The sequence below is a fragment of the Lolium perenne genome, chromosome 2 (genome assembly GCF_019359855.2).
Source record: "Lolium perenne isolate Kyuss_39 chromosome 2, Kyuss_2.0, whole genome shotgun sequence".
NCBI classification, from domain to species: domain Eukaryota; kingdom Viridiplantae; phylum Streptophyta; class Magnoliopsida; order Poales; family Poaceae; genus Lolium; species Lolium perenne.
Window position 1 is genome coordinate 214301789 of NC_067245.2, and position 72089 is coordinate 214373877.

Consider the following 72089-nt stretch of genomic DNA (forward strand, 5'->3'; position numbering starts at 1 on the left):
CTTGGATGACCGACCAAATAGATCTCGCGAACTGGCACTGGAAGAAGAGGTGTTTAATAGATTCATCATGATGACAAAAAACACATCGCTTACTTCCTTGCCAATTCCGCTTAACAAGATTGTCTTTGGTGAGGATGACACCTCGACGAAGATACCATCCAAATATTTTTATTTTTAATGGTATCTTCATCTTCCAAATTTTCTTATTATTATCAACTGGTAAATCAGAATGAAGTATGGCATTGTATAAAGATTTGACCGAGAAAGAGCCATCTACATGTAGGTTCCACCGAAATTCATCTGGACCAGGTGATAGATTAATATCGCCCAGCCTTTGAATTAAGGTATTCCATGCCAATAGCCTCTGTCCTAGCAAAACTCGTCTGAACGTCACATTCGGTGGAGAGGTAGCCATTACTGTAGCAATGGTATCTCCTTTGCAATGAACGATGCTATACAACGCAGGATACTGTTCACTTAGAGGTGCATTGTCTAACCAAGCATCTTCCCAGAACCGTATCTGTGTTCCATTCTTAATTGAGAAAGTTCCATGACGAAAAAAGACATTTTTTGTCGCCATTAGACCAGCCCAAAAATGTGAATCCCCTGGTTTCCAAACCACTTGAGATAAAGTCTTGGAGCCGATATATTTTCTCCGAAGAATAGTTTGCCAAATCCCATCCTCGGTAAGGAGCTTAAAAAGCCATTTACCCAGCAGAGCTGAATTCTTGACCTCCAGGTCATGAACTCCAAGCCCACCTTGATCTTTGGGACTACAAACTATACTCCATTTAACCAGTCGATATTCAACCAGTCGATATTTCTTTTTCTCACTGTCCCCTTGCCAAAAGAATCTGGATCGATAATAATCGAGTTTATGCAGAATTCCTTTTGGCAATAGGAAGAATGATAACATATACAGTACCATATTTGTCAGTACCGAATTAATGAGTACCAATCTTCCTCCCAGGGACAGTAATTTACCTTTCCAATTACTAAGGCGCTTCTGTAATCTTTCTTCAACTATTTTCCATTCAGCTATCGTAAGTCTCCGATAATGAATCGGAATACCCAAATAGCGAATAGGAAATTGGCCTTGCCCACAACCAAACAACTCTGTGTAAAGAGCTGTATCATCTTGGGCATCACCGAAACAGAACAATTCACTTTTATGGAAATTGATTTTCAAACCCAACAACTGCTCAAAAGCCGCCAAAATTAATTTCAGGTTGTGAGCTTTTTCGAGATCATGATCCATAAACAGAATTGTATCGTCGGCATATTGAAGGATAGATAAACCACCATCAACCAGAAGTGGAATCACACCTTCAATCTGACCATCAGACTTGGCCCGCTCAATGAGTATAGCCAGCATATCCGCCACAATGTTGAATAACATTGGTGATAACGGATCCCCTTGGCGTAACCCTTTTCGTGTTTGGAAATAATGGCCGGTGTCATCATTAACCCGAATAGCCACACTACCTCCATACACAAAATCATTTATTAAAGCGCGCCATTCAGGAGAAAAACCTTTCATCCTGAGTGTACATGAAGAAAAGACCATTTGACCTTGTCATATGCCTTTTCAAAATCTAATTTTAAAATAACACCATTTAATTTCTTAGTATGCATCTCATGTACTGTCTCATGCAAAACCGCCACTCCATCAAGGATATTACTTCCTTGCATGAAAGCAGTTTGTGATGGCTGAACGACATGATCCGCAACCGTATTAAGTCTAATGGTGGCCACTTTCGTGAAAATCTTGAAACTTACGTTTAAGAGGCAAATAGGTCTATATTGTTGAATCCTTTCTGCCTCATTAACTTTCGGTAACAAGATTACTTCACCAAAATTTAGACGAAATAGTTCTAGTTGTCCAATATGCAGAGCACTGAACAAATCTAGAAGATCCGCTTTAATTGTATCCCAGAAAGTTTGATAAAACTCCGCTGGAAAACCATCGGGACCCGGTGCTTTGTTGCATTCCATTTGGAAAATAGCCTTCTGCACTTCTTCCTCGCAATAAGGTGCGGTTAGTAAGCCATTTTCTTCAACGAAACTTGGGGTATATCGGTCGTTAAGTCCTCATTTAGAGAAAATGAACTTTCATCTGGAGGACCAAACAAGCCTTTATAATAATTAGTAATGTAAGATTTGAGTTGCTCATGGCCTTCAATCAACCCTTCATCTTGAGTAAGAGAGTGAATACGTTTTTTTTTATGTCTCCCATTGGCTAAACCATGGAAATATCGCGTATTTGAGTCTCCTTCCAAAATGAATTGGGCTTTGGAACGTTGATACCATTTGAGCTCCTCTTCGCGAAGGAGACTCGCCATCTGCGCATTGGACTGATTTTTAAGTTCAATCTCATGCGGAGACAACGGTCTCACCTCAGCAGCCGCCTCTAGCTCATCAATCAAATTTGATAAGCGAGCCTTCTCTTTCTTAAGAATGCCAGTCATATGGGCAGCCCAACCAGAGAGATGTCTGCGCATTGCGCGCATCTTATTATTCCATCTCAAAATGGGAGTGCTACCGCCAACTGGCCTTTCCCACACCTTCTTAACCATCTCATGAAACCCATCTCTCTGTAGCCAGCCAAGTTCAAATTTGAAAGGCCGCTTACAAACAGGTCGGGGATTACCAGTGGTTAGTAGGATAGGAGCATGGTCAGACAAATTTTCAATACGTTCTAGTGCACGGACAGACACCATAAGGTATTTATCTTCCCATTCGGTATCCATCAACACGCGATCTAGCTTTTCGTATGTGGGTTCAGGCAAGTTGTTGGCCCAAGTAAACTGTCGACCGGACATAAACACCTCTCTTAAGTCAAGGCTATCAATGACAGCATTAAACAAGAAAGGTCAATGTCCATCAAAAAGACCTTTACTTTTTTCATGAGGAAATCTTAATAAATTAAAATCTCCACCGATCAAAATCGGATAGGGATTATCTTTAGTAAGATTTACCAACTCACGTAAAAAGTCAGCCTTAAAAGCGTCTTGGGCAGCACCATACACGGCAACCAGACTTCATATAAAACCGTCAGCCTTATTCTGAATGTCGAGTTTAATGTGATACTCACCTTCAGAATTAGCTATAACAGTCATTGTGTCTATGCGGACGCCAAGTAAAATACCACCAGACCTACCACGAGGCGGGCGAGAAAACCACTGAAAGTTAATCCCGTCTGATAAACGGTCGAGGAAACTCTGTGAGAAATTCCGCCTACCCGTCTCTGATATTGCAAGAAAATCTAAATCATAATCTCTACAACCGTCGGCAATGTGAGAATGCTTAGCCAAGTCACCAAGACCTCTGCTATTCCGAAACATGCCATTCATTGAGAAACAATTTTAGATTTAGAACTCTTGCAATATCTACGAGACTTCTTTCCAGGAGAAGACCGAGAACCTCGTGCTGAAGCTTTTAGATCATAGACTGAACTAAGCTCCGAGTGTTCTAAGTCAACTTCTGAGATATTACCAATGATAGTCGAGAGAAGCTGACCATCTAGGATGTCATCCTCTTCATCATCGTCTATCACGGAAGTTTCAAGCCCAGTGGAGACGTTCGGAACAACCGTTAAACGGTCAAGTTCCGTCTGTCTCAACACATTAGCCGAAACCGAGATCTCATCAGATGTATTACCCAATGAGACCCCGAGACTACTCAAATTAGAAGAAATACGTGAATCTGAAAAAGAAGTAAATGACTTGGAAGGTTGTTTCGTACCAGCCGTGTCGAGGTTTATCTCCGCCTTGCGTCGCATGGCTCGCTGCATGACGTCCTCGTCCGTCGCCCCCGACCCATCCTCCGCAAGCGCGTACCTCCCACTCCGCCTCACCGTCGGCTGAACGACAGGAGGAGGGACAGCGGGAGGAGGCTGCTGCAAGGTGGAGACCGGCCATAGCAATTCCAGTTGTTCATCATCATCGTCTTCGGCCTCCTATTTTCCCTGCACGCCAGTGTGTCGCGGGGCAACGGACACCATGTCAGCTGGGCAGGTACCTACTCTCCGGCAACGGCACCCTTGGCCATTTTGCGACCAGTGTGTCGCTGGTCTGTTTGGCTATATATCAAAATGATATTGTAAGTATTTGGTAAAATAAAAATGAGTGTCCATTTCTGTAGAGGTTATGTCTTGTGCGCTGATTGATATTTCAATCATGGTCTCTACGCTGCAAGCCTGCAATGACAAAGGAGAAGGAAGAAATGGCAATGCCGGGTGGGTCAACAGTTAGAGCTGATGGCCGAAGAAGTTAAGAAATTACGGCCCAGCGTAGATGTCAGTCACTTAATGGGTCAACAGTTAGTGTGCATTTCATGTTGTCCCTCCATCACAGACACCGCTTTCATGCAAGGAAGGAATATCCTAGATGGAGTTGCGGTTCTGCACAGTACATGAAATGCACACTAAAAAATTACATGGGGTTATTTTAAAATTAGATTTTGAAAAGACCTATGATAAGTTCAAGTGGTCTTTCCTTCAACATACGCTTAGGATGAAAGGTTTTTCTCCTGAGTGGAGAGCTCTTATCAACGATTTTGTGTATGGAGAAAGTGTGGCAATCCGGGTTAATGATGACATCGGACACTATTTCCAGACACGAAAAAGGTTACGTCAGGGGGATCCGTTGTCTCCAATGTTGTTTAACATTGTAGCGGATATGCTGGCGATCCTGATAGAGAGGGTCAAGTCTGAAGGCCATATTAAAGGGGTGATTTCACATCTGGTAGATGGTGGCTTATCTATCCTTCAATATGCCGATGATACAATTCTTTTTATGGATCATGATCTCGAAAAAGCTCGCAACCTAAAATTAATATTGGCGGTTTTTGAGCAATTATCGGGATTAAAAATCAATTTCCATAAAAGTGAATTGTTTTGCTTCGGTGATGCCCAAAACGATACGACTTTATACGCAGAGTTGTTTGGTTGTGGGCAAGGCCAGTTTCCTATTCGCTATTTGGGTATTCCGATTCATTATCGAAGACTCACAATTGCTGAATGGAAAATTGTGGAAGAAAGATTACAAAAGCGCCTTCGTAGTTGGAAAGGCAAATTATTGTTCCTGGGAGGAAGTTTGGTACTAATTAATTCAGTACTGACAAACATGGTAATGTATATGTTATCATTCTTCCTAGTACCAAAAGGAATAATGCATAAACTCGATTATTATCGATCAGATTCTTTTGGCAAGGGGACAGCGAGAAAAAGAAATATCGATTGATTAAATGGAGTATAGTTTATAGTCCCAAAGAGCAAGGATGGCTTGGAGTTCATGACCTGGAAGTTAAGAATTCAGCACTTCTAGGTAAATTGTTGTTTAAGCTTATTACCGAGGATGGGATATGGCAAACTATTCTTACGAGAAAGTATTTGGGTTCGAAGACATTATCCCAAGTGGTTTGGAAACCAGGGGATTCACACTTCTGGGCTGGTCTCATGGCGGCAAAGAATGTCTTCTTCCGCCATGGTACTTTCTCGATTAAGAATGGGGCACAGATACAATTCTGGGAGGGCACTTGGTTAGACAATGCACCCTTAAGTGAACAGTATCCTGCTTTGTATAACATTGTCCGTCGCAAAAGTGATACCATTGCTACGGTAATGGCTACCTCACCTCCGAATGTGACGTTCAGAAGAGTTTTACTTGGGCAAAAACGGTTAGCATGGAATACCCTGACCCACCGGCTGGAAGATATACACCTATCACCAGAACCGGATGAATTCAGGTGGAATCTTAATGCAAATGGCTCTTTCTCGGTAAAAACACTATACAATGCGATTCTTCATTCTGATATACCGGTTGATAATAATAAGAAAATTTGGAAGATGAAGATACCACTAAAAATTAAAATTTTCGGATGGTACCTTCGTCGAGGAGTATCCTCACCAAAGACAATCTTGTTAAGCGAAACTTGCATGGAAGTACACGGTGTGTTTTCTGTCAACACCTTTTCTTCAGGTGCCAATTTGCGAAATCTATATGGTCAGTCATCCAAGTAGCGTCTACCCTGTTTGCCCCGACTAGTGTGGCCAATGTCTTTGGCAATTGGCTACATGGTGTCGATACAAGGTTCAAGTTGCTTCTTAGGGTGGGGGCGCTGGCAGTCATCTGGGCGCTATGGCTAAGTAGAAATGACAAGATTTTTAATGACAAAAATTGTTTCCTATTGCAGGTTATATACAGATGCACGGCTATTCTCCGTTCGTGGTTACCTCTTCAGCGAGTGGAGAACCGAGACCTGTTTACGGAGGTCTGTACACGGTTGGAGGCTACAACGAGGGATACTTTTTCCCAACATGGGTGGCAGTATAGTCTACGGATTGCAGCTCCATCCACACCTTAGGTGTTTTATATTTTATCGTTCCGATATGTATTTTGCCTACTTTTTGTTTTATCAGATTGTTCTCTTGGACCTATAAACGGTTGTGTGCATCCTGATTATGCAGAGGCTGGATGTAATTGCTTATCAAAGTAATAAATCATTCTTTATCGAAAAAAACTTAATGGTCTACTACTTTGCCTGTCGTGGTCTAACATGCTCGCAGACAAACCTAGCTAAATTGCAGGCCTTAATCTGAAGTCGTCATCGGATAACCGAGAATCTTCTTACCTACAAGTTTCTAATAATGCAGGCGACTGCCATTAAGACTCACCACATAACAGGCGACTGAGCCGTTGCTGCAATGGACGTCACCTGTGCAAGACTAATTTAACCAGTAAGCGATCAAGGCTTTAGCCTAAAGATACTACATTTAGGTAGGTGTGATTAATAGAGTGATGGGTTCACAACAGGGTGAAAGCAATCGGCCGTTCAGCAGGTCCATTCCTGGCCCAAAGAACACGGCAGTACGATGTATATATCCTTTAAGAAGAACTATATTCCACAGTCACATAGACAATTGAGGTGTCGCCTGTACGCCTCAGTCTTATTCGGCATTCAACGGCAGCCAGTCACTGTGCCCCAACGGCTGCGTACGTATCACTCCACTGTCCTATGATGCAGCTGCAGCTGCAGCATTTTAATGCCAAACCTCAAACCCAGTAGCTGCCTTCCTCATGATGCTTCCTATTTCTCTGTCACATATAGTAGCTGTCCACTCCTCGTATCCTCACGCCCGAAGCAGCAATCCACCCTCTCCAAGTCCAAAGTTAAAGCAGCTGCAACTCCCCATCTCCAAAGCTGAAGCAAGCAGAAACTCCGGTAGTTCGCCATGTCGAACATGATGATCATCTTCTTCGGCCTCCTCTTTTCCCTGCATGTAGGCGCGGAGGCGAAAGACACCATCACAGCTGGGCTGGGACTATCCGGCAAGGACACCCTTATCTCCAGCAACGGCAAGTTCGCGCTTGGCTTCTTCCAACCGTTCAGTAAGTCCTCCTCACGCGATGCTTCCAGCTGGTACCTAGGCATATGGTTCAACACCGTCCCAAAGTTCACTCCAGCATGGGTTGCCAACGGAGATAAGCCTGTCGTCAGCCCCACCTCGCCGGAGCTCGCAACCTCCGACGATGGAAACCTAGTCATCATAGACCAAACCACCAAGTCCATCATCTGGTCCACCCGAGCTAACACCACAGCAAACAGCACCAGGGCCATGCTACTGAAAACCGGTAACCTTGTCCTGCAGAGCACCTCCAACTCTTCCCAGATCTTGTGGCAGAGCTTTGATTACCCAACCGATACCCATCTAGCCGGCGCAAAGCTTGGGCGGGACAAGGTCACCGGCCTGAACCGTCGTCTTGTTTCCAGGAAGAACTCGATGGACCCTGCTCCCGGCATGTACACTTACGAAATGCACGAGAAGAATGGCTCTGCCCGGTTCGGCCTTGCGGCGCACAACTCGTCCATACCATACTGGTCCAGCGGAGAATGGAACGGCCACTTCTTTGGTTCTATACCGGAGATGTCAGGTCGCCAGTTGATTGATTTTACCTTCATCAACAATGAAAAGGAGGTGTACTTCACTTATACCTTGCTAGATGAAGCGACGATTATGCGCTTTTCCCTGAATGTCTCCGGTCAAGTTAAGATACTGTTGTGGGTCGAGCGTGCACAGGAGTGGGTAACAGCCTTCAGCAACCCCGATGACCAATGTAATGTATATGGCGTTTGCGGACCTTTCACAACGTGTGGACAGAACAAGCTTCCTCACTGCAGTTGTATGGAGGGCTTCTCCATAAGATCGCCTGATGACTGGGAGCTAGAAGATCGGACAGGTGGCTGCATCAGGAATACTCCATTAGATTGCGGTATCAACAGCAACACCACAAGCATGCAAGACCAGTTCTTCCCTATGCCATGTGTCTCTTTGCCCAACAATGGCCACAAGATACAAGAAGCTACGAGTGCAGCTGGATGTGCAAAAGTTTGTCTGGGCAACTGCAATTGCACTGCATATTCCTATGGTAACAGAGGATGCTTTGTTTGGGATGGTAAATTAACTAATGTGAAACAACAACAATGTGGTAATGGCAATAATAACCAAGCTCCTCTTTATCTTCGCCTTGCTGACAAAGAGGTGCAAAGGCTGAAAAGCAACAGACGGCGAAGAATCATTGGGATTGTCATCGGTGCAAGTTTTGCTTTATTTGGCCTTTTGTCACTCCTTTTGCTACTGATGAGTAGGAGGTTGTGTTCTCACAGGATGAAAAATCTTCAAGGTGGTGGTGGCATTATCATGTTTAGGTACGCTGATTTGCAACGTGCGACAAATAACTTCTCTCAGAAGCTAGGGACAGGTGGTTTTGGTTCTGTATTCAAGGGGTTTCTGAATGAGTCTTCTGACATAGCAGTTAAAAGGCTTGATGGTGCTCGGCAAGGCGAGAAGCAATTCAGAGCTGAAGTGAGATCAATTGGAACCATTCAGCATATCAATTTAGTTAAACTAATTGGTTTCTGTACTGAGGGACAGGAGGTTGATCGTCTACGAATATATGCAGAATCGTTCTCTTGAAGCTCATTTATTTCAAAGCAACGCTACAGGCTTGAAATGGAGCATCAGGTATCAGATTGCTCTCGGGGTAGCTAGAGGACTGGTCTATTTGCATGACAATTGCCGGGATTGCATTATACATTGTGATATTAAGCCAGAGAACATACTCCTTGATGCATCATTCGTTCCAAAAATCGCAGATTTTGGACTGGCAAAGTTTCTTGGAAGGGATTTTAGTCAAGCTCTCACTACAATGAGAGGAACAATAGGATACCTTGCACCCGAATGGCTCAGTGGAACTGTTATTACAGCAAAAGTTGATGTCTACAGCTATGGCATGGTTCTGTTGGAGATTTTATCAGGAAAGAGGAACTCGGGTAGACAATGTACAACTGGTGATGATTACGACTATTTCCCTGTGAAAGTCGCAAATAAACTACTGGAGGGGGGTGTGGGGAGTTTAGTGGACGACAAACTACATGGTGATGTCAATTTGGAGCAGGTGGAAAGAGCTTTCAAGGTTGCATGTTGGTGTATTCAAGATGTTGAGTCTGATCGACCCACAATGGGTCAAGTTGTTCAATACCTTGAAGGTTTTGTTGAAGTCGACATACCCCCAATGCCAAGGCTACTTCAAGTTATTGCAGAGAATGCACTAGCAAAATGTAAGGAAGACTTTATTTACACAAACATATTAATTTGAGCACAACTTGCTGTACATCCTAGAAGATAAGCAGACATGATAAGCTTATCAGGTTTTTTCTCAAGTGCATTTTGTATAATACTGATAAAAGACTATGGCATGTAAGATATATTGGTAGCATGCCTAACTGTGTTTACTTTTATATGTGCATATAGCCGATTGGTACCTGGATCCAGTATCACAAGAGGCGGGGAAACTTGAAGATGTCGAAGGCAGCGCACAGCACCAGGTGGCTCAACCTTGACATGAAGACAGGTTGATGCAGTCATGGAGTAGAGTTTCCCTTCAGTGATTGTCTAAATCCTGGAATACAAGTGCCAACTTAGCATGTGTTTTGTTAAACCGCTCTGTATGAACTGATAAAAGGAGCTTGCTTCTTCCTAGTATTAATTATTTCTATTAGGTTCTGTGACTCAAGCTTACTGTTGCTGTTTGTAAGATAGAGAGGCAATTGTAAGATTTGATGTAACTTTCAATGCCACGCAATATGGCATACATGCAAAGTTTTAAAAAAATGCTAGTTCTTGTGCAGTTGCATCCAATGAGCTACCTAAGTTGTGCCCAATGCGGCAATGCCTAATAATAATGTAAAAAAAAAGTATGTGCTAATATTGCAAAGTCTTACGATGGCGGGGAAGTTTATGAATTAATTAGGTCAATCACATTACAGTGGATGGCAGGTAATTGTATATAACGCATTCCATCCTGTCAAGGGTTTTGCACAGCGACAAGATGGTTGCAGAATTTTATTTCCAGGGAGAGTTAACCACAATTCAAACCTATCCCAAAGGAAATCACAAATATCAAAAGTATTTTTTTTTCTCGAACACACACCTAAGCGAGTGTCTTTGTATATTAGAAGGAGCCGCAAAGAGGCGGAAAAAAGTACAAACTGTAGCAGCGCTACAAGAGAAAGGCAGAGAAACAAAAGAAAGGAACTAAAAGACAAGGACAAAAAGAAGAAAAGAAGAAGAAAACTATACATGGGTTAACATTTGTTAACCCAACGGCCAGGGACTCAGGGAGAGTCTGGAGGTCGAGCATGGAGAGGCCCCCAGTATATTAAAGGATTAAAGGATTAAATATAACATTTCAGATTGAGTGGAGGGCCCCAGTAGAACGCGCTGCCTCTCACACAAACATGTTGCATATGAAGGTTATCGAGAAGTTGCAGAGCAGCAAAGAGTCATTGTTCCAGACACCGCCGTTCCCACAATTGTAGTGAGTTAACATTATCCAATAAAATTATCCAAAAACTCTTGAGTTTAAGAATTTGCTTTTTTAGAGCAATGTACAGGAGCTAGAGTTTGTAATGAGACCTGTGTCCCACTGGTAGCTCTGTGTTACTTATGGAACAATGTGATAGCTACATCACCTTTTCACCACATCATACAACAGAACTGGACTGCAGGGTGAAGTAGTTATCAGTGGAAGGTCACACTGCATATCCTCTGACTGTCTAACAAGCCGTGTGGCAAGTAAAGTGGTACAGTAAGAGTCCACTCTTGCTCACTCGCCACTCGTGACTTCCATTGCCAGGGCTGTGCACAGGGCATGTCAGGACCGTACATGTAGACGAGATGGGCCTTGCCGCCTTGGGCCGTGCTGGGAGGCTAATGGATGCAACGGAGTATATAGAAGAGTGTTGCTGCATAGGGAGGGACATCGGAGAAGTCTGAAGAAAGGAACAGAACCAACTCTCCTCGCTTCCTCTCTCTGTTCCCGGAATTCAGGCGTCGACCATGCCTCATGTCGGCAATCATACCGGCAAGGGGGCGGGGTGTGACAATTTGGTATCAGAGCAAGATTCCTTCCACAAATTTTCCTCCCCAAAATCCCACCCAGAAAATTCCCCTTTTTTTTATTAGATTTGGTTTTCAGTGGAGGTTGTGGAGGCAATGGGTGAGGCGGAAGCAACGATGGAGGCGAGACTAGCGGCAATCACAGCAAGCCTCAATGAGTCGCGCAGGTTGCTTGCTTCTTCTGCTCAGCGATTGGGAGTCAAGAAGCAGGACATCACGTCTCTGTTTGCCACCACCAACACATCGTTGTCCGCGGCGGATCAAGTACCCAAGCAGCCAGGGATCAAGCATTCGCCTCCCTTGCTTATCTCCATGCATCAGGTCGTAGGTGCTGGTGTTCCACATGCGGGTGCCATCTTCGTTTCTGCCATGCCCACAAGATGTTTGACATCAAGCTTGGCCGTCAAAGACAGCAGCAACCATTCTGCAGTCGTGGTTCCATCCTTGGGTACCACAGAAGCAACGGCCCTCATACCAGCTGAGCTCTCGCTGGACAAGCAGCTGCAGTCAAGCATCGACCTCAAGTTCAACCCTGCGTTGGGTTCTCGCCAAACGATCGGTGGCTTCGACCATGCTGTCATGACCCTTACCACTGGGCTTATCTCTGCGGACGTCATTGATCCTTCGGAGACCTTACCTATTCGTCAACTGCAGCCGCTAGCTGTCCTTAATCCTGAGAAGCGAGCATTCACCATGTGCTCAACAAAATCAGATGGTGTTTCCACTGCTAATCATTGTTGGCCTCTTGGAAGCAGTAGCAATGAGAAAAATGACATGTCCTGGCATCAGCGATTACAAGAACCATGCAAGTGCAGGACTTTATGTTCATTCTTTTATGCATCAAGCAATGTTGAGTCGCAATGGGATCCTGGTATCCACCAAAAGGGGTTAGAATGCTTCTTGAAGCAAGATCAACAAATACACACTGGGCTAGCTTTGCTGGGAGGCTAATGGATGCATCGGAGTATATAGACGAGTGTTACTGCACAGGGAGGGACATCGGAGAAGTCTGAAGAAAGGAACAGAACCAACTCTCTCCCTCCCTCTCTCCCTCCCTCTCTCCCTCCCTCTCCCTCCCTCCCTCCCTCTCCCTCCCTCTCCCTCCCTCCCTCCCTCCCTCCCTCTCTCTCCCTCCCTCCCTCCCTCCCTCCCTCCCTCTCTCTCTCCCCCTCTCTCTCTCTCTCTCTCTCTCTCTCTCTCTCTCTCTGTTCCCGGAATTCAGGCGTCGATCGTGCCTCACGTCGGCAATCATACCGGAAAGGGGGTGGGGTGTGACAGGGCAACAGGGGAGAGACTATTTACTGGTTCCAGTTAGGCTTCCACAATTATACCGAGTTAATGATAGCAACAAAACAAATTGTATCCAAGTGGTAGGTTTGACACCATAACGGACATTAGGTTGCCAAAAACGCCCAAAACACGAAGCTGCTAGAAGTGGAGAATAACGTTTTTTTAGATCAAGTGGAGAAGAATGTTGCCCACAAGCTGAAAAAAGTCATATTATAAGTACTACCTCCGTTATATATGAAATGGAAGGGATTTGCAAGGTGATTGCAATGATACCATTTATACATTTTGAATCCATATAAGTTGGTAGATATTAGTGGTCAAAGTTGTGCATCAAAGACCGTGCAAAAAAAGGCGTGCCTTATATCTTGGGACAGAGGAAGTATTATTCATTATACACCGCTGTTGTTTCTGCAGCTGATTGAGTCTTCTAACATGCATGTGTTCCCACCCATCACAATTCTTTATTATATGTCCAACTTTCTGTTTGCACAGTTGCAAACATGAGACGTGATGAGGGTCAGTCTCCGATTCCCATATACCATATCCAGTCACCAATGCAAGAGCACGAGTGGATAAGAGCACGATCTTGGACGAGGTCAACGAAATGGAAAAAGTTACAGTGTTAGCCATCTTGTTACAAGCAGGCATTATTATTATTTTCATCTAGGGTGTAACATGTGCAGTCATAGAGAGGGCTACCAATCAGAATCATTGACAACACCTACTACCTTTCACACGTATATTTTCTTTTAAGTACTGGATTTTAGAAAACATATCAGACCACTTGATTAGTAAATTAGGATATCTATCATTGTCATAAGAGGAGTGCTTGACTGTGCTACGATGGGTTGGTGTTGCTTAGTGTTTTATGTACCCAGTTCTAACTAAACTTAGCATCCATCCCATACTTCTCGACTCTGCTAGCTCTACAAGCTGTTCAGCATGCACCTCTTCCTCACCCTTCTCGGATGTTTCTTGTTTCTACACTTACTTCAGTGTTGTGCTGCCATGGACACCATTACATCCAGGCAAGCACTTGTCGGCAACGACAGGATCATCTCCAACAACGGCAAGTTCGCTCTCGGCTTCTTCCAGACAGGCAGTAAGTCCTCCCGCAACACCCTGAACTCGTACCTAGGCATATGGTACAACAATGTCCCCAAGCTTACACCAGTATGGGTCGCAAATGGTCATAACCCAGTTGCAGACACCACCACATCAGAGCTGATAATATCCAGTGATGGCAATCTTGTCATCTTAAACCGAATCACAGCATCCATCATCTGGTCTACAAATACAAATACCACAAGCAACAATAACATTGCTACGCTATCGAACAGCGGAAACCTCATCCTAGAGAATTCCTCAAACTCATCAGATGTGTTATGGCAGAGCTTTGATTACCCCACAGATACCTTCCTCCCTGGAATAAAACTTGGTTGGAATAAGGTCACTGGTCTGAATCGCCGTCTGGTTTCTAGGAAGAATTCAATTGACCTAGCTCCTGGCAGATACAGTTCAGAATTAGACCCAAGTGGTGCCAATCAGTACATCTTGACACTGCTGAACTCTTCCATATCATATTATTCGAGCGGGCTATGGAACGGCCAATACTTTCTATCAATACCAGAGATGGCAGGCCCCTTTATTGTAAATTTTACATTCGTCAATAATGACCAAGAGAAGTACTTCATTTATAACTTACTAGACGAGAAAGTCATTTTCCGCTATCTGTTGGATGTCTCCGGCCGAACAAAAACGTTGATTTGGCTTGAAAGCTCACAAGACTGGGTGATGACCTTTGCCCAACCCAGAGTTCAATGTGATGTATTTAATGTTTGTGGACCATTCACAATTTGTAATGATAATAAGCTCCCATTCTGTAACTGTATGGAGGGATTCTCTGTAAGATCGTCTGATGACTGGGAGCTAGATGATCGAACAGGCGGCTGTGTGAGAAATACTCCATTAGATTGCAGTATCAATAAAAGCAGAAGTACGCAAGACAGGTTCTACCCTATGTCATGTGTTGTATTGCCCAATTACAGCCACATCATAGAAGATGCAACAAGTGCAGATAAATGTGCCCAAGTTTGTCTGGGAAACTGCACTTGCACTGCATATTCCTATGGTAACCATGGATGTTCTGTTTGGAATGGCGAAATAATAAATGCGAAACAGCAACAATGTGGTGATACTAGTAATACTAACAGAGCCACTCTTTACCTTCGCCTAGCCAACAATGAGGTGCAAAGGTTGGAAAGCAACAAAAGACGAATAACCATCGGCATCGCAATTGCTGCAAGTGTTGCTTTCTTTGGTTTATTATCACTCTTCTTGCTACTGGTGATTAAGAGGATCAAGAGATTGTCTGTTCATAGAATGGAAAACCTTCAAGTTGGTGAGGGCATCATTGCATTTAGATATACTAATTTGCAATGTGCAACAAAAAACTTCTCTGAGAAGCTAGGGGCAGGTGGTTTTGGTTCTGTATTCAAGGGGTTTCTAGATGACTCTACTGCCATAGCAGTTAAAAGGCTTGATGGTGTTTGTCAAGGAGAGAAGCAATTCAGAGCTGAAGTGAGATCGATTGGAATCATTCAGCATATCAATCTAGTTAAACTAATTGGCTTTTGTACTGAGGGTGATAGTAGGTTGCTTGTCTACGAACACATGCAGAACAGTTCTCTTGATGCTCATTTATTTAACAGTAATGCTACAGATTTGAAATGGAGCATTAGGTATCAAATAGCTCTTGGGGTTGCTAGAGGGCTGGTCTACTTGCACGATAGTTGCCGGGATTGTATCATACATTGTGACATTAAGCCACAGAACATCCTTCTTGATGCATCATTTGTTCCAAAAATTGCTGATTTTGGGATGGCAAAGTTTCTCGGAAGGGATTTTAGTCGAGTTCTCACTACAATGAGAGGAACAATCGGATATCTCGCACCTGAATGGATTAGCGGAACTGATATTACAGCAAAAGTTGATGTCTACAGCTATGGCATGGTTTTGTTAGAAATTGTATCAGGAAAGAAGAACTCAAGTAGAGAGTATACAGCTGGTGATGATTATGTTTATTACCCTGTCCAAGTAGTAAAAAAACTACTGGAGGGGGATGTGGTGAGTTTGGTGGACAACAATCTACATGGTAATGTCCATTTGGAGCAGGTGGAAAGAGCTTTGAAGGTTGCATGTTGGTGTATTCAAGATGATGAGTTTGACCGACCCACGATGAGTGAAGTTGTTCAATGCCTTGAAGGTCTTCTTGAGGTCAACATACCCACAATGCCAAGACTACTTCAAGCTATGGCAGGGAGTCCACACTCAACATGTAAGTACGGCTTTATCTATGGAAACATCTTAATCCGAGAAAAAAAATGTTGTAATCAAGAAGAGAAACAGAGATGTGCTAAGCACACCGGGTTTTGTCACGAATACTACATTTTTTACATTGCTGATGAAATCCTATAGAACATCAGCATTCCTTGCTATCAATTTCTAACTGTGTTTTCTTCTATCCATGCAAGTAGTTGATAGGAACTTGGAAGAAGCTTCACAAGAGGCAGGGACGCTGCAACATACCTGAGGCTGTGTGGAGCTTCATGAAGACAGGTTGCTGCAACGATGCAGCAGAGCTTCGCTGCAGTGATTGTCTAAACCCTGAAATACCAGTGGCAAGTTAGCATTTCTGAAACTATATGAACAGAGATAAGGCAAACTGTGTTCTTAAGCATATGTTGTTGTAGAAAACATAGCAATCATTTGGACTCTCGTGAAAAGTCAATGACACTCTTTAAGATGGAGGCGTGTAGAGAAACACATTGAATTTTTTAAACCCTTTTTTAAATAGGTTATTAGTTGTATACGTGCTCTTGCAAAAATGGATGCAGGCACTGATAGAGCAACGATTTGACTAGTGCCGGTTGCATGTTTTGTTTCCAAATCATTCGTCTTCTTCGGCTAGTGGCAAGAAATTTGCCGTTTCAATGAAGAGAGAAAATCGGCAGAGTGTGTACCAGGTGACGACTGCAGAAGGTTTGAAATGCTCATAAGAAAACCAACAGAAGACAGACAGGAATATGACAAAACAATAGCATCTAAATATGCTAGCACACAGCTTCTGGTAGCAGCATCTATCCTTATCTGCAATCTAGTGTCTGGGGCACATTTACCCTTGAGAAACAAGGGATGGAAAATGCCACAAACATACCAGAAAACTATTAATTCCATTTTCACAAACTAGGCACTTTGAACCAAAAAAAAATCTGTTCAGAAATACTTACCACTTCCCCAATCCACTTCAACTCGCGCACATTCAGCGAAAAGTCAGGCGGTGGGACACCGCAGCCGGCCGAGTCCGGCATTGGCGCCAGCGCCATCGGGCATTCGTTGCAGGGAGTGGCGCAGCGATGACTGATGGGTTAGGTTTCTGTGGATAGGGAGAGTCACACAGAGGTCTGACTGCTAGAGGCGGCGGATTGAGGACGAGGAAGAGGGTCAGCACTCACCGACTCAGGAACAGGAGCAGAGAGGTAGTCGGAGAGAGGAGGTTCCGCCGAGGAGCTCATCGCCGGCGTGGCGAGAGGAGGGGTGCGGTGGGAGTGGGACCTAGCTGCAATGCTAGCAAAAGCGGACCATCGGAGGAAATCGGTTAGAACGGTTGGAACGGCGAAGCATCGATACGATATGTTCTGGTGCCAGATCCAAGTTCAATCTACAGATCGAGTAAAATTATGCACGGATGATGATCCAACTTATTATTCACACTGAAAATCTACAGGAGAGTGGGTATTCCGCGGGAGACTTAAGTACTTTTCTCGATGTGTGGATAGTGTTCGGCTTTGAAACTGTACATCATGATAAGTCTGCATCTAAAGGTATAATAGATGCCCTCCCATGGGGAGCTCACAGCGATTTCAGCTTCTTAGCCACAGGATATTGTCAACTAGAGCATCTCATCCGTCCATTTCAGTTAAGATTTTTTCACAGCCCACTAGATCAAGACATGAAATGGTGAGGTTCTACCCACCTGTCACTGCACGCGGGCCCTTCTTCTAAATGGACCATCTTGTCAGTTGCCTGGGTGGATGCAGGACACATCCCTATGGGTGAAAATCCTAGCTGACCCTGATTGGGCAGCTCCACACCCAATCCCACGATCTCATCTCTTCCCCTCACTCTTTCCTCTCCCCAATCCTCTCCTCTCTCATCTCCTCCAATCCTCTCCTCTCTCTCCTCTCCCCAATCCCTACGCATCCTCCTCCAAATCCCATAGCGCCTCCAGCGGATCTTGCGCTCGGCCTCGCCGGCGAGTAGCCCATCGCGTCGCCAGCGGGTCTCCTCCACATGCCGGCCGCCTCGCTGGGCGAGCAGAAGAAGAACGCCATGGGGTGCGCGCTTGACGAGCGGGAGCTCCGTGGTGAGCAGCGGCCGCTGCATCTGGTCGGCGGCGCGGCTGCACCGGCGGGTGAAAACCCTAGCGCGCCGCCTCACAGTCCCGAACATCCATCCTCGTCACCTTTGTCCTCAGCTTCCAGTCTGCAAGTGGAAGATGAGGCGGAGACCAAGAAGTAGAACCCGACTGCAGGATAAAGAGGAGACAAAAAGTGAGAGCTCTCCAACATCTGTACTAGATAATTGATTTTTTGATATTTCAAAGCTAAATCAAATTATTGGTATACTTATACAGGTGACTTTGAAGCTAATCAATTTCAGCCAGAAGGAACTCAAAAATAGTGTTGGCAGGGGATATTACCATAATGCAAAAATATGCTGCAAGTCAATTCAGGTTTTCCAGGTCATTTATAATTTACAAACCACGTAAGAAATAGTGACTGTGTGTCCTTTAGTAGCATCGTATGATATCTTCAACATAGGAATTACTTGTAGATTCTCCCATATTCTATCAAAAGATGTATGGTTCCATTTTACTTATTAACTGTATTTCAGATTCCGGTAGTATTAAATATGGCAGAAGACATAGCATGAGAAGACCTTTATCTGAAGAAAAAGATGAAAACCGATGGGCATGGCCAACATTTTCCTACGAAGAAAACAAATAAGGTTGCGGTGCAAGGTGCAGAGGTCCCCTGCAGCGTGTGGAGGTGGTTGGCCTTGGCCAGGTCAAGTTGTCGATGCCGGTGACCTCTCTATATCCACTCCGTAGGTATATGAGATCCTTACCTTGCCTCTTCACCATCAGCTTTGAACTACATATCTTTTAAACTCCACATTTCTATCTTGATGTATGATTCTCTATGATTTTATTGTCAGAGTTGGTGTTCCTCATTCCCTTATCTGAAAATTCATTAGAATAAGGCCACTTGCGCATCCAGGTAAACCTCCTGGTTCACATTTTGTCTCTTTACACTTTCTTGACGCAGTTTACTGCTATTTCTATACCTATACGGAAAATTTGTTATAACTGATTTGTTTCAGTGGTTTGCTAAATAGCGTGACAAAACAGAGACATATGGACATTTTCCCATAATGTACTTGATATTTCAATCCACCTAGGACTACTGTATGTCATGAGCCTGTAAATATCCTCGCAAGGTCTACTTTGCTTATGGTGCTTATAAAATCTAAAAAGTAATATGTTAAATACCATAGGAAAACTGAAATTCCTCCTAGAGATAACATCATCCAACTATTTTATTTTAGCAATTGATACTGATTTTGAACTCTGAATTTGAAATCTACATGTTTACATGTATGCCCACATGGCCTTTTGTAGTCTGGCCTGTCTACTGGTTCACGTTGTCCTCAAAGAGGGTTTGCCTTCCAAGCCGACTTCAGTTGTGAGAAAATGGCAGCTTATCTGGAGTTAACAGGGTGACAGTTGTGTTTAATGTACATACCCTGTTTTTTTTTTCCTCGCTTCCATATGTCAACTAATAGTTTTCATACTTATGCGCTCATATTAAGTGGACCACTCTTTATGCTTTTAACATGATTGGTAGCTCTGGACACTGATGTGTACTGTTTACCACTGTTCTCCTTTTCTTTATAGTTTTATGAAGGATTGTCAAGCTAAAAATAAAGGATGGAGGCCATGGATATCTCTACTAAAAGTATTGCATGGCGCCATGACATCTTCCTCTTCTCGTATGGCGCCTGCAGATGGCGTAACCTTCAGGTGAGATCCTCCTCCACTTGAAGTGTTTGCTATTTTTTCATGAAAACATTCACATTTCGAGTAGTTTTTCATCCCTTTTATTATAAATCACGGAGATGGAGATACATATTAGGGAGTAAATTTGTTAATATACTTCTGAAGGTTGCAGCATGCACAAAAGAATTTGGTGGTAAGCTTCCATAGTTTTTTTTATAGAAGAACAATATTTAGTTATATCATCCTACTGGCATAATGATATGTTGTCTGTGTTGATGGAATTGACCATCAAGCTGGAGAGGCTCTTTAACCAGCAATACATATATCGCCTGACACCATGGGGTATGTCTATTTTTATTCCTGATTTATTTGTGGTTGCAGCAAGGCAGATTATGTCTTCCTGGTCTACCTATTAATCTTTGCCTACTACCACTGTTGTGGATTGGAAGTCCATTTTTCTTACACTGAAGCCTAATTGTGTGAGATTTAAGAGATTGATTAATGACATATGATGTGCACTTTTGTAGCTGTGAGGGAGGATTGAAGTGAAGTTACATCATTAAACTTGCAATGCTTCTAAATATCTGCGAATTATCACCCTTTATTGGTTGCTTTTCTTGATGAATAGCTTCAACGATGACAATTTGAGTTATAAATGACAAGTCAGTGCTTAATTTTGAAAACCGTAATTTCTTACTTACCTTCTTGATCATTACAGGGCACCTGCAAGCAAGCTCCACCAGAATCTCTGTTTCCATTACAGGTCGGTCACCTTCTCCAAAGTATTGAAATGTTATGGTGATGTGAGTGGCTCAACAGGCCATTGCGATGTTCTTGCATTGGTATATTATTCTATATACCTCTAGCAAATTAACTCAATTCGGTGTGCTCTGCAGTTGTAGGCGAAGTCTAAAATAGCTCCGAGGCATTCTGCTCTATTTGAGTATTGCAAAGCACTCCAAGAGGTCTTTGTTTTCTTTGCTGGAGTTATTCTTTGCTAAATTTAGCAAATATGTATCATTTAAAATAAATTTAGGATGATTGGAATGCAAAAGTGGTTCTTCTGGCTATAGTTCCTACTTGTGCTGGTATGGAGTTCAGTTCACCATTATTTTGTTCATTTGAATGACCACAGAGTGTACTATTTTACCATCTCTGATAAATCAAAATAGTCTCTATAATTCTCCTATATGTTTTTCCCATTTCGGCTGTCAGGTTGCAGGCTTGCAGCTTATTTTTTGTTACTTCGTCATCGTAATTGGAGAGGTTTCCTGTGTAGCTCATTGAGGGTTGGGACTGTATTTTTGCCTAAAACAAGATATCCCATGCCTTTTTTCATTAATGTTTCTATGGTTTGGGAAAGTTCAGTCTTTGGCTTTGGCTTTGGCTTTACCTTGCATGCCACATTGAATCTCTATTTTCTCTATATCTCATTATCGTCAATCGATTTCTTATCATTAATTTCTGATGTGTACAGTTGGTTTAATCTCGGTGATGAAAAATAAAAAAGAACTACCTTTTGCAATACATGCATGTTTGCTAGAAAGGGTACAAATCACTGCTTCGCTCTTGAGTCATTCGTTTCATTGTATACTCTGTTTCATGGCTGCTGCATATTTTTAATTGAAGCTTCCAATTATTTGACAGTAAAGTAATATTTAATCCAATTTCATAAATACTAGAAACATTGTTTCTAAGCGGCAAATTCTTAATTGATCTATTTTCATCGTTCATCACAATTATATCTTATATTCATACTGGGCATTTGGCACCCATGTCAGGGTCAAAGCTACATACAAGACTGTTTACCCCCGCGGGAGACCGAATATCTTAGAAACAACATCCTAAAAATTTGGCGCCCATGTTGTACCAACAACCGGTAGAAGCTTTCCCTGGCAGGGCATGTACGTAGCTGAGACCCTGTGTGCTTTACTCAGGTTACCCCAAGTTGTGAACCAAAGGAAGACGATATAGGGTTATTTCTTGGTCCTTTGTGGGCATGATTTAGTTTAGTTTTTGTGGTACATGCTTGGGACTTGGACAACAAATCTGGAGCTAATAGTTTACCCAAGCTACTTCATTAACGCCTTTTCTTTTGTTAGATTCAGATTTACTATATGATTTATGTAAGTGTGCTGTCATGTTGCAGGTTTGCAAAGAGGAATTTAGATGAGTATGTATTTCTTGGCAATCAGCTGCAGGTGTATATGCACCTTAGTTTGAGAGATTTTTGGATACCAAGAAGAAACTGAAGGTCGGGAGAAATGAAGTCCTCAACTAAATAAGATGTATGGTTTCACCATTTTCTAAAAAATATCTGCATCTTATAATTTAGTGTTGTGATGATAAGAATAAGAAGAATTTGCAGTTAGGGAAGGAGGTCCAGGTTCAAGGACAATAAAAAATGATGTAGTGTAGCATGTCTAATTTTTCAATTCGAAGCATTTAAATGTAGATTCATTTGTATTGTTTCCTTATCATTGTTTTAAAGAAATTCCAATGGTACTTGAGCACTCCTTGCATATTTTTTACCATACACCCTCATATGTCTATATCTTTTTTGTATCCTTCTGTGACATGGATGTTGATACAAAACATGGATAAATTGGTGGCAGCCATATATCGTACTGCACATGATTAGCTCCAAAGTTGAGTTACTCAACTATATTTACCTGTATGGAAAACAATATCGAGCAAAAAAAAATTAAAATAATTTTCATATGTTATGTTATTTGTCAACATAACCCCTGATATTGCGTCGTCGTCCTCACCGGAAGCAGCACCGCCTCCGCCCCGTGCGGCGTTGTCGTCCCCATCAAGCCGCACCAGAGGGAGATGCTTAGCTGTGGCCACACAAACGGATGGGGACGTCAAGCCAAGCTGGTGGCTGGCGGCCTACCATCGCGTCAACTTACACAGGATAGGAGAGCCCTCGAAAAAAAAAACACAGGATAGGAGCAGAGGAATCTTGAGCGCGGTGTCCAGACCTGGAGTGGAGGACATGGGTCGCCATGAAGGTTGCAGGCCACAATACTGATTGTTTATGCTTTTTTCCCCCACATCCTTCCTTGAACATCTCTTTCTGACTCCAACCTCGATCTGCAGCAATTGCCCCTTCGTTGTGAAGTTACAGGTGTGTATAGAAGCTTTTTGTGTAAATGCCTACGAGCAAAGACCGCTCCTGGAAGAATGCTCACAACTCAGCTTGAATTTGTAAGTTAATTGTCCTCTCAGATGCACCCCTCTTGATGCTTTATATGTTTCAACATGGATTCTTGGTTCCTATAAATTTACAGGTTATGATGTTGTGATGAACTTGCAGCAATGAAGTGATTTGGGTAACATCTTGCTTTTTAAAATGACTTTCATTTACTTCTGTGGCATTGAAGGAGCGACGCAATTCCTCCCAACTACAGAATTTGCAGCGGCTGAAGATGCTAGAAGTACAGGTTATATTGTCTTATGAATTGTCTAAGGAAGTCTTAAATTATTTATCTGTTGCTTGACCAATGGTTTGTCGAACTGAAACAGTATGGCCATGTGCCCATGTTATTTCTTTGTTTGCCAAAATAAATTTAACTTCCGATCACAAAATAAAAGAATGTCCACGGATATCTCTTCGCATTGGTTTAATTCTGTATCCTGAAATAACTACTGACAATGACTATTGATAAAGCTGTTATGAACACCCTCTTAGTTACAATCATATTTTGTGAAACTGCTTTTACACCAACTTACCTAGAACTGGTAATGAGTATATATTCTTAACGCTTAATGCAATGCAGATTTGTAGGGTATCAAAAAAGAAAGGTATTGTTAGTTGTATTCTGTTTGTAGTAATGTGGTAGTGCCCGGAATTAGATGTACCATATTCTCATTAGCTTTGCCCTAAATAAGAACTATTAGAAAGGTTTGGGTGTTACTTCAGTTACAATTTACACTGTCTTCCTTTATTAAATAGGTATCTTATGTCTTGCACTATTATTCCTTTCTTCAGAGATAAAATGCTTCATGTGATGAGTGGTGTAATTAAATTGAAGAGAAACATGAAGAAGTTTGATGGCACCCATTCTTAGGTTGAAAATTGAATGTCCGATCCATTATTTGCTCTTTTTTTTTGCTTTATCACTTTATTATGTAGTTCCTGATTTTGGAAGATGTATTATCTGGTCATCGCTTGCATTTGACTACATTTGTGCGATTTGTAATGTAATTCATCCAGTATACGGGTTATACATTTGGTAGCAAATTTGAATTTTCTCGGATATACATATATTTGATTTATTCATTTGGTTTAGAGTCCAATCTCTTGGCATGTGCTATATGGGATGTACTTAAACACCCTTTTAAGGGTCTTATGTTGGTGGGCTGGTGGCCGACAATCTGTTCTTGTACTTGTGAGTATTGTAGAGTGCTACAGGTGTGCCCTCAGATTAATAGTATACATTCAGTATATTTAGCTTTCTTTCAAATTGCGCAAATATTTAGCTTTCTTTCAAATTGCGCATTTGTTTCAGTGCTCAATAGGTACACCAATGTAACACGATAACTGAATATTGTACTAACGATGTGGCCTGCCTGCCTAACACCAACCAATAATGATACTAGAATCGTGTTGTAGTGTAGTAGGAGACATTTCGTACAAGTTTAACTAACCCAAGAGGGTATAAAAACAATAGCCAAAAGTTGAAAAGCTGGAAAATACATTGTGCATATTTAGAAATTCTTCTGGAATCTTTCTTTTTCTAGAAGTGCCTTCTGAAATGAACAGAAAATTTCAGGAATTCTTCAGAAAATACTTTTGCATGCCATGGTGAAGGGATCTTTTTACAGGCTCGTTTTACCAATTTCAGTATTCCGGTCAGCTTGAATTTCACTCCGATGAAGGAAGCAAGCTGGACCGCATCACTTCCGTGCACAGCGAACATAGCTAAGTGCGTGCGCACACTCACAGCAGCAGCATTAACTAATTAAGCTAAGGTAGGAATCAGTCACTGACCTGTGCATTCCTCTGGCGAGCTCGAGCAGCGCCCTGACCGCGGCCATCCGCGCGCCTCCTCCACCCTCCCCCGCGCGTTCACAAGCATGGACAGAGCGTCGGTACGACACCGATCTCCAGGAGCACCTGCTTCGGCCGCTCTTGGAGCACGCCAGCCTCCCGATCTCCGCCGCTGCCTCCTCCTTGTCGTCCCACGACCCCCCCCCCAAAGTTCAGCCGCCTCACCGCCCTCCTCCTCGTCGCCCCATCGCTTCCTGCCGCGGAAGCCATCACTAGCGTGCGTGATGAGATGTTGGCACCAATCGATCAAGGAGGTGAACGAGCTTGGGGGGCGAGGGTTCTGGTGTTGGGTAATGATTTCTTTGGCTTGAAGAACGATGTGTTGGGTTAGGTTCGTGTCATTTCCGTCGACGTGTAGACACCTAGGCTAGGCACGAGATTACCTGTACGCGGCCGTGTTTGTCGTTCTCGATAATGGACGAATCTGTTTGCGTCCGTGTGGTCCTAAAATGCTTCACGAATCAGGTCCAGTGATCCGACGCATAATGATCGGACCGTTCGCGAAGACGCAAACGCGATACATATTTGCGCCTCGGATATGTTGGTGGACGTTATGCGGACCTGCCATCGCCCACACCACCGACACCTCCGCTCCCACCCTACCGACACCTCCGCTCCCACCCTACCACCGCACACAGCCTCACCGCCATGGGGATGAAGAAGCACGACTCCGAGGCGTCCGACAGCGACACCAAAAAGGCCATCGCCGCCTCGTCGTCGAACACTGCAGCCGCCGCGCTGGCCTACCACAACGAGGAAGACAAGGACGAGTCAGATGACCTTTTCGCATGCATCTTCCACGAATGGCAGGCGGCCAAGGCGGAGGACCGCCAGTTCGACCTCCCGCCGGCGATAACCGACGAGGAGATCGAGAAGCTCGGTCTCCTCGTGTCGCAGGTGGACCAACCGGTGCAGCCACCGCTGCCCCGGTTCGCCACCGACATCATGTCGCCGGACCTCACGGAGGAAGAGGCCCTACAACGGGCGCTGCAGAACTCGGCCCCGCAACCGCCACCTCCACCTTCATGGTTCAGCCCGTGGGCTGCTCCACCTCCACCACCGGTGTTCAATCCATGGGCTGATCCACCTCCACATCCACAGCCGGTGGCACATGCGTTCAACCCGTGGGCTGCTCCACCCCCACCGCTGGCGGCACCGGCGTATGTTCCACCGGTAGCCAGATACCGGAGTTCATTGTGCTCGACGACGAGGAGGAGGAGTAGGCGCAGGCGTTACATGCGCCTTTTAGTTTATATTTTTTTATTTTCCTTTATTCACTATTTAAATTATGTTTTATGTTGAAAAAAGTCAAAATCAAAAAAATGTGTCGTGCCCTTGGCGGCAACCCGACGCAAACGGACGCGTGGTCGACTTCGACCATTTGGACTGATGCAAACGAACCGAAATACGTCGCCCCGTTGGAGAAGCCCTAAGTGCTTGTTGCGTGAACAAGATCACGAGTACAAGAAAAAGCTTGCTAGGGGATGGTTTTTGTTGTTGTGAGACATATGTTTTCATTCCATGGAAAAGTGTTCAATATCTGTATCGTAACTGTTCTGGTGAACGAAAACACGTCAACGCAATTTGAACAATCTTTTTTTTAAAGGGTGGGTCTAGAGGATCCCGGTGGCACAATCATTTATGAACACGGGGGTGGCGGTTAACTCTCAAAAGAGGTGGAGGAGCTCTCGAGAGGGAGAAAGGAAAAAAGCAGGCTTTTCCTACCAAGACTATTGGAACAATCTACTTTCTAACTTAGAAGATCTAGGAGTTAGGCTTAAACATGCATGTAAAAAACATTTGGAGAAGATGAGGAAGGATTACTTCTATTAAATGTAACACCAAGGTACATGAGTGCATCTTTATTGTATTGAACTTGAGTTAATCTTCAACTTTTTTTCGTTTCTTTTATTTTGTTAATTTATCTTTTTATTTGCGGTGGTGTTCACCCTAAGTGATGCAATCCCTAATTAGATTTACATTTTCTTTGTTCTATCATCATATTGACTATTGGTTAATTTATCTTTCCATTTTCAGTGGTGTTGATATAAGTCTAATTAGATTTACATTTCCTTTGTGTCGTCACTTTGAAATACCATGATGCGATAACGCACTGTTTATGTCGACGCTGATTTTGGCGTCACTTCCTTGCTTTATTTGCTCTTAGGCTCTCAGCAGGATCAATAACTATAAGTTGCTATACTATATTTTCCTGAGTTTATATAAATGTTTGTAATTTTACTATGATTTGCTAATTTTGTAAATTCTAAAAAGATTAGTATCATTTTCATATCTATACATGAGTCTCACGGGGTCGTGCGCCAAGGCGCACATCTAAATCTAGTACATTATAATATTGACAAGTCTGCATACATTATAATATTGACATTGTCAATACTTTTACAGAATTTAAGTGTTTCTTACTCGCTCTCTATTCTTAAATATAAGGCATATAAATTCAGTCAAAAACAAACAATTTTCTTCTAATTTTGAAGCTTTGAGAACAAAAAAAAATGAAAAGCTACAACAATATCAGTAGATCCGCCATATGCTTCCTCTCATAACCAAGTGTTGTGTTTTCCCTCACTTTTTTGCTGCAATAAATTTAGAGGGAGCACATTTGCAACAAAAAAGTAGTCTTCCTGCAAAAATATCATGTTGAAAAGAAAATGCGGCACAGTGAGTCTTGTAAGACAAACGACAGTTCAGATTAAGAACTTTCAAAGGTTAACTACACCTACATGTTCAACTGAGATAAGAAGCTAGATCTCAAAAAGTAACAGGCCAAAAGTTTGACAAGTAAAAAAAGCATCATAAAACGTTACAGCTCTGTTGGATTTAAAATGAACTAGTCACTCAGCCCTGTGTCGGATACAACATGAACTACAACAAAATCATCTGTGTACAAGAAAGAATGTACCTTAAGATTTAACAGCATATCCATAAATGGAGTATACATCTAGTGTCAATTGAAAGAAAAAAGAATAATCATGTCCCTGATAAAATCACGCGATAAAAAGGTTCATGTCCAAGGAGAAGAAAAACATATATTCATCAGACTAAACAATTACAACACCAGCAGCGCCTTCCAAAATTTTGCATGGCACAGTCAACACTCTGGGAGCTCGAGTAGTATGCTAAGCAGGGCCATCTTCAAGATCAGTCGAACAAGTGACATGGCTGGAACGAGTGGCAGAAGGCTCCAAGCATCAGACAATACTTGGCACATCTCCAACCCAGCTGCAAACTGCTCGTGGCCATCGAGTTCTTATGCAGTCTACTAATGGTGCATGCTGGCAAGTCTGAAATGGCGGAGCAAGAGAAAGAACACTATCATCCTTGCTACCGCTGGTCGAAGAGCTTACAACATCAGCTAGATACTCATCCTGAGTCCACCTAGGTGGGACGCTGACATTTAACTTGCATATCCTAGGTCTTTGTATTGGGGTCGAGCCTCCTATGTTTGCATTCCCATTCAGCACAGACTTGGCAATTCCATTGAAGTGGTAGATAGTGAATTGCTTCTTGCCCATCAGGCCAGTTGGATCCTTCATGCCTCCAGACCTTTTATCCAACTGTAGAAGTGCCTGCCAGAATTCACTCCATACTATAATGCCCGGATTACATAGATCCTCAAGCTTATCAGAAGGAAAATTTATGTCAGTGTCCCTGAGAACTTGTTGGAATCCCTCGACACTAATAAAGCCTCCACCTCCACTTTGATCTTGTGCATCAAATGCCCTCCTAATTTTGGATTCCCGCTCTTCCAGCTCATTCTCCTCTTGGACGTTGGGATTTAGGGCAAAAAGGACAGTGTAGTGACTTTCACTTCCAACCACCCATATAGGCCATTTCGGGCATTTTAGGTACTGACCAACCTTGCACAGATTTAGTGATTCCAGAAGGGTGAGGAAACCAACTTCAACATTATTCGGTATGCCTTTCAGGGACATGCCGCCGCCAAGGTCCATCTTGCCATCAAATACATTTGGGACAGCCTCTCCACAAAGCAATAAGTTCACAATTTCCTGCAGAAGACCACACCGGTTACATATGGCTTGACCTAATGTATAATATTAATTATTATATATTACTACTACTAACAATAATAAATGCCTTTTCAAAATTATAGTGTCCAAGTGAATTCAGCACTATACTGCAATAGTAAGCACAATGTGAACTGCTACGGAAAGGGTAACAACTCTGTAGTGTAGCCCAAAGAAGCTAACAGCCCAGTTCCAGCTCATGATGGAGCAGACACCCCACTCCCACTTTTGTCCTTACTTCATGTAAAAGGGTTAACCCGAAAGTGCTACAGATCGGCCCAAAACAGCGTTTATATGCAGGTGTAACTCCAGTTAAACTGGCAGTGTGGTACTAAAGAGCAGGGTGATACAGTAAGCCTGATGTGCTAAATACTGGACTATATGAAAATACTATGTACCTGAGAAGCGTGCCCAAATGGAGCTGTCACCAATGGTTGGCTTGGATCATCCCTGTCTGCTTGGATACATTCCTGAATTAAAAAATGAAGTTCAAGTACACCGATATGCTAGGTATTTAATCATGCGAAATAAAATTAGCATAATGCACAAAACGTACAGAACTTAATATGGACAAAGACATACCAATCCCCGCGAGAGTAGAGAAGAGATAAGAAATAGCATGGCTCCCAGTCGACTTTCAAACAGACGAATGTTTGCCAGAAGCAAGTGGAAAGCATCCTTCCTTGAGGTAAAAGTACTTATTCTAAGAACTTTTTGGATATCCATTGCTGATTCAACAGAAAGGCCTTCCAAAGCAGCATCGATTTCCTGCAGTAATTTCCGTAAGAGAATTATCGGCATTTATACATGGAAGTATAATCAATTTCGGAGCATCTCAAAGACTTGACTTATAAGCACCTTAGTGTTATCATGTCCACTTACCCCACGATTGACACCTCCAATCAATGCCACAGCAGCTTTTTTCCCAGCTCCACATAAAAATAGAATTTCCACCATAGCATGAACCAATGCTCTAACAAACAAATTAAAGAATTAACAGTCATTTGAATATTAAGAAAGTATAGGCCTGTATATTCTGCGTATTGTATATAATATCCAATATCTAGTCTAAACTGGTAATGATGGGTGATTAATAGATGTAGAAGCATTTAGATTCTCTAACTAATAAATGTCTAGATAACTGATGTTGTTTTAATAAACAAATGGCAAGAATTTCTAATAGTTCAATGAAACGCAATGTTTTGGTTGGTACATCAAGCAATCTGTCACAAACACATGAATAAAATACTAATTAAGAATGATCACAGGCTGAAATTCAGATTGTTTATCTCTCATGTAAGCTGCTATTTTCCTATTTTCACAATGATAAACAGTGATTTGGATGAATTATTGAACAGATAAATGGCCACAAGACAACACTAACGTCAGCATAGTTGTTAATGAACAAAAGAAACTACCTCGTCTTTCCATCCTCAGTTAGAGAAGAGAAATCATCCCTTGCAGCAAAAGAACTCTGATAAAAACGTCTTTGTCCCGAAGCATATGATGGATCACTGACCTCTGGGTTACCCAAATTATCAGAGAAAAACAAAAGATATTTAAGGACATATGCCTGCAAAACAGATCATAAAGAAACTTTTATCAGAAATGATGAGCTTGCTGAGAGCATAAACAACTGCACAGTAGCTACGAAAAGAAATAGTTAGACTTGTGACAGCAAAATTCTCCAACGGTACTACATATCTCTTGTGAAGATAAGTCTATCCAGGCTTGTGATCATCAAAGTTAGGGTTTGTTCATCAGGACAAATTAATGTAACAAAATAGGAAATAGGATTTAAAATCATATCAACGTGAGCTCACAGAGAAAGGTTGATTGGTAGAGCTATTCAGCTTTAAAAGCTTTTTGGTATAAAATTTAAAGTAACAGCAGAATGCACCAGCCTATCTCTTACTTAGATATGTCTGTTCCAACATTCATTTATCCAAGATATTGTGTTTTCATCATATTATCAGGATTGCTAGACAGTATGCCTGGGTTGTGTCAAGTTGTATGGTTCATACTGTTGAAAATGTTCACTCACTACAACTGAAATGACCCGGTTATTGTCGCTTCCAGTTGGCAAACTGGAAGTCCGCTTAGTTGCAGAAATGAAATTGTTTTCAGAATAGAGAATACATGTAGCAACTTATGGCAGCAGAAAAAATTAAAGACGCGAAGTAAAATCAGGCTGAAAAGTATTGAGCTGGGCTATAGGAAAGGAAATATGCAGAACTTCTACAGGCACTACTAACGAGGCCAAAAACAACATTCGACAGTCACATTTAGATAAAGCGAGGAAGATGTACCTGTACTGTAGCTAAGACACCACAGGGACCGCCTTCATGCTGTACCAGTCCCATAGTTGTTTCTGCATCAGAGCTAAACCTGAATCCATTTTGACAATAATTAAGACAGGGGAAATTATGTATTGCATTCATTTGAGTTACACAAGGTAATGATATGAATATATGAGATATGATATGATCAGAGACATGTTATTTCAGAAGTATATAGATTTAGTTTGATGGCACAAGCATGCAAATGCATGTTGATTGCCTCAAAGAACCTGGAAAGTTTCCTATTTCATAGCTAGAGCCTGCCAGCAACCAGAGTCATAATTCAAATTAATCCACACAATGTCTTTTGTTTCCTACGCAGGGTTTATGAAATGACTCTGCATCTCACTGGCACGCAGTTGTCACATTTTTAACTCCCAGGAAGCACCATTCTAACAAAGGCATACTTAATCTTATGTGCATGTCAGATGCAAAGAAACTTATCCAAACCAAAAGGTCCCCTTTAACAGTGGACAGTGAAGACTGAAGACATGGAAGCCAATATGGATTCAGAGGAACAAAAAAACGATCAAGCGATCAAGTCAATCCTAGGAATCTTAGACAGAAAAAAAATGCTCATTTCACATCTGGGGCTCCTGAAGGGATGTGTTTCACCCAAAATACTTGAGCCTCCATACACTTGCTTGGCTTCTTGAAAGAGTCCCTTTACTAAATGTTTTCCCCCTCTTATCTATTTGTGGTTTTCTTGTAGAGTCTTATCTTTCTACGCTTGTACTACTTCAATCTTGTTGATCCCTCCTTTTTTGTCTTACTTTGTTACCTACATTAAATCTTAAGAGTGAATCCTTATATGTCCACACAAACAGATTAAACCATTATAACCCCCCACTAGTAACCGCTCAAAATCAGTTTCCAGACCCCGGCAGAAGCAGGAAGGGTAAAAGAAAATGAACCACGGTATTATCGTTCTAACATCCAACTTCAATAGTTCAATATGCTTCCACCAGATCAATATAATCTGCTCTATGCGAAAATCTACTAGTAATGACAGCTCGTGTAATTAATTTTCATTACAGTAAGGGTTAGGGTTTGTATAGTTCACTACAGAACACGACCAAGGCAATCAATTTTCATTGCTGTAACTGGACCTGCAACAGTATATATATACGGATTCTCATAATTGTCCTAGATAACGGAGAGATGCTAACCTTGTTATGTCATTAATTCAGAAGAGAAAGAGCAATAAGTAAATGGCAAGGAATTGAAAACATCACTAGAAAAATGGTGTGCCTCATATTTTGCTATTCATGGCGTATTTATTAATCACCAACACAGTTCTGATTTCCATATTGTTATGGCGATTTTTCATTCATATCCCTCATATTTTGTTATTCATGGTGTATTTATTAATCACCAGCACAGTTCTGATTTCCATATTGTTATGGCGAATTTTCATTTATATCTGAGTAACCACGGGGCCTCGTTCTATTAGTCTCCTACCTTGATTTTATCCTCACAGCTAAACATACCCACGTAGGATCTCTTTGAATCATATGCCAGCAGAAACAATTACGCTATACAATTTATGTATGCATTCACAACAGCTCGTCTTCACGGAGCACTAAACCCTAGAGTGACACCCAAAATCCTTGAGTATTCAGGGACACAAAAACCGACAATCTCATAAAGATAATTTTCAACTTAGATGTCCATCATCATGCCTTTCTGAACTGTAAATAAGAGCGCTCATGTGACAGACCAACATCATCAGAATAGGAAGTTATTGATAGCCCAAATACAAGGAAAGCTACCAACTCACCGAAAGGCATCTTGTGCTAAACCATTTTTGTCCGAGTCGGAGTCGGACACGGACAGTGTAGGGTTTGGAATACGAATACATGTCGTATTGGTCACAGGGCTACTAATCGAACGAACAGTGAGTCACAACATAAACTATATATGTGGTAATATAAAGATCAATCAATCATAAGATTTTCAAATTGCAACTATATGGCAGTTGAACAAGGAAGTTTGACTCGAAAGTGTATCGCTTCCGCTTGTGGTTCAATCAGGTGATTGATGTAGAAGGCACTGGAGTACTACGTACGCAGAAGCTAGATTCAAAGACAATACAAAATTAACCTATCGAGCGCAACTTTCTTGGATACCCTAGGATCAAATTATCCATGCAGTTATAAAACCCCAGATAGCAGATATGTGTTGTTCATCCCATATCATATCCCAAACGCTACTAGCCGGGGTCGGAACCAAACATGGCATGGATAGTGCCAGATTTTCAATTCTCTAAACCATATCCGCTCCATGAGACATCAATCGACGGTCGGAAGTGAACATATATGAATGTAATTGTAACAGGAGCGCGCAAAAAGAGTCTCACCTGATACCCTGATTGGTCCACTGCGCCAGCACAGCCTTGGAAACCCCGATCCCGAAGACCATGACCCAGAGCTTCTCGGCCACGTCCGGGGGCAACTCCTCCCCTTCCGTCTCCACCTCCACCGCCATCCCCGCCTCCTTCACGTCCTCCATAGCCATAGGCACAGCGGCTAGTTCCGGCTCCACCTTGGCGGCCTCCGGGGCCACGGTCGGGGGCGACGGCGAGACGAGGGCGGCGGGCTGGGGCGAGGGGAGGGAGCGGAGGCGCTTCTCGGCGGCGGCGGCCATGAGGTCGCGCTGCTTGCGTCGCGCGGCGGCCTCCGGCGACTCCCCCCCGGCGGGCAAAGACGGCGGCTTGCTGCGCTTGGGGTCGGGCTGCGCGGGCGGCGAGCCGTGCAGGCTCATGCGCAGCGCCATCTGCAGCTCCTCCTCCTCGTCCCGATCCCCCATTGGGAGAACCGTGGGTGGCCGGATCGATCCGGCCCCGAACCCAAACCCTAGGGCGGGGTTTGGCTGCCCGCTGCCGGGGGTCAGAGGTCAGAGGCTTGGAGTACTAGGGAAGTGTTTGGGGATTCGGGGCTGGGGCATCGGGATCGGAGAAGTGGCGGCGGTGGTCGGTGTATTTGTAGGGCGGGGGCGCCGTCGCGGCGGCGGTGCGACGGGGAGGTGGGTGGGCGTGTCTGTGTCAGAAACGGAAGTACTCCTCTTCCAGGGGACTGCTCTGTGCCGCTCGGGTGGGAGCCGATGACGTGTGGGGACCGGAAAGAGCGTGGCCCACTTGTCATGGACTAGTACTCGGTTCGGGTAACTGGTTGTACGGCGTGGGGGTCTGGGTCCCTACTTTCGGGAGTGGACAGTGCGGCGCCAGATCCGCCTTCATTATTGGTCTACGCCAAGTTGAATGCGTTTTCAGGCCTTTTCAGAATGATGATTTTTTTCGTTTTTGTATAAATTCTCATGGAATTCGATGAAGTGTGTATAATTTTAGATTCAGATAACGAAAAATTTAACCAAGTATGTGGAAAAAGAGTATGAACTTCTAGATACATCATCATTTTTATTTTTTTTATGGCATACATTTGGTGTTGTAGATATACCCCCCTCCGTCTAAAAATAGGTGTCTCGCTTTTGCCTAAATACGGATGTATCTAGATGCATTTTAGCTAGAGATACATCCGTGTCTAGATAAACTTGAGACACCTATTTTTGGTGGAGGGAGTATATAATTTTCTAAATAAAACTTGGTCAAACTTCATATCGTTTGATAACTTTTTAAAAAAAACTTATATGCAACTACATTGTGTGAGGAGGGAGTATATCATAAGTTGGATCGAAATCTTTCATCGGCCCCTTTCATAAAATCAGGTCATTTGATTACCAATAAGCTAGGCTAGCTATATGGACTATATTTGGTCTTACGCATGAACCCCCGCTCTCTTTAGATTTTGTATCATGTTCATATCTAGCGTTCGGATAATTAAATTTACAAAAAGCAGTAGTTTTCATGCGGTATTGTCTTTTCGTTATTTTAATGCTACATTTTGTTTGTGACTTTAGAAACATGTGTAGTAAATGGACTTTGGGTGGTGTCGGATCGCAACATGATTTGTATGTATGATCAATGATTTTCCTTATGATTTGTGTGGACGATTAGTTGTACGTATCAACATTCTCAAACTTACTAGTTTTGCAACTCTACCTCCGAACATCGTTATTCTATGGCACTAGCTAGTGATAATGTTGTTCTCTACATGGACAACAAAATCCCACAATAAATGCTCAATTCCCTTCACGAAATTTACAAAATAAAATCATGTAGGATTCAAATTTGTTGTTCTGGTGGTATGCATGCTTCTCTGTCCTCTAGAATCATGTGTATTAAATGAACTTTCAGTGGTACCAAGACGCACCAACACGATTTTATGTATGATGATTTACATGGCAGTCATGTAACCGGTTAGTTGTATGTGTCAACATAAACTTACTATTGTTTTTGCAACTTTGCCTCTCAACATGGACATTGCTATTTTATGGAATTGGTGATAATTTCGTTCTTCTAAATGGACAAAGATCCATGAACAAATTCTTGATTTACTTCACGTGGGTCTGCTTAACTCCTTTTTGCTTGCCTTGTAAATTTATCCCTTCTTGTATGTGTGCTTTGGTTATTCAGCATAAACATATAATCGTGTGTTCATAGTTTGTGCATTAATTATCGCTCGCATGGTACACGAAGACATCGATCCCCTAAGCCTAAGTGGGTCACCTTTAGGGAAATTCAAATGCATTTTGTAGAGGTGTAAGTGCCAAGCATAGGCGCTCATGGTTGGCATGCATATATGCCATAAAAATCAGAGAGTAGGAGTTATATTGCACAATATCTTTTAAGGTTAGTAAACATCTTTGTGTGGTCCAACTATATTTTGGGTAATTTCGAGCGGCAATGGTGAGCTCATGGTGGAGGAGTCCGAAAGAAAGAAGAGTGAAACCTAATGTTAGTCCCACCTAGCATGAAGCATATGAGAGAGAGAGTCATGTAAGACATACATGGCATTTTTGCCCATCTTTGAATATGTCATTTTTACACTACTAAAAAATTTGTTGCACATGTGACGAACTTGCCCGGCGATAGTGGTTGATCGCAATACTTTTTCCCCTCATTTTGGAGGCCCTCTGCTGTCATGGATTTAAATAAAAGTGCATGGTGGATTGTTGGCTGGTGCGTACTTGATGTCGATTTTTCGATTTCGATTGTGAAGTATGAAATTATAAAGATGGTAACCTAGAGGGTGGGGTGAATAGGTTCTACAATTTTCTAAAATTATGTTGCAATCGTTAGCAAGAAATGTAAGTGCTCGTAATGCAAACTAGGTGAGGCAACCTAGATAATGATACAATGTACTTCAAACATGAAGGTTGTCAAAAAGGTGAATAACACAAGTAAAGTGATCGATTAAAAAAACGAAGCACATAGAGACGAAGATGTATTCATGTGTTCTCTTCCTTGGGAGGAAGGTACGTCACATTGGAGATGCGTGACATCCCACGAAGAACTTTCCGATGCCACGAAGGCTCACCTTCTTCTCTAGAGTCTATCTGACGAAGGAATAGATCACTCACTTGTGGTAGACTTTAAAGTAGTATCCAAACGATCACAAATTTCTTCTCGGAGCAAATCCTCAAAACCAGATGCTTCTGGGTGACCCTAGCCGCCTAGGGTTTCCCACAAACCCAGGAGCAACAAGCTTGCTCGATAAACTCAAGGGGGGATGATGTTTGTCTTGTTGGAATTATAGATCGGGGCCTTCTCTTGCTTTTCTACCTACGTGATTTGGATTTAGTAGGGTAGAATAGGAGATCCTCAAGAATTTACGTTTAGACAATGGAATAAGAGAGAGATAGAGCACAAGGATATGAAATGAATGGTTGAACTAACCTCCTCCAGGAGGAACAAAGCGGTATATATAGTCCAAGGAGAAACTAGCGGTTTGAACAAGCCCCTGTGCAGCATTCTGATGGTTAGTCGATGCACGCACCAGCCACCAGACAGACTGGTGATTAGACCGGCGACTCTGGCTCCCAAGCCGATTTGGCATGCAGCTAACTGGTCGCCCGCTGACTTTATATCGTTTAACTTTTGAAAACAAACTTATATGAAACTGCATTGTGTAAGGAGGAGGTATCATAAGTTGGATCACAAAAAATCTTTCGTAGGCTCATAAAATCAGGTCACATGATTACGAAGAAGTTAGACTATATGTACTATATTTGGTATTACATGAACCCCCGTTATCTAAAATTTGTATCATGCTCATATCTAGCGATCGAATAATGAAATTTACAAAAATCAATAGTTTTCATGTGGTATTGACTTTTTGATATTTTAATGCTACGTTTGTTTGTGTCTTTAGAAACATGTGAATAAAATGGAATGTGAGTGGTATCGGATCGCGATATGATTTGTATGTATGATCAATGATTTACTTAGGATTTGTTTAACTGGTTAGTTGTATGTATCAACATACTCACTGAACTTGTTAGTTTTGCAACTCGGCCTTGGAACATCTTTATTTTGTGGCATAACCTAGTGATAATGTTGTTCTCTACATGGACAACAATCCAAGAATAAATGCTTGATTCACTTCATGAAATAAAAAATAAATCATGAAATTGATAATGTCCATTTAACAAACCAATAGTAAGATTTGTTTGCTTGCCTTGTACCTTTGTCCCTTCGTGTATGTGTTTTTTTGGTTATTCAGCATAACACACAATCGTGTGCTCATAGTTTGCATATCAATCATGACTCGCATGGTACATCAAGACATCAATACCTTAAGCCTAAGTGTGGGGTCACGTTTATGCAACTTCAAATGCAATTGTACAGGTGTAATATCAAGCATTAGCGCTCATGACTGCCATCCATATGTGCCATAAAAAATCAGAGCGCGGGAGTTATAATTGCATAATGTTTCTTAAGGTTAGTAAACACCATGGTGTGGTTCAACTATATTTTGGGTGATTTCGAGTGGCAATGGTAATCTCATGGTGGAGGAGTCGGAAAGAAAGACCAGTGAAACCTAATGTTATTCCGACGTAACATGAAATAGAGAAGAGAGTCATGTAAGACATGCATGGCATTTTTTGCCTATGTTTGAATACTCCATTTTTACACTAGCGGAAAAGTTGTTACGGGTGACGAACTTGCCCGACGACGGTGGTAGATCTCAATTTTTCTCATTTTGGAGGCCCTCTACCATCACATATTTGGAAAAATGTGGTAGATTGTCGGGCGGTGTGTGCTTGATGTCGTTTTTTTGATTCTGTGTGTGTAGTCAACCCAAATCAGCACCCCATGAGTGTTCTGAAGCTTGTGGGCCAGTGATAGTTGACTTTTCACGGTAGCACCCTATGTTTAGACCTAGTTGACCTTGCTCGATGAAGCCGTTTAAGGATTTGGCTGATGGGTCCCCGATGCCAACCTCTCTTTACAAAAATGTTTCCTATCTTGATTATTTTTTACATGTGATTTATGGATACTTAAATTTTTTACTTTCGAACCCGAGTGTATAACTTTACTTTGTTAAAATCGATGGGAGATACAAGCTGGTCGGTCTCCGAGGTCAGCCTCTGTAGAAGAAATGTGTTTCATATTGATTTATCCCTTCCGTCAAACTTGACCTTGTTAAGTTTGATGGACCCATGCATGTAAAATGCATACATAGACTTTGTAGTTTATTGATGCATATTCCCATATATTATAAGTTTATATAATGTTATATCCATGTTTTATATTGGTTTGGGGGATTTACCGATGATCCTCTTTACTTGGTTATAACTCTTGCGGTGACCCAACATACCACTACATGATGTAGTACGCAAGTCGTTGACACAACAGTTTCGAAGTACCAATCCACAAATATTACATCCCTCGGAGTGATACAATAGAAACATAGTTGGTCCTTTATCCAAACACTTAAGATTACAAGCATATATGCACATCATAGTTGAGCTCCTCCTAGGTCTAGAGAGCATAACTCGGTGACTCTAGTTTGACTCTAACTAGCTTACGAACAAGCGGTAAAAGTAAACTAAGTGCCATGACTACTGGAGCAACTTTATACTATAGGGATCCAGAGGGACGCTTGAGCTACAAATCTGAGCCTTGGTAAGAATGATGGTGGAAATTTACAGCATGGACATTTAATGAAGCATTTTTAATAAAAATATATTCAGATAGTAAATAAAATAAAATGTTGAGGGGTTTATTTGTCTGTTTGTCTTGTTATCTAAGTATGGATAGCCCCTCCCAAAGGGACTCCTAGTACAAGGGGCAAGACGTACCTCAGTTGAAGCTCGTTTGGGACTGCGTGTCTACAATGACAAAACTTCCTAGTAGTGTTTCCCCTTCACCGGAGGCACCGGGGCAGCAGGATCTACCCTCTTCCGGAGTAGGAGAGGACTTTCGCCTCCGCCGCCGCCTCAATAAATCTCAGAAAAATGTGGCTTAGGTTTTTAGGCGAAACAGAGCTTCTGGTATAAAAGGGGGGCGAAATGATGCTCGAGGTGCGAACGACCTCAGGTGGCACGCCCTACACGTTCGGGCGCGCCACCTGGGTCCGTTTGACCCTCATGGCTCCCCTCGCGTCATTCTTTCGCCCACTGTCCTTCTCCGAGTAAAAACTAATCAGGTATTTTTCCCTCGATTTTTTACGATCTAGAAAGTTCTGAAACAAATAAAATACGAAAAATGAGGTTTTCTGCCACTACAACAAAATCAGCATATAGCCACAGTTTAAGAGAGACGGGTTAACAAAGGCGTGTTAACCCAATCCTACCAAATCCCCCACGTATCTCGTAAGGACGAGAACATGCCACGGCTTGATGCACGGTCTCTAGCTTTTGCATTTCAAAGACCTTACTTTTTTTAAGCTATGCGTTCCGCGAAACTGAATAGGAATTTAACCAAACTATAGATAGAAAAGATACGGGAAAAGCCCATCTCTAGCGAATTCCCATGGCGCGCGTCACAGTGGAGGAAAAAGGCGCGCCAAGGTAACTTTCGCACGATGGAAAGCTTTTTTTGAGTATGTTTGGTTCACGCCCCAGTGCGCCCTACCAATTTGCGGGCGTGCCAATTTATTGACGAACGAATCGCCCGCCCGCATATGGCCCATAATTTGGCTAAAAATATACTGTGCGCACCTTGCGAACTAGGGCTCGCCAACAAATTGGAGGCAAACCAAACAGCGGCTGTGGGTCACGGGCTTGCCAAATTTTTGGTCCGGCCAGCTTTGGCCAAGAACCAAACGCACCCTTTTAGCGCCTAATATTGGGGCAGTTATGATCTAAAAATCATTTATCTCAGAGTACCTCGAACATAGCTTTGTTTCAGAGCAAACTTCTTCCCTATTTTATCGCCACCGCCGCCCTCACGCCACCACCCGCCGCCACCCGGGTGGGCCTTCGCCGATCTGCAGCGGCACCACACCGTCGCAGGACCGGGACGATCCTACATCTAACAAGCTCCCGCAAGCGAACCCTCCCGTGCCTGCGCCGGAGCCACGACTTTGCGCCCGGCCGAAAGGAACCAATCTACTTCAACCTCTTCCGCAAATCATCCAACACGAACTGGGATCCTCCTGCATATCCTCCCTTGTAAGTTTGATCCCCATCGCTGCCCCCCTCTGATCCCACCATATCTTTGATTAATCGCTGCACCCCAATTGGCAACCTAGAGGAAACGCAAGGTAATGCTGGCACAGCTTGAAGACAACGTCCGTCGATTTATTGGTTTCAGATTTCTTCCTTCTCTGCATTCTAATTATATCTGCACTAGTATATTTGCTATTGCACACCAAGTGTTTGATACTTGTTCTCTTTGTATGGTTTAGAAATTATAAAGGGAGTTGTTTCAGATCGGAATAATCTTCATCAAGATCTCACCTTACCCTCTACTGCTTTTAAATGCTTTTATGTCACCTTTTATTTCCCAAAGTTTGGTACTTGTTCTTGTAGATGGTGTCCCTTGGTTTAGTCAAAGTTTTTTTTAGATCTGGTAGCAAGTGATTTTGAGAATGGACGTGCAATTTTAAATCTAGGTCCAAACACAATGCTTAATTACCTCAACTAATATTTTTGACCAGGTCCACGTGATAGATTTAAATGATATGAACCTTTCTTTGTCCTGTATAACAGTTAGCCATATTAAACGACAGAGTTTAGTTTGTGTATTATGTGTTCTCTACAATAGATTGGACCTATAACAGTGTAGCGCCTGGCCTGGCAGCACTGGCTAGCGTTTCAGGCATGTCTGGAATCCTTGTTAGCTTGTCTGTCAAACGGTACGTGCATCTATTGCAAGTGACTGTAAACCTCTTGCTGAGATTAATATATGAGGGGCTGTTGATCCATCAAAAAATAAAATCATAAACTATTTTGTTGTAGGAAGCCAGTTTTTCATAGAATAAGTACAAAAGAATGCTTCCTAGAGCAAACCTTTTTTTAATCCAAACAACACAACTCCCATCTTTTTGTACACAAACTAATTAATATTCCTATGTATATATGTAGACCCCAATGGACGCATTAAGAGACGACGTGGACCTACTAAACTGGCCCATCTTTCAAATCTTCCACAAGGGGTTAAAATTATTGTCAAACTTGACCGCTTCAATGCGCCTATCTCAAAATCTGCTGGACTTCTTGGGTCCTATTTAGGAACTTTAGTGAAGAAGCCACATCTAGCTCCTCTAAATGTTCTTAAGTGGAATGATGACATATTTAAAGATATATATCATGATAAATTGCTCGCTGCAGCAACGGTACAGTTCCCACACTTATGATGTTGCTACTAAATTTGGTTGCATTGATATTATTTTAACTCCATCAACTTTATGTTCTCTGTCACAGAGGAAATTTGCAACTGGCCCAAAATCAACGGATTGGCTTCTCAACCAGTTGGGTAACAAATGGAGGCAGTGCAAGGCAAAGCTAAAGAAAAAAACATTATAAGGCTGAGTTGCCTATGGAGCGTGTCATGGAAAATGCTCCTGAAACTGTTGAGGAAACTCAGTGGAATAATACACTTGTTTCATATTGGTACTCAGGTAATGTTATCTGGGTCATTTCAATAGTTAATTAGTAAATTTTCCACACATAGAGTGTCCTATTAACACATATTGTGATGAATGTCCAGGCAATCAGCAATAGGAATAAAGATAATTCAAAGAACATCAAGTATCCACACACACTAGGACGAAAAAGTTTTGCTAGGAAGTGGTAATTACTGATTTCATAATGTTTTTTCTTTTCTCTCCTTTCGTTGCATACTTTGAAAATTATATTGTTGCAGGAAGATGCTCTTGGAAGAGAGGTGGATTGATACGTCTCCAACGTATCGATAATTTCTTATGTTCCATGCTTGTTTTATGATGATACACACATGTTTTATACATACTTTATGTCATATTTATGCATTTTCCGGCACTAACCTATTAACGAGATGCCGAAGAGTCAGTTGCTGTTTTCTGCTGTTTTTGGTTTCAGAAATCCTAGTAAGGAAATATTCTCGGAATTGGACGAAATCAATGCCCAGGGGCCTATTTTTCCACGAAGCTTCCAGAAGTCCGAAAGGGAACCGAAGTGGGGCGACGAGGCGCCGCCACACTAGGGCGGCGCGGCCCAAGGGGGGGCCCGCGCGGCCCTAGCGTGTGGGCCCCTCGTCAGCCCTCCGACTCCGCCCTTCCGCCTACTTAAAGTCTTCGTCGCGAATACCCCAGTACCGAGAGACACGATACGAAAAACCTTCCAGAGACGCCGCCGCCGCCAATCCCATCTCGGGGGATTCAGGAGATCACCTCCGGCACCCTGCCGGAGAGGGGAATCATCTCCCGGAGGACTCTTCACCGCCATGGTCGCCTCCGGAGTGATGTGTGAGTAGTTCACCCCTGGACTATGGATCCATAGCAGTAGCTAGATGGTCGTCTTCTCCTAATTGTGCTATCATTGTTCGATCTTGTGAGCTGCTGATGACCCACAAGTATAGGGGGTGTATCGTAGTATTTTCGATAAGTAAGAATGTCGATCCCAACGAGGAGCAGAAGGTGTTGATAAGCAGTTTTGATGAAGGATTCACTGTAAATGCTCACAGACAAATATTCAGGGGGTTTTGATATAACAGATGAATAAAGTACGAGTAAGTAAAGTGCGAGAGTAACAATTGCAGCGAGTGGCCCAATCCTTTTTAGCACAAAGGACAAGCCGGTTTGTTTACTTATAATGACCAAACGTTCTTGAGGACACACGGGATTTTAGTCTAGTGCTTTCGCTACATACGGCTAAATAATCTTCATTGTTATGATAAGTGTTGTGTGGGTGAACCTATGCTAATGTACCGCCCTTCCTAGGACTAATACATACTTGTGATTATACCCCTTGCAAGCATCCGCAACTACAAGAAAGTAATTAAGAATAAATCTAACCACAGCCTTAAACTCTGAGATCCTGCTATCCCTCCTGCATCGATATACCAACGGGGGTTTAGGTTTCTGTCACTCTGGCAACCCCGCAATTGGCAAACGAGTACAAGATTCATTCCCCTAGGCCCATAAAGGTGAAGTGTCATGTAGTCGACGTTCACACGACACCACTAGAAGAATAACACCACAACTTAAATATCATACCATTGAATATTACTCAACCATAGTTCACTACTAACAGTTAGACTTCACCCATGTCCTCAAGAACTAAACGAACTACTCACGAGACATCATATGGAACATGATCAGAGGTGATATGATGATGAATAACAATCTGAACATAAACCTTGGTTCAATGGTTTCACTCAATAGCATCAACAACAAGTAGGAATCGATACCGGGAGAGTTTCCCCTATCAAACAATCAAGATCAAACCCAAATTGCTACGGCGGTGACGATGTCTAGCGGTGGAGACGGCGGTGATGATGGTGGAGATGATGATGATGGTGATGGAGATGATGTCCAGCTCGATGACGGTGACGATGGCGTCGATTTCCCCCTCCCGGAGGGAATTTCCCCGGCGGATCTCAGCCCGCCGGAGAGCTCTTTTCTCTCTGGTGTTCTCCGCCCCGTAGAGGCGGCTGTAACTCTTCGTGAGGTATCCTCTGTGGCTTAGGTCTTCGGGACGAAGGGTTTCGCGAAGAAAAGGAGGCGAAAGAGGCTGTGGGGCCCCCACACCACAAGGTGGCGCGGCCAGGCCATGGGCCGCGCCGGCGTTGTTATCACCAGAATTTGACCGAGTTAGAGGTGGGCCGCGATCAAGATGGGCTTGAAGAATATACATGGAAGGAATACATGAATCGGCCTTATATGCAAAGTTTGGGCTAGTTCGCCCGTGTATCTGTAATATAGTAGGATACGTGTCGGTTAGTTAGAGTTTGGCTCGTGCACGGTTGGGATTATTCCCACGTTAGAAAGTCTACGGACTATAAATATGTATCTAGGGTTTATGAAATAAACAACAATCATGTTCACCACAAACCAATCCAGGCGCATCGCCAACTCCCTTGTCTCGAGGGTTTCTTCCGGGTAAGCATCATGCTGCCTAGATCGCATCTTGCGATCTAGGCAGTACAAGTTTATTCGCTGTTCATGCGTTGCTCGTACTGAAGCCTTTTTGATGGCGAGCAACGTAGTTATCTTAGATGTGTTAGGGTTAGCATTGTTCATCGTATCATATGCTGTCGTCGTGCAACCCTGAGACATCTAGCCGCCCTTACACCTATCTTAGGTGTAGGGGCGGCACCCCGCTTGATCATTATTTAGTAGATCTGATCCGTTATGGTTGCTCCTTGTTCTTCAAGGATTAGTTTAATATCTGCATAGTTAGGCCTTACAAACAGATTGAAGGATCCAGTGGCGCGTAGGGTGTAGTTTGCTAGCCCTAGACAGGATGTTCCGGGGATCAACCTCGTGTTGGTTTTTAGGCCTTGTCTAGGGACGGCTTACGATCACCGTGCGTGGCCGTCAGGCTCAATCACGAGTAGGATGTTCCGATTATGTGGTGAAAACCCTAAATCGTAGTAGATCGTTTTAGCTTTATTTTGATCAAGCAGGACCACCATATATTCGTACACCTCGTGCGAATCATGGGTGGATCGGCTCTTTGAGCCGATTCATAGGACAACCTGAGAGCCGATCGAGGCTCGTATTTAATGTTTACGTGTATGCCATGCAGGAAACTAAGCGAGGCACATCCATCACCTTCCTGACCAGGTATAGGTCAGGTGGCACGCCCTTGCACCAGCATCGGACGTGCGTGCCGAGTCTTTGCGGGCCGTCGCTCGGAGGGACCAGGGCCAGCCGCAGTCCTGGGAGCCTCCCGGCTCTACTGTGTTGCCCGTCGCTGCTCGCCGGTGGGTTTCTGACCGCAACACATTCTGGCACGCCCGGGGGGACCGTCTTCGACATCAACCGCATCGCCATCTACATCTGAGATGGCGGACGGCACCCCAGTCACATACGAGGATCTGACCGAGGAGCTCAAGAAGAAGTATGACGAGGTCAAAGCGATCCTCGAAGCCGACCTCATCGGCTCTTTTCACAGAACCCGCTCAGACGGCATCAGGTGGAAAGGGTTCTCACCTGAAGGCGCGCTCGATGGGGTGGACCTGTCCGCCCCGTCAGAAGAACGCACCAGGTCCCTGCGTCAGGAGGTTAACTTCATGGTAGCTCATTCGCTACACCGCCATTCTGAGAGCCTGGTGAACACTTTGGAGCGTGTCGCTCTTCGGGTGATCCAGAAATCATGAGGCATCAGTACTCTCCGTCAGGACCAGCTCTCGGGACTTACCAAGGAGAGATGCCACTCCAGTCCCGTCCACCGCTGCCATTCGCGTTGGCAGCACCAGAAGTGCCGAGTTCACCGGCATACGTCGTCTACAAGATCGGTGGTGACCCTAGTGACTACCAGTTCTTGCATGAGGCGCCGAAGGAGATCCCTCACGGATACACGTGCACATACGTGCCAGGCAACGATATCGGGCACTCACAAACCAGATCGCAACGGGGACCTGCGGAACAACAGAGGAACTTCGGGAACAGATCTTGAGAAGCGACGTGGCTAGCTAAGTATGCCACTCCGACAAACCTCCGGAGCTCAGCTCCTGCCGGTTGGCTCGAGAGGCTGGAAAAGCAAGCATGGCTGGCTAAGTATGCCACTCGGCGAATCTTCGAGTTCGACTCTGCGGCCCGGCCGCGGATCAGATCAGTACCATCCTGAGAGACCAGTTCGGCATGGTGCCGAAAAGGAGGACGATCGGCTATTCCAAGCCGTACCCCAACGAGTACGAGTTGATCCCGCTACCACCCAAATATTGGCTCCCTGATTTCTCCAAGTTTAATGGATCAGATGGTTCCAGCTCCATCGAGCATGTGAGCCGATATTTGGCACAGCTGGGCACGATCTCGGCGACGAGATGAGCTGCGTGTGAGGTTCTTCGCACAGTCCCTCACAGGATCGGCTTTCGGGTGGTACACATCGCTGCCACCAGACTCAATCCGGACGTGGAAGCAGTTGGAAGAGCAGTTCCACATGCAGTATCACTCAGAGGCTTCCAAGGCCGGCATTGCCGATCTAGCGCAAGTACGTCAGAAGCGTGGAGAAACTGTGGCAGAATACGTCCAGCGCTTCAGAACTGTTAGGAACCGATGTTATTCGGCTCGTGTGACTGAAAAAGAAGCAGTCGAGTTGGCAGTGGTGGGCCTTGCATCACCAATAAAGGATATGGCCTCCCAAGCAGACTACCCTTCACTGGCGCACATGGTTCAGAAACTGTCGTTATATGAACAGCGCCACCCAAACTTGTACCAGGACAAATTCAAGCGTGCGGTAGTCCTGGTTGAGGCGGATGAAGACGAAGGCTCTGCGGGAGATCAAGAGGTAGCAGTGGCTGAATGGACTCGGGGGGCAACCCCCGTGTCCTGCAAATGGGTTAAGCCACCAGGTCCGCCCAGAGGGTTTGATTTTGACGTAACTAAAACTGAGAACACATGTATTCATACGAACCAGCGGAGCGTGTCTCTCTCCCACACAAGCATTTATTCAACAAAAACAAAAACAAGAAACATACTGACGCTCCAAGAAAAGCACATAAGATGTGACCGAATAAAAATATAGTTTCAAGAGAAGGAACCTGATAATTTGTCGATGAAGAAGGGGATGCCTTGGGCATCCCCAAGCTTAGACGCTTGAGTCTTATTGATATATGCAGGGGTGAACCACCGGGGCATCCCCAAGATTAGACTTTTCACTCTTCTTGATCGTAGTATATCATCCTCCTCTCTTGACCCTTGAAAACTTCCTTCACACCAAACTTCTCATAAACTTCATTAGAGGGGTTAGTACATAATCAAAAACTCACATGTTCAGAGGTGACACAATCATTCTTAACACTTCTGGACATTGCTCAAAGCTACTGGAAGGTAATGGAACAAAGAAATCCACCCAACACAGCGAAAGAAGCAATGCGAAATAAAAGGCAGAATCTGTCAAAATAGAATAGTCCGTAAAGACGAATTTTTAATAAATACTTCCGTTGCTCAGATCAGAAAACTCAAAACTAATGAAAGTTGCGTACATATCTGGGGAACACGCACGTAAATTGGCATATTTTTCTGATTTTTCTACAGAGAAAACAGCCCAGATTCGTGACAGATAGAAATCTGTTTCTGCGCAGAAATCCAAATCTAGTATCAACCTTCGATTAGAGGCTTCACTTGGCACAACAAAACACAAAACTAAGATAAGGAGAGGTTGCTACAGTAGTAAACAACTTCCAAGACACAAATATAAAACAAAGTACTGTAGCAAAATAACACATGGGTTATCTCCCAAGAAGTTCTTTCTTTATAGCCATTAAGATGGGCTCGTGTTTTGATGATGCACTCGCAAGAAATAGTATTTGAAGCAAAAGAGAGCTTCAAGAGGCAAATTCAAAACACATTTAAGCCTAACATGCTTCCTATGAAGAGGAATCTTGTACACAAATGAATTCATGAAGAACAAAGTGACAAGCATAAGAGGATAAAACACAAGTAACTTCAAGATTCTCAACATAGAGAGGGGAAACTTAATATTATTAAGATGCATATAACCATATTTCCCTCTCTCATAATAACTTTCAGTAGCATCATTGATGAAATCCACAATATACCCATCACTTAAAACATTCTTATCATGATCATATGCATAGAAGTATCATTAATTTTGGCATAAGGAGAGTTCTTCTCACTAATAGTAACTGGAGCAAGATTATTATCAAGAATTTGAACATGGTAAACAAGTTGCATATTAAGGGAATTGTTTTTGGTAATCCAATCATGACTATGACAAGTTTCATAAGGATAGTTATAGCCTATATCATAGCATTCTTTATAATAATCATCAAAGGTCGGAGGCACAGTGTCATCATAAGAAATAGAATAGTTATCTTTCACAGTTGGTTTATCTGTGTCCATACCATCATTGTTATTAGAAGAAGATGTATCAAACACATAATGATCAGTAGCAAAAGGATTTTCAAACACCTCTTCCCCAAGCTTAGAGCTTTCTATATCATTATGGGAGGAAGCATGGATAGCACTGACACTATGGCAATTATTATCATCATTTTCAGAATTAGTTTCCCAGAGATTTGCAATATCAAAAGTAGTGTGCTCATTCAAATCATGATCGCTAATGTATGTAAAGGGCATAGGAAGATCATCATATTCAGATTCATTGTCACAATAATCATTAGGAGCAACATACTTACGGTTACTTAGCGTTATCTCATTCACGCGGGGATACGCCGTTACCTCTTTCTTTTTATTCTCCTTCTTCTTCTTCTTCTTCTTCTTCTTCTTCTTCTTCTTCTTCGTTCCCTTCTTCTTCTTCTTCTCTTCCTTCTCCTCGTTCCCTTCTTTAGGAGGAAGAGGCTTGAAGGGTAGCTTGTCCGCATAACCTGATTTACTTTCAGAAACAATAGAAGAAACTTGGGAGGATCCCTCCTTTTCATTAATTAGTTGAAAACACACAGCGGTCCTATCATGTTTTGGCAAGATGTCATCTTCTAAAATATTTTGTATGTAAGTATTTGTATGGCTATTATCAATGCAATAAGAAAAACACCCATGCAGGACATCATCAATATCAAGATCACTCATATGTAACAAAGAGATTTTTCTCGACAGTTCTTCACACCCCAAAAATAAAGTAAGTTCATCATGCTGATTAGGAGTAATTTCACCATCACAATACAAATTTGCAGCACTCATTGGGTTCAAATTATCATTGGAGGAGCATTGAAAATTAAAATGACCCACTTCATGGCAAACTTCACAAATAAAAGGATAGAGGGCACAAACTTTTTTACCAAGATCATCTAGAGTCCTAGCCCACTTTCTAGTTTTTTCATTAATATGATGGATACAATATTCATCTTTGATTTGATTAATTCCACAAGGTCTATGCATTCCACAAAAATTAACATGCTTATAGGAAATAGCACTCTTAGGAGTTTGAGCATGCTTATTGCAATAATTAACAACAATTTCATTCTTCATGCAAGCCTCTTTAAATGGTTCATGATACTTATCAAAATTCTTTTTAGGCAATTCAAAATGAGAAGCAAAGGCTTTATAAAGATTTACAGCAACTTGAGAGTCAAGACCATAAGTAGCACTCATATTTCGAAATTTATCGGTATCCATAAAAGCTTCAATGCATTCATAATCATAATTTATACCTGACTCTTTACCTTCATTGTTCTCCCATCCTTCAGCGTTCTCCTTAATCCGATCAAGAAGATCCCACCTAGCTTCAACCTCCTTGCTTGTGAAAGATCCCTCCGAACACGCGTCCAGATAGTCCTTGTGTTGTCCTGAAAGCCTCGCATAAAAATTGTTAACAATAACATTACGGGGGAGCTCATGAATGGGACATTTGAGCATTAGTGACTTCAGTCTCCCCCACGCTTGAGAAATACTCTCTCCATCACAAGGATAAAAGTTATAAATATAATTCCTATCAATATGCACTTCATGAGGAGGATAAAATTTAGAATAAAAGAGAGATGCAATTTCCTCCCAACCAAGAAAATGTCTATTCTCCAACAATTTATACCAATGCGCCGCTTTACCAGACAGCGAAACAGAGAATAGCTTCTTCCTCACTTCATCCATAGATAAACCTGCACACTTGAATAACCCGCATAATTCGTGCAAAAACAGTAAATGATCTCTAGGATGCACAGTTCCATCCCCTTTATAGTGGTTGTCCATAACACGTTCAATAATTTTCATAGGTATTTTATATGGAATACTTTCAGCAGGTGGATTTAAAATATCAGAAGCATCATTAGAGTTATCGCATATGGGAGATAAAGCATTATCAGAGCAAAATATTTCTTCCAAAGCTGAGGAGCAAAAAAGATTATTTTTATATAAACTAGCTTCCCCAAGCTTAGACTTTTCCATAGTATTAGCAGTAATTGCATTCATACTAATAACATCGCTACTAGCATGCAAATAAGGTTCCATAGGTTTTTTAATTTTCGCATCAAACAATTCTAAATCAGGAAAAAGATTAAAAAGCTCACCAATTTTTTTGTTGTTTTCCATTATGCCTAACTAGTGTAAACAAGAAACAAAAAGATGCAATTGCAGAATCTAAAGGAAATAGCTTCGAGTACTTACAACGGCGAAAAATAGCTTGGTAGCCGAGATCCGGAGTGTGAGTACCTTTTACCTTTCCTCCCCGGCAACGGCGCCAGAAAATAGCTTGATGTCTACTTCCCCCTCCTTTTCCTGTAGACAGTGTTGGGCCTCCAAGAGCAGAGGTTTGTAGAACAGCAGCAAGTTTTCCCTTAAGTGGATCACCCAAGGTTTATCGAACTCAGGGAGGAAGAGGTCAAAGATATCCCTCTCATGCAACCCTGCAACCACAAAGCAAGAAGTCTCTTGTGTCCCCAACACACCTAATAGGTGCACTAGTTCGGCGAAGAGATAGTGAAATACAGGTGGTATGAATATATACGAGCAGTAGCAACGGTGCCAGAAAATAGCTTGCTGGCGTGTAGTTGATGGTGGTAGTATTGCGACGATGTAACGCAGTAAAACAGTAAACAAGCAGCGATAGCAGTATTTAGGAACAAGGCCTAGGGATTACACTTTCACTAGTGGACACTCTCAACATTGATCACATAACAGAATAGATAAATGCATACTCTACACTCTTGTTGGATGATGAACACATTGCGTAGGATTACACGAACCCTCAATGCCGGAGTTAACAAGCTCCACAATTCAATGTTCATATTTAAGTAACCTTAGAGTGTAAGATAGATCAATTCGACTAAACCAAGTACTAACATAGCATGCACACTGTCACCTTCATGCATATGTAGGAGGAATAGATCACATCAATACTATCATAGCAATAGTTAACTTCGCAATCTACAAAAGATCATGATCATAGCATAAACCAAGTACTAACACGGATGCACACACTGTCACCATTACACCGTGCAGGAGGAATAAAACTACTTTAATAACATTGCTAGAGTAGCACATAGATAAATAGTGATACAAAACTCATATGAATCTCAATCATGTAAAGCAGCTCATGAGATTATTGTATTGAGGTACATGGGAGAGAGATGAACCACGTAGCTACAGCGGAGCCCTCAGCCTCGGGGGTGGATTACTCCCTCCTCATCATGGAGGCAGCGATGGCGGTGAAGATGGCGGTGGAGACGGCGGTGGAGATGGCTCAGGGGCAATTCCCCGTCCCGGCGGGTGCCGAAACAGAGTTCTGTCCCCGAATTGGAGTTTCGCGATGGCGGCGGCGCCCCGGAGTCTTTCTCGGAGTTTCGTCAATTGGTACTGCGTTTTTAGGTCGAAAGGGATTTTATAGGCGAAGAGGCGGCGCGGGGGCACACAGGGCGCCACACCCTAGGCCGGCGCGGCCGAGTGCGGCCCGCGCCGCCATGTGGTGTGGTGGCCCCCTGGCCCCTCTCCGACTCTTCTTCGGTGTTCTGGAGCCTTCCGGGAAAAATAGGAGGTTTGGCGTTGATTTCGTCCAATTCCGAGAATATTGCCCGAACAGCCTTTCTGGAACCAAAAACAGCAGAAAACAGGAACTGGCACTGTGGCATCTCGTTAATAGGTTAGTTCCGGAAAATGCATGAAATCATCATAAAGTGCAAGCAAAACATGTAAGTATTGTCATAAAACAAGCATGGAACGACAGAAATTATGGATATGTCGGGGACGTATCAGCATCCCCAAGCTTAGTTCTGCTCGTCCCGAGCAGGTAAAACGATAACAAAGATAATTTCTGGAGTGACATGCCATCATAACCTTGATCATACTATTTGTAAAGCATATGTAGTGAATGCAGCGATCAAAACAATGTATATGACATGAGTAAACAAGTGAATCATATAGCAAAGACTTTTCATGAATAGTACTTTCAAGACAAGCATCAATAAGTCTTGCATAAGAGTTACTCATAAAGCAATAATTCATAGTAAAGCATTGAAGCAACACAATGAAAGATTAAGTTTCAGCGGTTGCTTTCAACTTGTAACAAGTATATCTCATGGATAGTAGTCAACATAAAGTAATATAACAAATGCAATATGCAAGTATGTAGGAATCAATGCACAGTTCACACAAGTGTTTGCTTCTTGAGGTGGAGAGAAATAGGTGAACTGACTCAACATTGAAAGTAAAAGAATGGTCCTCCATAGAGGAAAAGCATCGATTGCTATATTTGTGCTAGAGCTTTGATTTTGAAAACATGAAACAATTTTGTCAACGGTAGTAATAAAGCATATGTATCATGTAAATTATATCTTACAAGTTGCAAGCCTCATGCATAGTATACTAATAGTGCCCGCACCTTGTCCTAATTAGCTTGGACTACCGGATCATCGCAATGCACATGTTTTAACCAAGTGTCACAAAGGGGTACCTCTATGCCGCCTGTACAAAGGTCTAAGGAGAAAGCTCGCATTGGATTTCTCGCTATTGATTATTCTCAACTTAGACATCCATACCGGGACAACATAGACAACAGATAATGGACTCCTCTTTTATGCATAAGCATGTATCAACAATTAATAATTTTCTCATATGAGATTGAGGATATTTGTCCAAAACTGAAACTTCCACCATGGATCATGGCTTTAGTTAGCGGCCCAATGTTCTTCTCTAACAATATGCATGCTTAACCATAAGGTGGTAGATCTCTCTTACTTCAGACAAGACGAACATGCATAGCAACTCACATGAAATTCAACAAAGAGTAGTTGATGGCGTCCCCAGTAAACATGGTTATCGCACAACAAGCAACTTAATAAGAGATAAAGTGCATAATTACATATTCAATACCACAATAGTTTTTAAGCTATTTGTCCCATGAGCAATATATTGCAAAGGTGAATGATGGAATTTTAAAGGTAGCACTCAAGCAATTTACTTTGGAATGGCGGAAAATACCATGTAGTAGGTAGGTATGGTGGACACAAATGGCATAGTGGTTGGCTCAAGTATTTTGGATGCATGAGAAGTATTCCCTCTCGATACAAGGTTTAGGCTAGCAAGGCTTATTTGAAACAAACACAAGGATGAACCGGTGCAGCAAAACTCACATAAAAGACATATTGTAAACATTATAAGACTCTACACCGTCTTCCTTGTTGTTCAAACTCAATACTAGAAATTATCTAGACCTTAGAGAAACCAAATATGCAAACCAAATTTTAGCATGCTCTATGTATTTCTTCATTAATGGGTGCAAAGCATATGATGCAAGAGCTTAAACAAGAGCACAACAATTGCCAAGTATCAAGTTATTCAAGACATTATACCAATTACTACATGTAGCATTTTCCGTTTCCAACCATATAACAATTAACGAAGCAGTTTCAACCTTCGCCATGAAAATTAAAAGCTAAGAACACATGTGTTCATACGAACCAGCGGAGCGTGTCTCTCTCCCACACAAGCATTTATTCAACAAAAACAAAAACAAGAAACATACTGACGCTCCAAGAAAAGCACATAAGATGTGACCGAATAAAAATATAGTTTCAAGAGAAGGAACCTGATAATTTGTCGATGAAGAAGGGGATGCCTTGGGCATCCCCAAGCTTAGACGCTTGAGTCTTATTGATATATGCAGGGGTGAACCACCGGGGCATCCCCAAGCTTAGACTTTTCACTCTTCTTGATCGTAGTATATCATCCTCCTCTCTTGACCCTTGAAAACTTCCTTCACACCAAACTTCTCATAAACTTCATTAGAGGGGTTAGTACATAATCAAAAACTCACATGTTCAGAGGTGACACAATCATTCTTAACACTTCTGGACATTGCTCAAAGCTACTGGAAGATAATGGAACAAAGAAATCCACCCAACACAGCGAAAGAAGCAATGCGAAATAAAAGGCAGAATCTGTCAAAATAGAACAGTCCGTAAAGACGAATTTTTAATAAATACTTCCGTTGCTCAGATAAGAAAACTCAAAACTAATGAAAGTTGCGTACATATCTGGGGAACACGCACGTAAATTGGCATATTTTTCTGATTTTTCTACAGAGAAAACAGCCCAGATTCGTGACAGATAGAAATCTGTTTCTGTGCAGAAATCCAAATCTAGTATCAACCTTCGATTAGAGGCTTCACTTGGCACAACAAAACACAAAACTAAGATAAGAAGAGGTTGCTACAGTAGTAAACAACTTCCAAGACACAAATATAAAACAAAGTACTGTAGCAAAATAACACATGGGTTATCTCCCAAGAAGTTCTTTCTTTATAGCCATTAAGATGGGCTCAGCAGTTTTGATGATGCACTCGCAAGAAATAGTATTTGAAGCAAAAGAGAGCTTCAAGAGGCAAATTCAAAACACATTTAAGCCTAACATGCTTCCTATGAAGAGGAATCTTGTACACAAATGAATTCATGAAGAACAAAGTGACAAGCATAAGAGGATAAAACACGAGTAACTTCAAGATTCTCAACATAGAGAGGGGAAACTTAATATTATTAAGATGCATATAACCATATTTCCCTCTCTCATAATAACTTTCAGTAGCATCATTGATGAAATCCACAATATACCCATCACTTAAAACATTCTTATCATGATCATATGCATAGAAGTATCATTAATTTTGGCATAAGGAGAGTTCTTCTCACTAATAGTAACTGGAGCAAGATTATTATCAAGAATTTGAACATGGTAAACAAGTTGCATATTAAGGGAATTGTTTTTGGTAATCCAATCATGACTATGACAAGTTTCATAAGGATAGTTATAGCCTATATCATAGCATTCTTTATAATAATCATCAAAGGTCGGAGGCACAGTGTCATCATAAGAAATAGAATAGTTATCTTTCACAGTTGGTTTATCTGTGTCCATACCATCATTGTTATTAGAAGAAGATATATCAAACACATAATGATCAGTAGCAAAAGGATTTTCAAACACCTCTTCCCCAAGCTTAGAGCTTTCTATATCATTATGGGAGGAAGCATGGATAGCACTGACACTATGGCAATTATTATCATCATTTTCAGAATTAGTTTCCCAGAGATTTGCAATATCAAAAGTAGTGTGCTCATTCAAATCATGATCGCTAATGTATGTAAAGGGCATAGGAAGATCATCATATTCAGATTCATTGTCACAATAATCATTAGGAGCAACATACTTACGGTTACTTAGCGTTATCTCATTCACGCGGGGATACGCCGTTACCTCTTTCTTTTTATTCTCCTTCTTCTTCTTCTTATTCTTCTTCTTCTTCTTCGTTCCCTTCTTCTTCTTCTTCTCTTCCTTCTCCTCGTTCCCTTCTTTAGGAGGAAGAGGCTTGAAGGGTAGCTTGTCCGCATAACCTGATTTACTTTCAGAAACAATAGAAGAAACTTGGGAGGATCCCTCCTTTTCATTAATTAGTTGAAAACACACAGCGGTCCTATCATGTTTTGGCAAGATGTCATCTTCTAAAATATTTTGTATGTAAGTATTTGTATGGCTATTATCAATGCAATAAGAAAAACACCCATGCAGGACATCATCAATATCAAGATCACTCATATGTAACAAAGAGATTTTTCTCGACAGTTCTTCACACCCCAAAAATAAAGTAAGTTCATCATGCTGATTAGGAGTAATTTCACCATCACAATACAAATTTGCAGCACTCATTGGGTTCAAATTATCATTGGAGGAGCATTGAAAATTAAAATGACCCACTTCATGGCAAACTTCACAAATAAAAGGATAGAGGGCACAAACTTTTTTACCAAGATCATCTAGAGTCCTAGCCCACTTTCTAGTTTTTTCATTAATATGATGGATACAATATTCATCTTTGATTTGATTAATTCCACAAGGTCTATGCATTCCACAAAAATTAACATGCTTATAGGAAATAGCACTCTTAGGAGTTTGAGCATGCTTATTGCAATAATTAACAACAATTTCATTCTTCATGCAAGCCTCTTTAAATGGTTCATGATACTTATCAAAATTCTTTTTAGGCAATTCAAAATGAGAAGCAAAGGCTTTATAAAGATTTACAGCAACTTGAGAGTCAAGACCATAAGTAGCACTCATATTTCGAAATTTATCGGTATCCATAAAAGCTTCAATGCATTCATAATCATAATTTATACCTGACTCTTTACCTTCATTGTTCTCCCATCCTTCAGCGTTCTCCTTAATCCGATCAAGAAGATCCCACCTAGCTTCAACCTCCTTGCTTGTGAAAGATCCCTCCGAACACGCGTCCAGATAGTCCTTGTGTTGTCCTGAAAGCCTCGCATAAAAATTGTTAACAATAACATTACGGGAGCTCATGAATGGGACATTTGAGCATTAGTGACTTCGATCTCCCCACGCTTGAGAAATACTCTCTCCATCACGAGGATAAAAGTTATAAATATAATTCCTATCAATATGCACTTCATGAGGAGGATAAAATTTAGAATAAAAGAGAGATGCAATTTCCTCCCAACCAAGAAAATGTCTATTCTCCAACAATTTATACCAATGCGCCGCTTTACCAGACAGCGAAACAGAGAATAGCTTCTTCCTCACTTCATCCATAGAGATAGCTGCACACTTGAATAACCCGCATAATTCGTGCAAAAACTGTAAATGATCTCTAGGATGCACAGTTCCATCCCCTTTATAGTGGTTGTCCATAACACGTTCAATAATTTTCATAGGTATTTTATACGGAATACTTTCAGCAGGTGGATTTAAAATATCAGAAGCATCATTAGAGTTATCGCATATGGGAGATAAAGCATTATCAGAGCAAAATATTTCTTCCAAAGCTGAGGAGCAAAAAAGATTATTTTTATATAAACTAGCTTCCCCAAGCTTAGACTTTTCCATAGTATTAGCAGTAATTGCATCCATACTAATAACATCGCTACTAGCATGCAAATAAGGTTCCATAGGTTTTTTAATTTTCGCATCAAACAATTCTAAATCAGGAAAAAGATTAAAAAGCTCACCAATTTTTTTGTTGTTTTCCATTATGCCTAACTAGTGTAAACAAGAAACAAAAAGATGCAATTGCAGAATCTAAAGGAAATAGCTTCGAGTACTTACAACGGCGGAAAATAGCTTGGTAGCCGAGATCCGGAGTGTGAGTACTGATGTCTACGCCCCCCTCCTTTCCTGTAGACAGTGTTGGGCCTCCAAGAGCAGAGGTTTGTAGAACAGCAGCAAGTTTTCCCTTAAGTGGATCACCCAAGGTTTATCGAACTCAGGGAGGAAGAGGTCAAAGATATCCCTCTCATGCAACCCTGCAACCACAAAGCAAGAAGTCTCTTGTGTCCCCAACACACCTAATAGGTGCACTAGTTCGGCGAAGAGATAGTGAAATACAGGTGGTATGAATATATATGAGCAGTAGTAACGGTGCCAGAAAATAGCTTGCTGGCGTGTAGTTGATGGTGGTAGTATTGCAGCAGTAGTAACACAGTGAAACAGTAAACAAGAAGTAGTAACGCAGCAGTAGTAAACAAGTAGCGATAGCAGTATTTAGGAACAAGGCCTAGGGATTACACTTTCACTAGTGGACACTCTCAACATTGATCACATAACAGAATAGATAAATGCATACTCTACACTTTTGTTGGATGATGAACGCATTGCGTAGGATTACACGAACCCTCAATGCCAGAGTTAACAAGCTCCACAATTTGTTCATATTTAAGTAACCTTATAGTGTAAGATAGATCAACAGACTAAACCAAGTACTAACATAGCATGCACACTGTCACCTTCATGCATATGTAGGAGGAATAGATCACATCAATATTATCATAGCAATAGTTAACTTCGCAATCTACAAGAGATCATGATCATAGCATAAACCAAGTACTAACACGGTGCACACACTGTCACCTTTACACACGTGTAGGAGGAATAGAACTACTTTAATAACTTTGCTAGAGTAGCACATAGATAAATTGTGATACAAACTCATATGAATCTCAATCATGTAAAGCAGCTCATGAGATTATTGTATTGAGGTACATGGGAGAGAGATGAACCACATAGCTACAGCGAAGCCCTCAGCCTCAGGGGTGGATTACTCCCTCCTCATCATGGAGGCAGCGATGGCGGTGAAGATGGCGGTGAAGACGGCGGTGGAGATGGCTCCGGGGGCAATTCCCCGTCCGACAGGGTGCCGGAACAGAGAGTTCTGTCCCCCGAATTGGAGTTTCGCGACGGTGGCGGTGCCTCTGGAGTCTTTCTGGAGTTTCGTCAAGCGGTGTCGAAGTTTTAGGTCACGACGGCTTAAATAGGCGAAGAGTCGGAGTCGGAGGGGCCACGGGCTGCCCAAACCATAGGGGGGCGCGCCCCCCCCTGGCCGCGCCGGGGTGTGGTTTGGTGGCCCTGTCCCCCTTCTCTGGCGGTTCTCGTGTGTTCTGGATGCTTCCGGTGAAAATAGGAACTTGGGCGTTGATTTCGTCCGATTCCGAGAATATTTCGTTACTAGGATTTCTGAAACCAAAAACAGCAGTGACGAGAACTGGCACTTCGGCATCTTGTTAATAGGTTAGTTCCAGAAAATGCACGAATATGACATAAAGTGTGCATAAAACATGTAGATAACATCAATAATGTGGCATGGAACATAAGAAATTATCGATACGTCGGAGACGTATCTGTAGGATAACGTTGCATAGAAAACAAAAATTTTCCTACGGCGAACACGCAATCCAAGCCAAGATGCAATCTAGAAGACGGTAGCAACGAGGGGGTATCGAGTCTCACCCTTGAAGAGATTCCAAAGCCTACAAGATGAGGCTCTTGTTGCTGCGGTAGACGATCACTTGCCGCTTGCAAAAGCGCGTAGAAGATCTTGATCACGATCGGTTCCGGCGCCACGAACGGGCAGCACCTCCGTACTCGGTCACACGTTCGGTTGTTGATGAAGACGACGTCCACCTCCCCGTTCCAGCGGGCAGCGGAAGTAGTAGCTCCTCTTGAATCCGACAGCACGACGGCGTGGTGTCGGTGGCGGTGTAGAAGTCCGGCGGAGCTTCGCTAAGCTATGCGGGCAATATGGAGGAGAGGAGCTTGGCTAGGGTTTGGGAGGGGTGGCCGGCCACTCTATGGGGGGCGGCCAGCTTGTGGTCTTGGGGGTGGCCGGCCCCCTCCCTTGGCCCCTCATTATATAGGTGGATCCCAAGTGTTGGTGTCCAAGTCTTCGAATAAGACCCGAAACCAAAACCTTCCATAGGAGGGGGAAACCTAGCCCAACTAGGACTCCCACCCAAAGGTGGGATTCCCACCTCCCATGTGGGGGGTGGCCGGCCCCCCTATGGTGGAGTCCACTTGGGACTCCACCCCATCTAGGGCTGGCCGGCCATGGAGGTGGAGTCCCTTGTGGACTCCACCTTCCTTGGTGGTTTCTTCCGGACTTTTCTAGAACCTTCTAGAACCTTCCATAGAACCTTCCGCGACATTTTAATTCACATAAAATGACATCCTATATATGAATCTTATTCTCCTGACCATTCCGGAACTCCTCGTGATGTCCGGGATCTCATCCGGGACTCCGAACAAATATTCGAACTCCATTCCATAATTCAAGTGCTACCATTTCAACATCCAACTTTAAGTGTGTCACCCTACGGTTCGAGAACTATGCGGACATGGTTGAGTACTCACTCCGACCAATAACCAATAGCGGGATCTGGAGATCCATAATGGCTCCCACATATTCAACGATGACTTTAGTGATCGAATGAACCATTCACATACATTACCAATTCCCTTTGTCTCGCGATATTTTACTTGTCCGAGGTTTGATCTTCAGTATCACTCTATACCTTGTTCAACCTCGTCTCGACAAGTACTCTTTACTAAATGCCGTGGTATGTGGTCTCTTATGAACTCATTCATATGCTTGCAAGACATTAGACGACATTCCACCGAGAGGGCCCAGTATATCTATCCGTCATCGGGATGGACAAATCCCTTTGTTGATCCATATGCCTCAACTCATACTTTCTGGATACTTAATCCCACTTTTATAGCCACCCATTTACGCAGTGGTGTTTGGTGTAATCAAAGTACCTTTCCGGTATAAGTGATTTACATGATCTCATGGTCATAAGGACTAGGTAACTATGTATCGAAAGCTTATAGCAAATAACTTAATGACGAGATCTTATGCTACGCTTAATTGGGTGTGTCCATTACATCATTCATACAATGACATAACCTTGTTATTAATAACATCCAATGTTCATGATTATGAAACTAATCATCCATTAATCAACAAGCTAGTTAAGAGGCATACTAGGGACTTCTTTGTTTGTCTACATATCACACATGTACTAATGTTTCGGTTAATACAATTATAGCATGATATATAAACATTTATCATAAACATAAAGATATAAATAATAACCACTTTATTATTGCCTCTAGGGCATATCTCCTTCAGTCTCCCACTTGCACTAGAGTCAATAATCTAGTTTACATTTGTAAAGATATAACACCTTGGCCTTCTGGTGCTTTATCATGTATTGCTCACGGGAGAGGTTTTTAGTCATCGGATCTGACACGCTCAGAAACGTATGTATTTTGTAATTCATTTGCGTCTCAACGCATCACTCATTTCCAAATGAGCTGGCATTAAATATGTTTGATCTTCTGGTGGAACCTTAATTCCGCTGTCTGAAATATGTCACTAATATTGTCACACACAATATAGCTTCAAAGTTCGACTGTCGGAACTACACCAAGTTCTCAAAGAACCTCTTGACTTAACATCCTTTGTCATTGTCAAAACAATGACATACTCTGCCTTCTTTTGTAGAATCCGTCACCATATTTAGAACCCTTCTAAATCTAGCATAGACAACTTCTAGCTCATTGTGCTATCTTTTAAACAACACTTCGTCTAATTTGAGATTGAATTTATATTTTATATGTGATAAAACCAATATCGGTGTAACATCTTACAGCGATTTGTTTGTCATTTCTTCATATAAAAAAAAAATATATATATATATCCTTAGTTCTTCTAAAGTACTCAAGGATATTCTTACTGTCGTCCAATGATCATCATTATGAATCATTCTGGTATATGCTCATAACACTTTATAGCACATGATATCTGATTGTGTACATATTATTCGTGATCTATAATCACTCATGTGTTTTTACTCATTGAGTGTCAGATACACTCAAGTCTTGTTAAACCTTCACATGACAAGAACATTTTCTTAATATTTCTATATTGAACTTCTTCAATATCCATCATATGTACTTTGACTTAAACTTATTTATGTGTTTCAATCTATCTTCATAGATCTTGACACTAAATTTGTTTCAGTCCATATCCTTTCATTGAAGTTAATTCTCAATGAAACCTTTTTAATCAAGTATATAATTACATCATTTATAACCAACTATATGTCACCTACATAAAGTATTATAAATGTGTCTTAGCGCTCCCACTTAATTTCTTGCAAATGCAAGCCTCTTCATCGTCTCTGATGAAATCAAAAACTCTTTGACTATTTCATCCAGTGAAGATTCAAACTCCGCGATACTTACTTCATCCAATTGAAGTTCGTATACCTATCTAGTATTTCACGGACCAGCAAAACTCTTGGTTTGTATCTAGTATACACCTTTAATATACACTTCTGTTAAGTAGTGTATTTTGCCATCCTACTAACATATCTCATAAAAGAAATATGTAGTGATTACTAGAATAATCCACATAGACTATAAGCATTGCTACGGAAGATCTAATCTTATCGTAGTCAACTCTTTGAACTTTGTCGTAAACAACTTTTCAATAAGTTGAGCTTCTTCAAGGATATTTCATCCAAGTCCATCAATTTCATAGATCCATTTACTTTCAAAAAGTATTCATCTATCTTGGATTTTATGGCGTATAGCCATTTTAACGAAGTCAGGGCCCATCATAACTTCTTTGTTTGTAGTTGGTTTATCATTGTTCAAAATCAATCCTTTGTCCACAAATCATTTATTTGATCACAAAGTAAACCATACCTACAAGGTTCAATATGTACTTCGATCTCCATGGCTAAAACACTTTGTAGTCATGAGAGCCATGATCGTCGTGGCCGCTTCCGAAACCAATTCCGATGCTGTGCTACTCTGATCATTATGCTTAGGTTCATAAACCTTATCAAATTATATTGTCCTCCCACTCAAATACTTCACTAGAAACAATTTCTCGGAAATAAGAAACATTGACAAACACTTTTGTCTTTGTCTTGTGGGAAGAATTCCCAATTAAATCTCTGGGATAACCAACAAAGACATTCATCCGATTTTGGTTGTAAACTCTTAGACCAAAATTTAAAGAAAAGACTATTAGGGTTTATACCCATACCATAACTTGTATGGTGTCATTTCAACGGATCATGATGATGCTCTATTTAGTGTAAAAGCGGTAGTCACTAAAGCATAATCCACAAAAATATAATGGCGTCATAATATTTTATCACATCATTAATCCAACAAGGTTTGGATACATATCTCGGATACTATATCATCATTATGATACTCCAAGAAATGTGAGTTGTAGAACAATTTCATAACTCTCTTAGATGTTCGCTAAAACTCGTAATTCAAATATTTCCACCATGATCCAATCATAGATATTTGATTTCTATTACGATGATTTCCACTTCATGCTGAAATTTATTTGAATCCTATTCAAATGTTTCAAACTTTTCCTTATTGAATATATCCACATATATACTCAATTCATTGTTTGAAAGTTTTCATGAAGTAGAAGAATCTTCCGACACAACTATGCCCATGAACCACATATATCATTATGTATGTTTTCACTAAGTTAGTTGCCCGTTCAACTCTTCGGCCTATGAACGGTATTTCAGTCATTACCTTTTAGAAAAGATTTTGCAAGTGCCAAACGATTCAACAAATCGAATGACTCCAAAAATCCATTTGCATGGAGTTCCTTCATGCGATCCTTTCTAACATGACCTAAATTGCGGTTCCACAAATAAGTGGAATTCAAATCATTTGCCTTATGGCATTTTTAGCGTCAGTGTTATGTATGTGTGTTTCACCATTTAAGATTTATAATAACTTATCCATCATACATGGAGTAATGTCATAATTTGAACAACTCATTGTTTTCATTTGACCAGAGCAAAAATAACAATTTATTAAGCTCTTTATTATAAATTCTAAGGGCTAGATAGAATGCCAACGACGAACATAATAACACTTTATTTTTGTTCCAGGTGAACATTCTTATCATATTCCTTGTCAGTCACTTAGGCCATTGTATTCTTGAATTGCGTTGTTTTGTATGACACTTCATACCAACCAATATGGTATTAATACCCAAGAATTTCATTGTGTGACTTAACTAGGAATACAACCATAACATGTATATCATTTATATACACACGAGCTAGACTTTCTAGTCTTTTCTTTTATTTGCCAAAATATCTTTTGCGGTTTCTCTTTTAGCTTTCCTCATTATTCGAGAAAAACATTTCAACATCAATAACTTCTAGGTTTGTTGGTCAAATACCAATAACCTTGAGGTTCTTACTTTGAAGTTGATCATCATATGACAAGTGTTCTAGATTTCACATATTAGTAACTATGATGAACAATTTCACTCATAATTTTATCCATCAATTCGTGACAACTTTTTGAGACCATGTCTGTACATGCTAGGCTCATAAAGTTTAACCTTAGTATTCGCATGTGCAAATCAGGCTTGCACCCATTGTAAGCACACGTAGAATCTACAACACCCGATCATCACGTGATGCTTCGAAACGACGAGTCTTAGCAATGGTGCATATTAAGGATGATAACTTCATGGATATGCGAATATCATTAGTGCCCCAATAGCTGGAGGATTGTGACGTCTTGCGTCTTCAACCTTCATACATTCCCATAAAACTTATGAGTTTATGTAGTCTCACCAAATTATATTCTATCATCTTGCAATAAGGTCTTAGATATCACATATATCTCATACCTTGATTATTTCTGAAAACTAAATTTTCAGCTCCTTATTTTTCAAACATATTTGAACTTTCAAGTTTCATGGAGACAAGATAACTTTAGGTACTAATTGAAACCATAGCTCTTTGAATCAACAATGTGAGGTTTACTAAAAGTTTGCAATAGGACTTAATCAATTCTTGATTCTTTAACAATACGGTACCAATCCGTAAAGTTTCTTGTCGATTTTAACTTGATTTCTATCTCAATAACAAGACTAGCGCATAGTAGTAAACGGATGCCAATACTACAAAATTAATTCAAAATACTACTCAGACTATGTTTATGATAATTAGTTCATGTTTTAATCTAATTACTAATGAACTCCCACTTAATACAACATCCCTCATAGTTGTTAAGTGGTACACGATCCACATCTACTACACCAAAACCGATCATCACGTGAGATGATGTAGCTTCAATGGTGAACATCAACATGTTGATCATATCATCCATATGACTCGTGTTCAACCTTTCGGTTTCCGTTGTCCCGAGGCCATGTCTGTACATGCTAGGCTCGTCAAGCAAACCCAAGTATTCCGCATGTGCAACATGGCTTACACCCGTTGTATGTCGAGTTTATCACACCCGATCATCACGAGATGCTTCAAAACGTCGAACAATGCAACGGTGCATACGAGGGAAGAACACTTTATTATCTTGATATTAATGTGAGGGATCATCTTATAATGCTACCGTCGCGATCTAAGCAAAATAAGATGCATAAAAGGATTAACATCACATGCAGTTCATATGTGATATGATATGGCCCTTTTGTCTTTGCGCCTTCGATCTTCATCTCTAAAGCACGGACATGATCTCCATCATCAACGGGCATGATCTCCATCATCGTCGGCGTAGCGTCAAGGTTCATGGCGCCGTCTTCATGGTTGTTCACCTCATGTAGCAACTATTACAACTTCTTTGAAATACTACTCAACATGAAAATTAAAGACAACCATAAGGCTCCTGCCGGTTGCCACAATACAATAATGATCATCTCATACATATTCATCATCACATTATGGCCATATCACATCACCAAACCCTGCAAAAACAAGTTAGACGCTCTCTAATTTGGTTTGCATATTTTACGTGGTTTAGGGTTTTCGAGTAAGATCTAATCTCCCTACGAACATGAACCACAACGGTGATACTAGTGTTGTCAATAGAAGAGTAAATTGAATCTTCACTATAGTAGGAGAGACAGACACCCGCAAAGCCTCTTATGCAATACAAGTTGCATGTCGAACGAGGAGCAAGTCTCATGAACGCGGTCATGTAAAGTTAGCCCGAGCCGCTTCATCCCACTATGCCACAAAGATGCAAAGTACTCAAACTAAAGACAACAAGAGCATCAACGCCCACAAAACCATTGTGTTCTACTCGTGCAACCATCTATGCATAGACACGGCTCTGATACCACTGTAGGATAACGTTGCATAGAAAACAAAAATTTTCCTACGGCGAACACGCAATCCAAGCCAAGATGCAATCTAGAAGACGGTAGCAACGAGGGGGTATCGAGTCTCACCCTTGAAGAGATTCCAAAGCCTACAAGATGAGGCTCTTGTTGCTGCGGTAGACGATCACTTGCCGCTTGCAAAAGCGCGTAGAAGATCTTGATCACGATCGGTTCCGGCGCCACGAACGGGCAGCACCTCCGTACTCGGTCACACGTTCGGTTGTTGATGAAGACGACGTCCACCTCCCCGTTCCAGCGGGCAGCGGAAGTAGTAGCTCCTCTTGAATCCGACAGCACGACGGCGTGGTGTCGGTGGCGGTGTAGAAGTCCGGCGGAGCTTCGCTAAGCTATGCGGGCAATATGGAGGAGAGGAGCTTGGCTAGGGTTTGGGAGGGGTGGCCGGCCACTCTATGGGGGGCGGCCAGCTTGTGGTCTTGGGGGTGGCCGGCCCCCTCCCTTGGCCCCTCATTATATAGGTGGATCCCAAGTGTTGGTGTCCAAGTCTTCGAATAAGACCCGAAACCAAAACCTTCCATAGGAGGGGGGAAACCTAGCCCAACTAGGACTCCCACCCAAAGGTGGGATTCCCACCTCCCATGTGGGGGTGGCCGGCCCCCTATGGTGGAGTCCACTTGGGACTCCACCCCATCTAGGGCTGGCCGGCCATGGAGGTGGAGTCCCTTGTGGACTCCACCTTCCTTGGTGGTTTCTTCCGGACTTTTCTAGAACCTTCTAGAACCTTCCATAGAACCTTCCGCGACATTTTAATTCACATAAAATGACATCCTATATATGAATCTTATTCTCCGGACCATTCCGGAACTCCTCGTGATGTCCGGATCTCATCCGGACTCCGAACAAATATTCGAACTCCATTCCATAATTCAAGTGCTACCATTTCAACATCCAACTTTAAGTGTGTCACCCTACGGTTCGAGAACTATGCGGACATGGTTGAGTACTCACTCCGACCAATAACCAATAGCGGGATCTGGAGATCCATAATGGCTCCCACATATTCAACGATGACTTTAGTGATCGAATGAACCATTCACATACATTACCAATTCCCTTTGTCTCGCGATATTTTACTTGTCCGAGGTTTGATCTTCAGTATCACTCTATACCTTGTTCAACCTCGTCTCCTGACAAGTACTCTTTACTCGTACCGTGGTATGTGGTCTCTTATGAACTCATTCATATGCTTGCAAGACATTAGACGACATTCCACCGAGAGGGCCCAGAGTATATCTATCCGTCATCGGGATGGACAAATCCCACTGTTGATCCATATGCCTCAACTCATACTTTCTGGATACTTAATCCCACTTTTATAGCCACCCATTTACGCAGTGGTGTTTGGTGTAATCAAAGTACCTTTCCGGTATAAGTGATTTACATGATCTCATGGTCATAAGGACTAGGTAACTATGTATCGAAAGCTTATAGCAAATAACTTAATGACGAGATCTTATGCTACGCTTAATTGGGTGTGTCCATTACATCATTCATACAATGACATAACCTTGTTATTAATAACATCCAATGTTCATGATTATGAAACTAATCATCCATTAATCAACAAGCTAGTTAAGAGGCATACTAGGGACTTCTTTGTTTGTCTACATATCACACATGTACTAATGTTTCGGTTAATACAATTATAGCATGATATATAAACATTTATCATAAACATAAAGATATAAATAATAACCACTTTATTATTGCCTCTAGGGCATATCTCCTTCAGTATCAGCATCCCCAAGCTTAGTTCTGCTCGTCCCGAGCAGGTAAAACGATAACACAGATAATTTCTGGAGTGACATGCCATCATAACCTTGATCATACTATTTGTAAAGCATATGTAGTGAATGCAGCGATCAAAACAATGTATATGACATGAGTAAACAAGTGAATCATAAAGCAAAGACTTTTCATGAATAGCACTTCAAGACAAGCATCAATAAGTCTTGCATAAGAGTTACTCATAAAGCAATAAATTCTTAGTAAAGGTATTGAAGCAACACAATGGAAGATTAAGTTTCAGCGGTTGCTTTCAACTTGTAACATGTATATCTCATGGATAATTGTCAACATAGAGTAATATAACAAGTGCAATAAGCAAGTATGTAAGAATCAATGCATAGTTAACACAAGCGTTTGCTTCTAGGATAGAGAGAGATAGGTGAACTGACTCAACAATAAAAGTAAAAGAATGGTCCTTCAAAGAGGAAAGCATCGATTGCTATATTTGTGCTAGAGCTTTTATTTTGAAAACATAAAGAGAGCATAAAAATAAAGCTTTGAGAGGTGTATGTTGTTGTCAACGAATGGTAGCGGGTACTCTAACCCCCTTGCCAGACAAACCTTCAAAGAGCGGCTCCCATTTTATTTCATTTTTGGATGGCACTCCTTCCAACCTTTCTTTCACAAACCATGGCTAACCGAATCCTCGGGTGCCTGCCAACAATCTCATACCATGAAGGAGTGCCTTTTTATTTTAGTTTTATTATGATGACACTCCTCCCAACCTTTGCTTACACAAGCCATGGCTAACCGAATCCTTCGGGTGCCGTCCAACAATCACATACCATGGAGGAGTGTCTATTTTTGTTAATTAATTTGGGACTGGGAATCCCATTGCCAGCTCTTTTTGCAAAATTATTGGATAAGCGGATGAGGCCACTAATCCATTGGTGAAAGTTGCCCAACAAGATTGAAAGATAAACACCACATACTTCCTCATGAGCTATGAAACATTGACACAAATCAGAGGTGATAAATTTTGAATTGTTTAAAGGTAGCACTCAAGCAATTTACTTTGGAATGGCAGGAAATACCATGTAGTAGGTAGGTATGGTGGACACAAATGGCATAGTGTTGTTTGGCTCAAGGATTTGGATGCATGAGAAGTATTCCCTCTCGATACAAGGTTTAGGCTAGCAAGGTTGTTTGAAGCAAACACAAGCACGAACTAGTACAACAAAACTCACATAAAAGACATATTGAAAATATTATAAGACTCTACACCGTCTTCCTTGTTGTTCAAACTCAATACTAGAAATTATCTAGACCTTAGAGAAACCAAATATGCAAACCAAATTATAGCATGCTCTATGTATTTCTTCATTAATGGGTGCAAAGCATATGATGCAAGAGCTTAAACATGAGCACAACAATTGCCAAGTATCACATTACCCAAGACATTTATAGCAATTACTACATATATCATTTTCCAATTCCAACCATATAACAATTTAACGAAGAAGAAACTTCGCCATGAATATTAAAAGCTAAGAACACATGTGTTCATATGCAACAGCGGAGCGTGTCTCTCTCCCACACAAGCATGATGTAATCCAATTTATTCAAACACAAACAAAAATAAGAAACATACAGACGCTCCAAGCAAAGCACATAAGATGTGACCGAATAAAAATATAGTTTCAAGAGAAGGAACCTGATAATTTGTCGATGAAGAAGGGGATGCCTTGGGCATCCCCAAGCTTAGACGCTTGAGTCTTCTTGATATATGCAGGGGTGAACCACCGGGGCATCCCCAAGCTTAGAGCTTTCACTCTTCTTGATCATAGGATATCATCCTCCTCTCTTGACCCTTGAAAACTTCCTTCACACCAAACTTCTCATAAACTTCATTAGAGGGGTTAGTACATAATCAAAAACTCACATGTTCAGAGGTGACACAATCATTCTTAACACTTCTGGACATTGCTCAAAGCTACTGGAAGGTAATGGAACAAAGAAATCCACCCAACACAGCGAAAGAAGCAATGCGAAATAAAAGGCAGAATCTGTCAAAACAGAACAGTCCGTAAAGACGAATTTTTAATAAATACTTCCGTTGCTCAGATCAGAAAACTCAAAACTAATGAAAGTTGCGTACATATCTGAGGAACACGCACGTAAATTGGCATATTTTTCTGATTTTTCTACAGAGAAAACAGCCCAGATTCGTGACAGATAGAAATCTGTTTCTGCGCAGAAATCCAAATCTAGTATCAACCTTCGATTAGAGGCTTCACTTGGCACAACAAAACACAAAACTAAGATAAGGATAGGTTGCTACAGTAGTAAACAACTTCCAAGACACAAATATAAAACAAAGTACTGTAGTAAAAAAAAACACATGGGTTATCACCTAAGAAGTTCTTTCTTTATAGCCATTAAGATGGGCTCAGCAGTTTTAATGATGCACTCGCAAGAAATAGTATTTGAAGCAAAAGAGAGCATCAAGAGGCAAATTCAAAACACATTTAAGTCTAACATGCTTCCTATGAAGAGGAATCTTGTACACAAATAAATTCATGAAGAACAAAGTGACAAGATTAGGAAGATAAAACAAGTATAGCTTCAAAAATTTAAGCACATAGAGAGGCATTTTAGTAACATGAAAATTTCTACAACCATATTTTCCTCTCTCATAATAACTTTCAGTAGCATCATGAGCAAACTCAACAATATAACTATCACATAAAGAATTCTTATCATGAGTCTCATGCATAAAATAATTACTCTCCACATAGGCATAATCAATTTTATTAGTTGTAGTGGGAGCAAATTCAACAAAGTAGCTATCATTATTATTCTCATCATCAAATATTGGAGGCATATTGTAATCATAATCAAATTTATCCTCCATAACAGGTGGTAACAAAAGACTACTATCATTATAATCATCATAAATAGGAGGCAAAGTATCATCAAAGTAAATTTCCTCCTCAATGCTTGGGGGACTAAAAAGATCATGAAAACCAGCTTCCCCAAGCTTAGAACTTTCTATATTATTATCAACAATGGTGTTCAAAGCGTTCATACTAATATTACTACCAGCATGCAAATAAGATTCCATAGGTTTTTTAATTTTCGCATCAAACAATCCATGTTTTAAATCAGGAAATAGAATAAGAAGATCATTCTTGTCCATTATGCCAAACTAGTGTAAACAAGAAACAAAAAGCTGCAATTGCAGGATCTAAAGGAAATAGCTTCGAGTACTTACAATGCGCCGGAAAATAGCTTAGTAGCCGAGGTCCGGAGTGTGAGTACCTTTTACCTTTCCTCCCCGGCAACGGCGCCAGAAAATAGCTTGATGTCTACGCCCCCCTCCTTTCCTGTAGACAGTGTTGGTCCTCCAAGAGCAGAGGTTTGTAGAACAACAGCAAGTTTTCCCTTAAGTGGATCACCCAAGGTTTATCGAACTCAGGGAGGAAGAGGTCAAAGATATCCCTCTCATGCAACCCTGCAACCACAAAGTAAGAAGTCTCTTGTGTCCCCAACACACCTAATAGGTGCACTAGTTCGGCGAAGAGATAGTGAAATACAGGTGGTATGAATATATATGAGCAGTAGTAACGGTGCCAGAAAATAGCTTGTCACGTGTAGTTGATGGTGGTAGTATTGCAAGATAGTAACACGGTGAAACAAGAAACAAGCAAAGAGTAACGCAAAGCAGTAGTAAACAAGTAGCGATAGCAGTATTTAGGAACAAGGCCTAGGGATTACACTTTCACTAGTGGACACTCTCAACATTGATCACATAACAGAATAGATAAATGCATACTCTACACTTTTGTTGGATGATGAACGCATTGCGTAGGATTACACGAACCCTCAATGCCGGAGTTAACAAGCTCCACAATTTGTTCATATTTAAGTAACCTTATAGTGTAAGATAGATCAACAGACTAAACCAAGTACTAACATAGCATGCACACTGTCACCTTCATGCATATGTAGGAGGAATAGATCACATCAATATTATCATAGCAATAGTTAACTTCGCAATCTACAAGAGATCATGATTATAGCATAAACCAA

At 41.8% G+C, this 72089-nt stretch overlaps 2 protein-coding genes, 2 long non-coding RNA genes and 1 pseudogene across 29 annotated transcripts; 3 read left to right on the forward strand and 2 right to left on the reverse strand.

Annotated features, from left to right (window-relative positions):
* The first annotated feature begins 7060 nt into the window (after positions 1–7060).
* On the forward strand, positions 7061–10190 carry LOC127334806 (G-type lectin S-receptor-like serine/threonine-protein kinase At2g19130; annotated as a pseudogene).
* Positions 8129–25332, reverse strand: LOC127334808 (uncharacterized). Of its 2 annotated transcripts, none has more exons than XR_007872435.2 (5): positions 24871–25332; positions 17266–18338; positions 16340–16417; positions 9826–9962; positions 8129–8244 (listed from the first exon to the last, which is right to left on the reverse strand). It is a non-coding gene; the product is annotated as an uncharacterized lncRNA (long non-coding RNA). The 2 variants fall into 2 exon arrangements; XR_007872440.2 differs by having other exon boundaries at positions 17266–22970.
* Positions 13613–16541, forward strand: LOC127334807 (G-type lectin S-receptor-like serine/threonine-protein kinase At2g19130). The gene is made up of 2 exons (XM_051361342.2): positions 13613–16088; positions 16288–16541. The coding sequence occupies exons 1-2, from the start codon at positions 13694–13696 to the stop codon at positions 16341–16343; spliced, it is 2451 nt and encodes an 816-aa protein (XP_051217302.1). The 5' UTR covers positions 13613–13693; the 3' UTR covers positions 16344–16541.
* On the forward strand, positions 18232–24168 carry LOC127334811 (uncharacterized). Of its 24 annotated transcripts, none has more exons than XR_011752369.1 (11): positions 18232–18363; positions 18447–18577; positions 18707–18923; positions 19031–19092; positions 19494–19609; positions 19770–19895; positions 20590–20634; positions 20768–21419; positions 22021–22159; positions 22652–22888; positions 22977–24168. It is a non-coding gene; the product is annotated as an uncharacterized lncRNA (long non-coding RNA). The 24 variants fall into 24 exon arrangements; XR_011752372.1 differs by lacking the exon at positions 19494–19609 and having other exon boundaries at positions 19770–20634; positions 22977–23084; positions 23194–23320; positions 23869–24168; XR_011752374.1 differs by lacking the exon at positions 19494–19609 and having other exon boundaries at positions 19770–20213; positions 20768–20836; positions 21349–21419.
* Positions 25333–27741: 2409 nt separating the features above from the next.
* Positions 27742–34363, reverse strand: LOC127334813 (uncharacterized). Of its 2 annotated transcripts, none has more exons than XM_051361346.2 (7): positions 33675–34363; positions 31286–31364; positions 30395–30549; positions 29835–29949; positions 29559–29744; positions 29375–29446; positions 27742–28958 (listed from the first exon to the last, which is right to left on the reverse strand). In XM_051361346.2, exons 1-7 carry the CDS (start codon positions 34121–34123, stop codon positions 28140–28142), a joined length of 1875 nt encoding a protein of 624 aa, XP_051217306.1. In that variant the 5' UTR covers positions 34124–34363; the 3' UTR covers positions 27742–28139. The 2 variants fall into 2 exon arrangements, with proteins under 2 accessions (XP_051217306.1, XP_051217307.1); XM_051361347.2 differs by having other exon boundaries at positions 29859–29949; positions 33675–34362.
* Between the last annotated feature and the right edge of the window lie 37726 nt (positions 34364–72089).

What these genes read in the sequence shown, in the direction of transcription:
- LOC127334807 (XM_051361342.2), top strand. Translation starts at nt 13,694, where the DNA reads ATGCACCTCTTCCTCACCCTTCTCGGATGTTTCTTGTTTCTACACTTA. An exon ending in AGGGAGTCCACACTCAACAT is followed by an intron (nt 16,089 to 16,287) that starts GTAAGTACGGCT and finishes CCATGCAAGTAG; the next exon opens with TTGATAGGAACTTGGAAGAA.
- LOC127334813 (XM_051361346.2), bottom strand. Translation starts at nt 34,123, where the DNA reads ATGGGGGATCGGGACGAGGAGGAGGAGCTGCAGATGGCGCTGCGCATG. An exon ending in GTGTCTTAGCTACAGTACAG is followed by an intron (nt 30,550 to 31,285) that starts GTACATCTTCCT and finishes TCTGTTTTGCAG; the next exon opens with GCATATGTCCTTAAATATCT. An exon ending in GTGGACATGATAACACTAAG is followed by an intron (nt 29,745 to 29,834) that starts GTGCTTATAAGT and finishes AAATTACTGCAG; the next exon opens with GAAATCGATGCTGCTTTGGA.